Genomic DNA, 72,089 nt, shown 5'->3' with positions numbered 1-72,089 from the left:
GGCAGATCAGAAGCAAACAATGCAATCAACATAGGATTTCAAAACAAAGCAACAGGAAATCAACAGCAGTTACCATAATGTCTCTTATTTTCTTCAAAATGGTTGTCCATATCTCCATACACAATGAATTCAGACAAGACAAAATAGCATAAAACTGTTCAAAACAAAAGAATGAAATCATTACAGGCCTTCAAAACCAAACAAAAGGAAAATCAACAATGGCTAGCATAATGTCTTTTGTTCTCTTAAAAATAGCTGTCCATATCTTCACACATATTGAAATTAAATAACACAAAATAGACCAAAAGGGCTAGGGATTTAGCTCAGCAGCACAAGCACCTGCCTGACAAAACAGACTAAACCCAGTCAGAACAAAGAATAAAAGCATTACTGGACCTCACAACAAGATGATAGGAAATCAGCATACGGCTACCATAGTGTCCTGTTTTCCTCAAAATAGCTGGTCATACTGTCACATGTAATAAAATCAATTCATGTAAACTCTTTAGGAGACGTTCTAGGCATGTGTAAGCTGTACATGTACATCTATCTTTTCTGCATTAGAGAGAAAAACAAAACAAATTACGAAAAAAACATGAAAAAAGAGATAAATAAATATAGTAGTTATTTTGAAGTTAACTGTTATCTTGTTTTGAAGCCCTGTACTGCATTCATTGTTTTGTTTTTATTGGTTCTATTCTATTTCTGTTTTGTTTTACTTTACTACATCTGAAGGTATGGGCATCTGTTTTGAAGACAACAAGAAGCATTATGGTAACCTTTGTTGATTTCCTATTATCTTGTTTTGAAATTCTGTTTCACTTTTATACTGTCTTGTTTTGATTGCCTTTGTTGTTTTATTTTGCTTAGTTTTACTCTCTCTAAAATAAAATTTAGAAAAAAGAATACAGATAAAAAGGAACTTTCATATACTGTTGGTGGGAATCAAAATTAGTGCAGCCACTAAAGAGAACAGTATAAAAGTATCTCAAAAAAATAAATATAGAGTTACCACATAATCCAACTATCCCTCTTCTGAGTAAATATCAAAATGAATTAAAAAGCAGACCAAAGAGAAACCTGAACACATTTATTCCAGCACTGTTCACAACAGCTAAGATCCAGAGTCAACCTATCAACAGATCTCTCTAGTCAATATACCAGCAGATGAACAGATAAAGAAAATGTAGGTGCAATGGAGTATTATTCAGCCACAAAGAAGAATGAAGTCATTTCATTTGAAGCAAAACAAAAGGGAGGATATTATATTAAGTGAAATTAGCCAAACACAGAAAGATCACCACAGATTCTTCCTCATATGTGAAAGCTAAAACATGTTTACCTGGAAGCAAAACAGTAGTTACTAGAGATACGGGGAAGATAGCTCAAAAAGGAGGTTGGATTTCATCAGTACATGCTGTATGCATGTGTGCAAATATTGCACTGAATCCAATTAATACATAGAAATAAAATTTTTAAAAGCCAATATATTAGTAAAGCAAGTCATATGATTTTTTCCCAATGCACTTAAAAGTCATATTTATACTATGTGAACTATATTTAGTGTGCGTTGTCTAAAACATGTATATATCTTTGTTTAAAATCCTTTGTATGTTGGCCAGGCTGACTCAAGAAATGCTGAGTTTGAGCAATGCTCAAGCCTCCTGAGTTTCTGAGGCTTCCTGAATGTTTCAACATACTCAGCTGAGTTTCATATTTTTTTAAAGTATTCTCATCTCTTATTTGAAATGTATCTCTTTACAACAATTTAAGCATTAGGGATTATCATCATTTTACTTTGAAAAGGCATGTGGTCAGAGAAGCAAACCTCTACAGGGTGAAAAAGAAGACGTAAGGGCTTGCTGTTTATCCCCTTTCTTAGCTAACCAGAGGTTTTTCCAGAACTTCCCACCCACAGACTTCTACATGCAAATCACCGCCACGGTAGCCATTTCACACATCCGTTTGTGACACTGTAAGAAAGTATGAAAAACTAGCGAGTAAAATGGATGGCAATAAGGTTGAAAATGTGTGCTGGGTCCACCATCCTGCAGGCCGGCCGCAGTCTATGACCATAAACCAGGACTACCTTCCTTTAGGCTGATCCAAACTCTAGGAAGCCTATTTCAGTTTTTAAAGTCATATTCAATATGCTTCCATATTTGGAGACTTTAAAAATTAATAATGTTTAAAAAAATAAGCTTAATCTCTTTTTGATGTCTCAGAATCTATGAAAGATGTAAATTCTTCCTAGACCATAGAGCAGGAAAATTTTTATATTTAACTAAAAAGGCATGCATTTCAAGTTGTTAAAAAGTGTTGTATTAGGAAGTTAAGCAAAATGGAGATACGCTAACCCAAAACCCTGGATATCACAGAACCCCCAGGACTACGTGCAAAGATGAGCTGATTTCTTCTTTGTGAAAGAGAGAGAGTCCTCTGGGTCTGTCCAGAGTCAAGCTTCAAGGAATCAAAACTTGACAACAATATTATCTGTTCAAAGGTGAAGCAGGGTCTGGGGATGTAGTTCAGTGGCTGCTTACCTAGAATGTGCAAGGCCCTGCATTTGACCTCAGGCACAGAAAAGAATATAAATAAAGCTAGAGCCATGAGGTGTGGAGAAAATAGCCACATACTGCCTACCACAGCTAGGGCTAAGTGCCTTGGTTAGGGATGTTTTCTTTCAGGGTCACCTGGTACAGAGTAGCCAAGCTCACATAATTTCAGGAAAAGATACTCCATTCCACATGATTGCTAATTGCCGAGGAGCAAAGCACAATAGAAGGAGCAGGCAGATATGAAATTCCAAATGTTGGTGATAACTGTAATTAACCACTCCTAACAGTACGTTAAAGAGACTTTAATACTTCAGTGGAGGGAACCCCAATGTGTGAAAAGAAATAGCAATTGCTGACAGAATCACTTTCCACCTGAAAGAACCGTGCCAGAATCAATTTCTAATAGGAGGGAAAGGTAATGAGAGTGCATTGGGAATTGCAGTCACATTCTACATCTCTAAGAGCTTCTCTGGACAGACTGTAAATTAGCCTGACCTTAAAGAAAATGTTCACCAAGACTTTGTGTTTTATGAACATTCCACCTGGATGGTCTGACCCAGCATTAGATAAAATAAGAAATGAGCCAAAAAACCCAACTGAACCACACAGAAGCAAGGGTCAGGCCCAGTTTTATGATCAATTCTGTCTGTTTTCTTGCTTCCTATATATCTAGAGAGAAAAGAGCATCATTTTCATAAATGATAACTAACCCCATATCCAATTTGCAATGAGTACTTGCTATTCCAACCTTGCTTTGGCTATCTTTAAAGTCAATGTGAGTTTTAGGGCTTTCCTTCAGGTTTCAAAGTCGCTGTTAGGAGCCCCCATAATATCTTTCTGTGTGTGGAATTATTGGACAGCTAGCACAAGATCTAGGTTGAAAGAAATGGGCAATTTAAGCCTACACATATGTGTCAGAGTTATGCTGTGGTACTACCACAGAATATGTTTTCTCTGCATAACACCATGGGAGGTATCTGTGTCCTGAGGTCCTCGCCACTGTTGCTGTACTTTAGTGGCATGGTACACCCTCCATAATGTTACTCTGCTACAAATTATCAGCAGCCAACCTCCTCTCCAAATTCAATTCAGACATGAGCATCTCAGGTTCTATTCAGGCCATATGGCCACATTCTTGTCACTGGGGGTTGTAGATCTCTACAAAACAGGTAGGGTATGCTGAAGAGCCAAAGCAACACCATCCACTCTAATGAATTAGAGTGTCAATATCCTCTTATTACATCCAAATTTCTAAATACATAATAATATGCACACTATTCATTACATTTTGCCTATATGAATATACATAGATGTGTATATTCAAAGAGAAATTAATGCTTCCTGAAAATTAGTCAATAAATATTTGTAAATGATAAGACACAGAAGCAAAATGGCACCCCAGACTTCCACCTCACCTAAGAAAACTTCAGGGGATGAGATAAAGGAAATTAGAAGCAACCCGCCTGAATTTTCTTTAATGGTATAAGCAGAAATAAAAACAAATAAAAACCCCAGATGTATGAGGTTATAAAGGAAATCAGAGAAGAAATAATCTCTCAAAAAACATAAATGACCATAAAGAAGGTCTTGCTCAGTAACTCTAAAGTAGACATAAATTTAAAAAATACAAGAGCATGGGGCAATGGTGGAAACTGTGAATGCCCAAGACAGAAAAGAAATGGAATTAATGAGACAGATTAAAACATACATTCAAAAATTTAAAATTCCATTAAAAGTTTGCAAAACTGACTGAACAAAAGTGAAGACCAAATGTCAGACCTAGAAGATAGGATCACAGTTAGCAATCATGGGAAGCAAGATCTCTTAAAAACAGCAAGGGACCGTGAAAAACAATCCAAGATCTTCAAGGTGATGCAGAGAACAACATAAAATTCATCAGAGTCAATAAAAGAGCAGGAGTGAGCAGAAATGACATTTTTTAAAAAAGTATTCACATAAATAATGGCAAAAAATTTGCCAAGCACAGAAAAAGAATTTGACAGAGAGATAAAACAGGCATACAAAACTCCAGATAGTCATGACCAAAATAAATGTACCCCAAGGCATATAGTAATCAAGATTCCAGAAATTCTGCACCAGAAACAATATTAAAAGCTGTTAGAGAAAACAAACAAATCGCCTATAAAGAAAAGTCCATCAGAATCACAGAAGCCTTCTCAACACCAACCTTTAAATCAAGGAGAACTTGGAGTTCCTGAAAAGAACTAACTTCCAATCCAGATTGATATACTTTGCAAAATTATTTTTTCAAATTAATGGAGAAATAAGATACTTCCATGATAAAGAACAACCGAAGAAATTCATGACTGCTAGATCAGCTCTACTAAGTGTTCTGAAAGATATTCTAGTAAGAGATAACAAAGACTACAATTCCAAGAAAACCAATAGAAAGAAGTCATCGGGCAGGACAAACAGAGGTAAAAAAACAGGAAACTAGCTACAAGAAAATAATATGACAAGGATAAACCAATACATATCAGTTATAAGCATCCATGTAAATGGTCTCAATTCACCAGTCAAAGAAACAGACTGGCAGAATAGATCATGAACCAAATCCAACAATATGCTATATACAAGAACACATTTAACTCAAAAACAAACTTATGGACTGAAAGTCAAACGATAAAAAAATAATACAGCATGTGACAGGAAGCCAAACAAAAGCAGAGATAGTTATTCTATTTATAGAAAATGTGAACTTCAAACCACGACTGATCAAAAGAGATAAAGAAGGTCACTACATACTTTTTAAGGACAAACTCCAAGAAGAAGAGACAACAATCATAGGTATACATGCAACAAATACAGGTGCACCCAACTATACAAAACTAATATTAATAGACATGAAAACTCAAATAAGCACTAACATAATTGCTATGGGGCATCTTAATTCTCCACTGTCACAAATAGTTAGATCTATCAGACAAACAATCCACGATGAAATAGCAGAACTGAACCAAACTTGTGAACAAATGGACTTAGTAGATGTCTACAGAGGGTTCTACTCCACATCGAAACACACATTCTTCTCAGCTGCACAAGGGATGCTGTCTGAAATAGACCACATACTAGCCCATGTTGAAGAAAATGCAAAAGAATTGAAATTATCCTGTTCATATTATATGACCATAGTGCAATAAAATTGGAAATCAATGGGAAAAGAAATTTAAAAAACCCAAAAACATATGGAAATTAATAAACATGCTACTGAGCAACCAATGATTCAGAGATGAAATTAAACACTATCTACAATTAAATGATAATGCTGATACAATAGTCCAGAACTTATGGGATGCAATAAAAGCAATCCTAAGAGAAAAATTTATAGTGGTAAGTTTTCATATCAGGAAAACAGAATGAGACCAAATAATCTAATGTTGAAACTAAAACTTCTAGTGAGAGAACAAGTCAACCCCAAAGCTCTTAAGAGGCAGTAAATTATAAAGCTCAGAGCATAAATTAATGAAATTGAGGCTAATAAATAAACACAAAGAATAAATGAATTGAAAGTTTTGTTCTTTGAAAGATTAAACAAAATTGATAAACTCTTAGCCAAGCTTATCCAAAAAAAAAAAAAAAAAAAAAAAAAGGAAGAAAAGATTCAAATTCACGCAATTGGGAATTAAAAATGTAAAATCCTGTGGCTCTTGTGGAAATCCAAAAAATCAATACCTACTTTGAGAAACTTTATTAAAATGGAAAACACAGAACAAATGGACAGATTCCTAAAAATGTAGGAATTACCAAATATAAAAATTCTAAATAACTCAATATCAGCCAATGAAATAGAAAATATAATTAAAAACTTACCAACAAAGGAAAGCACAGGCCCTGATAGATTCACTGCTGAATTTTAAACAAAATTTAGAGAATACCTAGTGCCATTACTTGTCAAACTCTTTGATGAAACTGAAAGAGAAGCAATACTTCCAAAGTCATTTCTGGATACAAATATTATCCTGATACCAAGACCACAGAAGGACTCAACCACAAAAGAGAGCTACAGGTCAATTTCCCTAATAAACAGAGACAAAAATCCTCAATAAGATACTGGCAAACAGAATGCAGCAAATCATCAAGAAGTTTATATACCATGACCAAGTAGGATTCATCCCAGAGATTCAGGGATGGTTTAATGCACATAAATCAATTAATATATTATACTATATCAACAGAGACAAAGACAAAAACTACATGATCATCTCAGCAGATGCAGAAAAAACATTTTACAAACGTTTTTCCAACTTATTCATGATAAAAATCTGCAGAAAGTTGGAATACATGGTTTTTCTCAATATGATAAAAGCCATGTATGAAAACAAACAACCAACATACATCCTACTAAATGGACAAATATAGGTACTTTTACTCTAAAATCAGGAAAAAGACAAGGATGTCCACTTTCATTGTTCTATTCAATATAGTTCTGGTAACATTAGCCAGAGCAGTTAGACAGGAGAAAGAAAGAAAGGAATAAAATTTGAAGGAAAGAATTTAATTATCATTATTTGCAGATGACATGACATTCCACGTGGGAGATCCCAAAAAACTCTACCAAAAGACTGCTAGATTTAATAACTAAATTCCATAGATACAAAGTAAATACTCAAAAATCAATGGCTTACCTATCACAACAAACTCACTGAGAGAAATTGGGGAAACAATCCCTTTCACAATAGCATTAGAAAACAAAATACTTAGGAATCCATCTAAAAAAGAAAGTAAAAGATCTCTACAACAAAACTACAGTATTCTGAAAAAAGATTGTCTCAAGTTACTTTTCTCTCATTGCTGAGATAAAATACCCAACTACCAAAGTTAAGGAAGGAAAGATTTATTTAGCTCATAGTGTATAGAGGTTTCAGTCCCTAATCAGCTATTTCCGAGGCAGGGTGGCATGGTGAGGGACTGTGGTTCAAAGTCGCAGAAAGTACAAGAATCAAAAGGGGGAGAGCAAGCTCTTTTTCCTCCCTTATATTGGAAGCAGGTACCTGCTCTTGTGTGAGTGTAGCATGCCCACTTCCTCTTGCACAGGATGTGGATGTTTACAAGTGAGAACCTTGTCCCCCTGATGAAAAGTTTAGTTGAATTTCTAAACTTCTCAAGTTTACAGAGATAGAAGATAACAGAAAGTAGAAATGTATCCCTTGCTCTTGGGTAGGAAGAATCAATATAGTGGAAATGGCTACATCTCCCAAAATCAAATACCAATCAAAATATCATTGGCATACCTCACAGAACTAGAGAAAATATTCCCAGAATTTGTTTGGAACTGAAGGAGACCTAAAATAGCAAAAACAATTCTGGGCAACAAAGGCAAGTCAGGAGGCATTGCATTTCCTGTCTTGAACTTGTACTACAGAGTGACTGTAATATAAAAGAATAATAATTTTTAAAAACTGCATTGTATTGGTGGGGGAAAAAGCCAAACCAAAGGATCAATGGAACAGATTAGAAGATGCAGAAACAACTCCCCAACACACTCAGCCACCTTATCTTTTACAAAAGGCCAAATATCTTCACTGGAAGAAAACTTCTTTAATAAAACATGCTGAAAAAAATAGCTTCTCACATGCTGAAGACTAAAACTAGACCCATGCTTATCACCATGCACTAAACTAAGATCAAAATGGATCACAAATATAAATACAAGTACAGAAACACTAATTTTTCTGAAAGAGAGAGTAGGTAGAACTCTTGGAAACGTATGTGTCAGCAAAGATTTCTTGAGCAAAACCCCAGTTGCATAGAAAATACTACAAAGACTCAATTGGACTCTAATCTCATTTAAAAATTTGTACAGCATGAGAAACCATCAAAAGAATGAAAAGACATTTTGCAGTGGGGAAAAAAATTTAGCCAGTTGTTTCTCACACAAATCACTAATATCTATACTATATGAAGAATTAGAAAAAGTCAGACTTCCTCAATTTTGGGAGGAGGTACCACGAATTGAACTTGGGGCCTCACACTTACCAGATAGCCACTGTGCCACTGAGCTATATCCTCTGCAGACCGCCCCCCCCCCAAATATAAAGACCTGATCCAAAAATGGACATCTGAAATGAATATACACTTCTCAGATGAAGAGTTGCAAGTGACTAATAAATATCTGAAAAATTGTTCGACATAACTGGTCACTCAAGAGATGCAAATTAAAATAATACCAAGATTCCATCTCACTCCACAAAGAATGGCTATTGTTAAGAAATCAACCAATAACAGATGCTGGCAGGGATGTGGGAAAAAGGGAACCCTTCTCCACTCTTGGTGGGAATGTAGACTGGTGCAACCACTGTGGAAATCAGGTAGAGATTCCCCCCAAAAATAGGACTGGAGATCTCATTAGATGCAGCTATTCCTGTTTTGGTATCTTCCCAAAAATATTAAAAACATCATACCACAATATTATATGCACACCCGTGTTTATAGCAGCACAATTAATAATACCTAGGTCTTGGAAACAAGCCAAATGCCAATCAAGCAATGGAAAATGTGTTTTTGCTATACAGTGTAGCCATAAAGGATAAAATTGAGACAGTGACCGCCAAATGTATGTGAATGAGACCAGACTGTTAAATGAAATAAATCAGGCAAACATTTATAAATATCACATTTTCTCTCTAGTCTGAGAAACTAAAAGTGTAGATGAAAACCAAAGTGTGTAACAGATATTGTGAAATAGGAAGAAATTGTTCAAAAGGAAAGGTGAACTGGGAGGGGGGAAAGGAAGGAAAGGAAAATTTTAAAATGATAAAAGAAGGATAAATGGAAGACAGACTGAAAGGCGAGAAGGAGAATGAGGAAAAAAGGAATCAAGCTGTATGATGTGCAGGTACAGATTCCCTCTAAATTATACCAATACACTTAATAATAAAAAGATATATAGAGATATGTATTTAGAGTTCCCATGAGTAGGTTTTACTTTGGGTAAAGACCTTACCTGGGCATGGCGGGCCATCCTGTAACCCCAGTCCTCTGGGAGGCTGAGGCAAGAGAACTGCAAGTTTGAGCTCAACCTAGGCAATCTGGCAACTTAGTGATACTTCATCTCAAAATTTTAAAAATGACTGCAGGTGTAGCTCAGTATGAAGGTCCTAGGTTCAGTCTCCAGTACCACAAAAAGACTTTATGTTCAGTTCCTTGTAATAGCAGACAGACTAAACATCTTCATCCATGGTTTGTACTGAGTGCTTTTCCAGATGGCCAGACCCCAGGGATCTACACAGTTCGTCTTCTCTTGGTGCCTCATCTTTTACCCCCAGCCTACTTCTCCACCACTTTCTAAACACTTGTTGCTGAGTTAGATGTGATAAGAAATGCAACACAGAGAAAAGAAGTGAAATTTTCTGAGTGCTCATTTATGAAATATTTTAGGACTTATTTAGCTCAACACTATCCTTATGAGTGGTAAGACTATAAACATGCAACACCCATCTTGATTTGTGGCCCAGCTCTATCTCACATTGTGGCCTTGGGAAAATTATGTAACTTTGTGTCTACCTGGTTTCTTATCTATAAAATAAGGATACTTTCAGGGTTGTCAAAAAAAAAAGTGCTCTAAGCTCTTAAGCACATACTAGTTACGTGCTGTTATTTCTAATCTTTCAAGTTTTGGCCCATTCCTAAGTTTATTCTTTATGAAGCCTTGTTCATTCTCCTAAGGAAAATCGTATCCCTCCATCTTCTTGGCTCCTTTGGTCTTTAGTTTGAATCTGTATAGTGCTCAATATAGGCAGTGAAGGCTTTTGGTTGGTAGGAACATTTACATATTCTCAGAACCACCTAACAGTGTCTTGCCATAAATAGGTCTTCCACAGAAAGTCATAGAACAGAAATAGCCAAATTGAATTCTTCAAAGTAAACTATCTAGTGGGCTGGGGGTTTAGCTTAGTAGTGTAAGTGCTTGCTTGGCAAATGTGAAGTCATGAGTTCAATTCCTGGTACCAAAAAAAAAAAACTATCTAGTTAACATTATAAATTTTCCAATTAGCTGCCTAGATTGTTCTTTCTTACCTGTTTTTCTTTTCTTTTTTTTTCTTTTTTCTTTTCTTTTCTTTTCTTTTCTTTTCTTTTCTTTTCTTTTCTTTTCTGTGGCACTGAGGATTTAACTCAGGGCCTTCACATGAGCTACATCGCCAGCACACTACCCCATTTAATTTTTCATTTTCATACAAAGTCTTGTTAAGTCACCAAGTGGTCTATGCTGGGCTTGAGTTTTTTTATCTAAAAGATATATTTTGTATTTATTATACAGTCGTGCAATCAAGATTTGGTGTTTATGTTTAGCATATTAATGCAAAATTAAAACAAAACAATCTTCAAAATTGTTTAGGAAAGAGACATGCTGGAGACTGATACACAGTGGTTTTTAGTATGTTCAATGTAAATATTTTTACCTTTATTGTGTTCTCTAAATGACACATGTTTGGCCTTTTAGAGCACATGATAGGAAAATGGGTGATTTTAAGCCTCAAAATCTCATTCACTGAGGCAATAGGTTCACACTTGAAGCCCAAAGGAATCGAACTGTTCTGAGAAAACAAGTTCATGTCTTAGTTATGCTCATTCTACAATGAGAATTGCTAATTCTTATTTTTCTTTACTTTTGAGCTGAATGTGTATATGATGTAATTTTGTATAGTCTCAAGCTAAGAAACTCAGTGTCATTGGTGAATTTTACTCAGGATTTTGGTGTACATACTTTTTAGCAAATTGCAAGTTATAGAAAATGAGATGAGAAATATTTGATCTGTAAAAAAAATGTCCCACAACTAAACTAATAGCCCTCTTTCCTATAGTCTTTTTATCTTTCTGCTTTTCCCCCCTAATATCAACAGCAAGAGTGGTGCTCCCCTTTTCCCAGCTCCTCTTCCCCATTGGTGTCACAGACACTCTCCCCACGATGGCTTCGCTCCCATCCTCTCTATATTGGAAAGCTGTCTTCTGCAACCACTGATGGTCCTTCAGGATGCTACACCCCACGTTTTTCACTTGTTTGACCATTACTTCCATTATCACTGGGACTTAATGCTTGACACCCACAAATTAAAGGAGGAAAGATTTATTTTGACTCTAGTTTAAAGATGTTTCACTCCGTTGACTCTATGGCAAGGTGACATGGCAAAAGGGCATGGCAGAGAAGGATGAAAGACACACCCTTCCAAAGCATGCACCAGTCACCCTTCTGCCAACCAGTTTCACTTTCCAACATCACATTTAACTATCAAGGGCGCCATAATCCATTCACTTCCCAGAAAACCTCACAGAAGAGCCTATGAGGATTTGGGAGATTTGGGCCATGAGCCACTAAAATCTATAGCTAGCTCTGTGTTCTTTCTGTTACAATTGGAATACAGCTCATACAAACTTCTTACCTTTTGTAAGCAGGTAGAATGACGTCATAAAGACTTTTCAAAAAGTAATTGTGTTGCATTCACTTTCAAAGATAAATATTATATTCTTGTAATATTTTTATCATCATAATAAATTCAGGCACATTTAGGATAGACAAGATGCATTTTTAATCTATTTCCAGAGCTTCACATTACTCACTGCATACAACCTGGAAATGTTCATTGAAATGGGGTAGCCTATCTCACTGGTGTGGTGTTTGAGTTTAGCATGGGTTTGACAAAGGTTTGAAATTATACAAACAGCTACTTCTATATATTTTTGCCCCTTAAGAGAAGATCAAGTTCTAACCTGGGAACCATGGTGACTCCTCTCACATTCTGACCCAGGTGCAAGAGAGAGCAGTGGTAGAGAGATGTGAGACAAAAGAATGAACAGAAGCTTTCTAAGAGTCGGGGCTGAGAGATGCTGGCAGAAAGCAAGTATATAAAGAAAAATGGGGGACATACTTACCAAATATGTAAGCACGTTACTCTGCCACATCAGCTACAAATTGGGCCAATTTTCAAGGGCACTGGTCTCCCTAGAATTACCTGTACATATGTAGCTTTGTGTGTACTACAATTCCACTATGTATCTCTTACCAGTTAAGCTGAGACCTCTTTTTCCCATTATAAGTCAAAATAATTTACCAACATTATCATCTTTCATCGCTAAAACACATTTATTGAGACTCAATTATAAAATCTCTGAGATGCTCCTGCTTTCAAGATGTTATTCAACCAACACTCTTTCTGAGTACAATAACAATGGAAAATAGATAAATTATAAATATTACTTTAAAGTAACAAATGTTTAAAAATACACACACACACACACACACACACACACACACACACACACACACACACCTACACCTCTTCCAGGGGATGACTAAATGACCAAAACCAATAAGGATGTCTGTCAATATTACTATAGCCACTAGGGGCTTCGTGAGTGCTAGTTAAGACTTAGAGATAACAAAAACTGGAAAGAACACCCTCCCCAAATTAGCAAACATGTAAACTAAGGAAAAATTGAATCTAAATCCATCTCCAGTGCTCCTCAATCCCAGGGGACCACAAGACAGCCTGCCTTGGTACTGAGCAAAGCAGAATGAAAAAAGAAAAGGGTCAAACGAAGTTGTCACTACAGACCAATCTTGTATGAATACATACTTTGGATACATTTAGGTAAGGCTTGAGACTTTGAATCCATGCACGGAGTGCATGGGAGTCTCAGGAGGTTCTGTTATCAGGTGGCTGGCAATAACAAAAAGTCTCTCTGGAAGAGGGAACATCCAAATCAGGCTTCAGAGTACCCTGCAACTAATTTCAGAACAATGACCAATTACCCCAGGAAAGATAAGAATCAAGTGAACATGAATCAGCAAGATGAGACTGACAGAGAGAGAGACAGAGAGAGAGAGACAGAGAGAGATTGACTTCTACAAAGTTCAGACATAAGATCAGAGTTTAAACTATGCTAATCATGTTGGTAGAAATAAATGACAACCTTAAAAATAGCTACATAAGACTGTATCAAGTTACAAGTTATATCTGAATTTATTTATAAAAAGACAGTAATAGAAATTAAAAACTCAGCAATCATATTTCCTATATGATGGCCTCCACCCATGTGAAGCGTCAGGCTCTGCGTGATGCCTACCTAACATGGTGCTGGACAGCGCCTCCCTTCAACACTGACTTCAACGTTCTTCCAGGTTCCAAACCGGAAAATTGAACTCCCTGCTTCTTACACGCGCACCAACACTCCCCCAATCAGCTATCAAAACGTCACTATGCCCGTCCCTTTAAACCCCATCCTGTATCAAACTGAACAAAAGCTCGTGGCTTCTTTGTCTGCCTCAGGAGGATCTTGCACTCTACTGCAGCCCTCCCATGCCCACAGTAAAGCCCTTTTTTTTCCCCCTTTCTTTACTGTTCCTTTTCTACCACACTGAGGAAAACCTTATTACAATAAGTACAAGGGAGAAATGAATTAGAAAGTCAGGCAGAAAACATTTTATGAACTAAGAAAAATAAAACAACAAAAGAGTAGGCCAGGTGGAGAATATAGAACAAAGCTCTAACAATGACTTGCAAGAAAGAAACAATAGAGATTGCGAGTTTTTCAGAACTGATAAAAGATGCCAATTCACAGATTTAAGAGTCTATGAATTTCAAGCAGAATAGAATGCAACTCACGCTTAAACAACTTATTATAGAATTTAATTAACCTGACACAAAGAGAAAAATCTTAAAACTGCCTGAGAAAAAAAATGAACTTGTTTTTTGATAGTAAGTCAAAAGAAAGTAGACTAAGTAGACTGATAATGCCTTAATATACACACACAACAATGAATGCTAGGCTAAAATTCTACGTACAAAATCAATAAAAATACCATTTTGAGAAGAACTGTGGCCCCCTTTCCTAGTCTGTGGTCTCTTATAAAATGAAATGTGGACTTTCATAGGGAAATGATTTCATAAAGTATTAAATAATCAAGTAGATACATTTAGGGCAATTATATTTCTTTAAGAATTATGTGCTTGCTGGGCATAGTGGTGCACACCTGTAATCTCAGCACTTGGAAAGGGAAGCTGAGGCAGGAGAATGAGTTCAAGATCAACTTGGGCTACAAAGTGAGCTCAAGTCCAGCTTGTGAGATCCTGTCTCAAAAAGATGAAAAAATTTATGTCCTTATGACAGTGCTGCATAAAAATAAATAATAATGACAAGTAGCCTGAATATCTGGCATATAGCAGTTATCTTCAAATTAATTGAAAAAATGTAATGTTAAAGTGAAATATCTGGAGTGACAAGGCACTGCACAGTATAATTTCCATCCAATTGCTTTATTCCACTTTCTTCTAAAAATTTGTCAGCTCAAGTTGATCTAAGGACATTACTGAATTTGAATTCAAATGTAGTTCAAAATTCAAGGCTTAAAAATGAAGTCCTAAGACTGAATTCATGATGTGCTTTGGTATCTGAGGATGATAATCCAATTCATATTGAGCTGTACCACTATTCATCTTTTGATATCAAAGCAAGTTCATAACAATAATGCCTGATCAAATCACTAAAATCAAAATAAAGCTATTGTCTTTAGGAAGAAAAAAATTGCTCTTTTACTAAATATGGCCAAATCTTTGTGTATCTAACACTGACAATGAATTATATAACCTCATCTTCAAAAGGTTTACATATAAAGTATGTAGTACATTTCACTTTATATGTTCATACAAACAGATATAGATAAAGTCAGTAGGCAAGGTAAAAAGGTTTTTTTGTTTGTTTTCATTCTCTATTTTCTCTGCTATAAATCTGTACTGCATAATAAAGAAGTTATTGTAAGCAAACATAAAATGTTCCACGAGCTCTTGCCATTGAAGGAAACCTATTTTGAATCTGAGAATAGCAAAAAAAATCTCTTACCCACTTTTAAGTGCACCAAAATTTTAGAGTCATGACTGGAAAAACACCTCTGCATACAATATACTCTGGTCCCTTCTACTCCTGGTCCCTCATGCACATCAGGCTCCTTGTTCTGAGCCCTTATTCCAAGCACAAGGAAATCTCAACAAAAGTTCACTGATGGAAGGTGGCTTTCAGAAAAAGAGTAATGCATGCTGTAAAATATGTGTAAAGAGGCAGGAACTGGCATGTGAATGATGGAAAAATAAATGTCCAATTATATACCTGCAGGCACGCTTCTCATCCACTTAATTTGAAAGAACATAAAATCATAGACTCAGAAGTCTAAAAATACTTGGTGTAGGAAAGAGACTTTAGGGCCTTTCTGTCTGACATTATTTTGCTGTCTGACATTATGAAACCAAATCCAGAGTGACCACTCCATAAGACATCCCTGGGACAGAAGAGCACCCAGAGACTGCTTGTTGTGACCTACTGTGGTGGTGGTTTTAGTATTCCATGTGTGAAAAGTGGGTACAGAATCTTGGGTTGGTGAAGCACTATGGAAGTCACTAAATGACAAACTCCTGAAACACCACTGCCATAATTAGGATGTCAAGCCATTTGCACCTATGAAATCACCTTCATTTCATTTAAAAGCTAACTTTAAACTCTGATTCCTCCAAATTTTTATTGAAGAAACATGATGCTAATGTATATCGTTAAAAGGTAAGATTATCTAGATATTTTTCATACAAATTTGACATTCTTTCCACCCTAAATCCTCCATCACACTGGCATTGAGGAAGTTGCACGAATTGTAAATTCTTAGAAGGTTATCACTGGAAATGCATAGAACTCTGATTATTGAAGTTTCAACAGTCTGTCACAAACCTTCTCTACTTTTTAGGCAGCCACATCTACATTCTGCTTGGGAAACAGTGGTAGTTCTTCAACTCATTTTAGTCTGTTGATGGTTGGTATATGACCATGTGGTCAAAACTTTTACTTTCAGTCCTTTTATGCAGAAATGCAGCTGATAATCTTAAAATTTTCTGCATGTCAGGGAAAGTAACTGACATGCAGAAGTGAATCAATAATGAAGCATGCAAATTACCCAATGTAACACTCTTCTAGGGATTCCTGAATTCCTTAAGATAAAGTCCAGAAGCCTACACCTGACAATCATAGACCTTTGTAAGCTAAGCCTCATCTGTCTTTGTGACATCATTTCTTTTTTTATTCCTTCCCCCTTACTCCAGTTCAGAAATGTTAAACTAGTCTTAGTTCTCTGGGAAAAATCAAATTTTCTTCAAGAATAGTATTTCTTGATATGTTCCTGACTAGTTTCTGCTTATGCAAAAGTTGATTTAGATGTATATACCCATTAGAAGTATTATCATAAAGTAAATAATGTCAACTACATCCTAAAAACAGGAATAGTTAATCCATTTTCAGTGCTACATGTGGCACATCAATATTTGCTTTTCATCACTAATATTTTGGTAAATGTTTGTATTTACAACTTTCATCTATCATCCAATTATTTCTTAATCTCTTGCAAACTTGCTTCAGCATTACTTAACTGAAAATGTTCTCTTTTTTTGAAGAACTAATGTCCCTAAAATCACTTAATTCCTTGGTAATAGTTTATGTAAATGCTAAGCTTCTTTAGGGTCTTTAAAGATGCCAAGACTGCTAATCCTCCTGTTTCATCTTCCTTTCCTAACTCTGCAATTTTCTTGAGTCTTTCACACAGACTTTTCTTTCACTAGTTCCTTTCTTTTCTTCTCTTGTTTTCTTTTTCTTCTGGGTCTCTTTTCTGATTTCTCTTTCATTACTTCCACTGCCACTTTTAAAGATAGTCCTCAGTTAATTAGATGCAAAACACCAGCTTAAGGATGCTTTCCACCACCTCGGCTCAACAAAATCATTTGTACATCCCATTGATTCTAGCTTCTCAGGAAAAAGGAAGCTCCAAAAAAAGGGTATTAGGATCCTTAGGCATTAGGTTTGTGTCTCAGTTGTCACTCATTTTTGGGAAGTGTGGCATGGAGCATCCTGGCCTCGGTCTTTAACCTGTAAGTTAGACAAAATAGTGCTTTTTAGTATTTCTATATGAATTACAATACACAAAGTACATATTCCAATGGTCAGTACACAGTGGGCACTCAACAAAGTTATTATGACTGATGTTCCCATGCCCAAGTCCCCCTTTTATAGTCTTGTCACAATTCATTACTTTCAGTGTATTATACACATCTGGAAAATGTAAATCTAGAGTACAGATATAAACAGGTTTCTTTTCTGGAACAGTGGTTTCCACCTGCATACTAAATCAAATCCTGATTCTTCCTTATTTAAAAACCTTTGGGTTCTACCTCCAACATCCTTCTTTTTCCTTTTCCATCACTGCAATTCTAAATGAATACTATTCTCTGAGTTAACTGAGCATAGTCTAGAATTCAAACATACAGCACACTTCTCACCTAAAGGCCTGCCTCAAATTCTGTTTGACTCCTTTAAGAAATTCATTCTCTTCAGCTGATATTTTGTCCTTAGAGTATTTTATTGGTACTTGTGATGGTACTCATTTTCTGCCTGGCATTCAATTATTTGTGCACAACCGACTCTTCCTGCTTTTAGGCTGTAACCCTTTTTCAAGTTCCTATTCATGATCCTACTACCACTCTGCTAAGTGATGAAGCACATATATTACGAGGCAAATGTAAAACTAGACATTAGCTGAAGGAAGCATTTTCATTTCTTCTATGTCTTATGAAGAGACAGGGTCAGCATGGAGAGGGAAGGATATTATTAGGGTACTGATTGAGACAGAATTCTCACTTGAAAGTTTCTTAGCAACAGGTTAAAAATAAAATGCAAGGTCGAAAAAGCCGTCTTAGAAATTGACCAGGTAAGACTTTAAGATCTGTTAATCAATTGCAATTAACCTTTTGGGAAAGAGACAAAGTGCAGCGTGAAGGCGACATGAAGGGCAATATAGTTCACTTAGTAACAATAGCAGTTCACTTAGTAACTCCTACCACATTGTAGACTCTTCTTTCAGAATTCAACTACATTACCTTACCAAAGATATCCTGACTTAGTAGATAAAGCTAGGGCTCCCAACACATACCTATCTGAGTTCAATTTCTGATACTATGCTGTCTTGGCCAGGGCTCTTAAATTTCTTTAAACCTTACTTTCCTCATCAGTAAAATGGAACTAATTCAGATTTGATGCAAAGATTTAAGAGGAAAGCATGTCTGGGACATGGTCGAAGACTGATAATTTGGGGCTGAGTGACATGGGCAGAGCAAGGAAGATGCTGTGAAAGGCAATCCTATGTGGACGCGTGAGAGTCGTGACTCCGTAAGGCTCCAGAACCGAAGAATCTTAAGCCTCAAATAAGCTGAGACCTGGTGTCCAAGCCCGTGTCTTCCAGGGCTCAGTCAGTGGCTCTGATGGCCAACAGCGAGCTCTCTTGGCCCTGTTGCCACCAGAATACACTGCTTTTGGGACCTAGTTTCACTACTTCTCTCTCCTCCCGCCTCGCAAAGCCAGAGTCCCGGAACAACCGATTACGTCTCTCCGCCTCCGTGACATTGCCGCTGTTAGGTGCAGAGGAAATTCAGTATTTCACTTTCCTCATTTTTTATTCTCTGGGTTCCTTCATCCGGGTCCATGGCCAAAGCCTCTAACCGCCGCGAACCACTCAGCCACACCCCTCCCTCCCAACCACGACTGTTCAGTCCTAGGCTTTTGGGAAGGCCGCGTTGCCTTGGAAACCGGGGCGGGATTTGAGAAAGGACAGCCCTGCGCGATATTTGCGCAGGCGCCGAGGGCCTGGCCTGGGACTATCGCGAGAATCGCTTCCCGGAAGTTCCACGTCAGTCAGTCTGCGGATCCGCTGGTCGGTGGGTTTTTTAGGGCCTGCATCGCTGGAAGTGAAGGCCTCCGGGCTTGGACCGACGGAGCTATGGTAGGTCTAGACTTGGCAAGAGAAAGCGGAGCCCTGTCCGCTGTGACCTACTCCTGGGCCACGATACCAGGGTCTGTGGTCCCAGTGTGGCCGACGCCTTCGGCCCTGCGGAGTAGGGAGTCCTGGTAGACAGGAGGTGATGGAGACCCACAGACTGGGGTAGTTTGCGAGCGAGGGTTCCCTGTTTCCCTTTGCTCTTGCGGCGCTAGCCAGAACACCTGCAGTCTACATTGGGTCAGCGGTATAGGGAAATGAAAGGGGCAGAAACCGTGAACTCTGAACGCAGCTGTGACAAAAGTACTTCATTCTAACGTTAAAACGGTGACAGCTCATTTTGCACTCCTGTAGGACTCGTTTTTCGAGTGTGCTGACCACAAACTACGAACTTAAACAGAAGACCAAAAAAAGTAGTGTATATGGAGTCAGAAGTGGAATGTTAATGCTTGGGAGCCCAGCTCCCGGGTCTTTTAGGGGAGAAGAAGGATTGAGGAGTGTATAAAAACTGGCTGATGTGCTTTTCTCATTGCAGATGTCGTGGTTGGTAAGAATAGCAGGCAGGACAGCACACTTACGTTATTACTCTCAGACATGCCGTTCAAATGCTTTTGCACCTAAGTATTGTAATAAGGAAAAAATGTAGTATTGTAAGAATGTTTTTTCTAAAAAAAGTGTAAGCAAGTCTGTATTTTTAAACATTGTCTTGCCCTTTAAGAAACTTGTTCTGAAGCATATAGCCAAAAATTTTGGAGCTGGAACACTGGAGATTCATAATTTCAACCTCTTAGCTTGCATTTTAAAAAATTAAGTCTGTACATGTTGGTTGTGCTGGAGCTGGAACAGTGACAGAGGTTGATCACTTGGATAACCTGGTGGAAGTTGTGGATACTTTCAGAAAAATGCTTAGAGGAACAAAAATTTGCATAAAATTGTGTTCCTTCATAGATACCTCGCCCCACGTCATTCTCATCTATATACTTATATGAGTTCCCAGATTAAGAACCCCTGAAGACATTCAAACAGGCTGCTGATTAAAGTGTGCAGTGTTTCCTTTAATGAAAAAGGTTCTTGCATTCGACTAATTTCAAGAGTCAAATATTGTTATAATGAACTATTGCCTTCAGTCTTTAGTGCACAATCCGCCCTCTGTGTGTTTGGGTCCAAGTCAACGGATTTAGCCAAGGGCAGGTTGAATATATTTGGGGGGAAAGTTGAATATAATTGAAGATTTTTAAAATTGTCATCATTTCCTAAAAAATACACTATAATACTATTTGGAATATTTACATCATGTTAGATATCATAAGTAATTAGAGATGATTTAAAGTATGTAAGAGGTTGTATGTAGGAGATATGAAAACACTATAATTTAACTTGAGCATCCATAGATTATCTTATCCATAAAGTGTGGGCTGAGGTGCTAAAACAGTTCTTCCACAGATCCTGTATTTTAAATCTTCTGTAGAAAGTACAAAACACAAATTAGTTCATTTATTGTCAGTTTTTACTCTGTGCCATGCACTTTGCTAAATATTTGCTACCTGATGCTCATAATAACTTGTAGATAGGAATTATAATGTTTATGGGTGATTGCCATAGACCAAGTGCTGCTTTAACTGATTTCTCAATTTAACCCTCTAACATCAAAAAGCAAACAAGTATTATTTCTGGTTTAAAGTCAAACCAGAGAGAGAGGCTAAATAAACTTAGCCCATATTACATATCTAAAATGCATTGTAGAACTTTAAATCCAGCATGACTATGTAGACATGGGTGGTAATTTCTGTCCTTATCTCCTAACCGTACTATTCACAAATATATAAGGTATTACAGAAATAAAATCACATATAAACAACAGTCCTACCCTTAAGGACTGTCACTCTAGAAATCAAAAAGAGATATGTGCACAATGTATCATGAATGACAAAAATGAAACCTAAAGGGTTCTCTAGGAAAGACTTGTTACAAACTAGGATAATCAGAAGAGTCTTATTAGTCAAAGTGACATTTAAGCTACCTAAGTCTTACAGCTTTTGGAAGATGGAGGAAGACACTTGTAAACGAGGGTGCAGCATATGCATCTTAATCGTCTTTGTGCCACAGCACCTAGTACAGCGCCTTATATAAAATTGTCACTGAAATGTTGAAGAAACTATCAGAGCAGGAGCTCTTGTCTGTGCTTTTTAAAGTGGGATTTGTGTTTTAGGAATATGTAGAGGTATATTAGGGTTGTTTAAAACTTCTTGGCTCACTTTCTGAATATCATTTTTTTCTATTATCAGTTACAACATTGTTACAATAAAACACATGGTTTGTAAATATCCAATTTCCTAGTTACTAAAGTATTTAAATGCTTTAGCTTATGCAAAAGCCCCCATCATGGTTCCTGGCACAGGGATGCTTTATGTTTGTTGCCTCTGAGGAAACAAGAAACAGAAGGTGAAATTTATGATATTAGTTAGTGGTACAAAATCCAGATATGGTTGAAATAAAAAAGTTCTACTTTCCAGAAACTAAAAAGAAATTGAAAATATTATTTAAAAGTAGAAGGTTTGAGAAGGAGAGGGAGATACCACAAGAAACATTTTCAGGGCAATTGAGGAGCCACGGAATTGACTTCCTCACAAAATCAGAAATAAAAGTTGTCCCTAAACTGAGGGATATTTCTAAGAGGAGTTGGAAGTAGTCTTGATCCAATTTTGACCCGAAAAGGTGAAGTATTTACTTTGTTTCAGGAAATTATCTCTGCTAGCTCCATTTTCTATTGAAAAGTAAATTATTATCCCACTCATCATAATTATGGGAGATCATAACAGTGAAAATGTGATAGTACCTCAGCCTGCCAGGAACTTTGAGGTTGTGTGTAAGAGCTGTTGAAAGGCAAATATATTTTATTGATTGATTGATTGATACCAGGGATCGAACTCACACCTGGCGCTTGTCAGGCAGGCACTTACTCTGAGCTAAATCCCTGGCAAGAGGCAAGTATATTTTAAATCAGTCTTTCTCAACCGGCCTGCAAGGGAGAATTAAACCTATTGCCCTAGGCAGAATTAACTTTCCTTCTAGAATGACATGCTTGGGATAACTGAGAAAATAATTACTATCATTTTCTTTTCATAGTGCAGGTGAAGAATCTGGCTGAAAAAGAGAAAAACTGTTTCCAACTCTTAGTATTCTTTGACTCAAAAGCATATTTTTTATTTAAAATTGCTCTAATTTTGTGATAGGTTCGTGTAACTTAAATTCATGACAGTACCACAGATATTCCCATTTGACTCCAAAGGTCTTCATGAAGTGGATATAACCTTTACTCATCACACCTCACTTGCAATTACTAATTTTTTAGTTAAAGTAGGGGCTGGGGATTTAGCTCAGTGGCATAAGCACCTGCCTTGCAAGCAGGCGGTCGTGAGTTCGATCCCTGGTACCGATGAAAAGGAAAAAGACAAAAAAAAATTTTTTTTTTAGCTAAAGTAAAGTCTGCTTTTCTGTGAATAACTCATTTAATACTATAGCTTAGAGTTATTAGAATTGCATGAATCACACTTCTTCTGAATATCTTCTAATATGATGCGAATGACATGGGTACAATATTATCTAATAGATATTGTAACAGTTATTAACTAGACAGTCTATAAACCAGGAGATCTCAAAGTGTGTTCTGTAGTTCTGTGGATGTCCCCATTACTCTTTCAGGAGGTCCACAGATTAAAATGATTTTCTTTTTTTTTTTTTGGGGGGGGGTCCTTTTTGGTTTTTTTTTATCGGTACCAGGGATTGAACTCATGACTGCCTGCTTGGAAGGCAGGCCCTTAATGCCGCTGAGCTAAATCCCCAGCCCAAAAAAATGGTTTTCTTAATAGTGAAAACTTACTGACCCTTTTCACTATATTAATATTTGCCCTGATGGTGTAATGTATACTTGCTAGTGTATTAGCTGAAAGTATATATTCTTCACACGGTTTTTTAAGTGGGGACAGTAAACACTACTGTTATTACATCTCAACATTTGAGTGCACATTTTTTAAATATTCTGTATAATGAGATGGGGAGAATAAGTAAAAAACTTCTGTTGCATACTGAAGTTTGGTGGCTGTCTTATGAAAAACACTTGCACTATTTAAATGTTGCAAGATTTACTTGAAATAATGACTGAGAACCTGGTAGACATATTCTAAAGCCTAGAAGTTAGCTGGTCCCTGAGGTATTTGTTGCTACTGATAGCACTGGAGCTTTCATATGAAAATTAGAATTTTAGAGAACATTGATAATGAGCTTGAGGGATTTCTAATACTTAAAGACTTATCAGTGAAAGTACTAGGTAGTACTTTAGGTAGTAAATATCCTTTGATAGAATACAATGAAATGTGCCAACATTTGGAAGACCTCATTACTCAGTGAGCCAGTACCTTCAGATGACCAAAGTGTGATGTTATGAAATCATACCTGATTAAGAGATCCAAAGGCTAGACCAGTAGATTTTAACAAAATACATATAGTTCACTGACACTGTGTCAGATTCCACATTATAAATATCTTTTAAGAAACTATCACATCTTAGGTTTTAATGGGGTGTTGAAGAATATCCTGTTATTCAATGATTATTAAAATAGTCCAGCTACATATCTGTGAATGGGGTATTGTTTTGGTACACATCAAAACAGTATATCACAACATAATGAAAGCATAAACACGAGAAACTTGTCTTCTATTAAGTCAGAATTCAGAAATTTTATAAAAGTATGCAACATTGCCATTCTTATTAAATTTCTTTTGTAAACAGAATTTTCTATCACTTCTCAGCCTTTTGGCTGAGTATAGACAATATAATTTTCTAAGTATGTTAAGAGGTCCTGAGAATTAAAAGAACTACTGGTGTAAGTTAAATTCTATTTAAATTCTCTTTTTTTCTATGTATGATTGAAGACGTGTTTTAGACTTAAAACTATGCCTACAGTTTTGCAAAGTAAAAACATTTTTAAACTTGTTAGTAAATTGTAATTGATATCTCAAATATATTTTATTTGGCGTACAAATTTACTGTTTTAAATTTTTTTTCTCCTTAGCCTCTTCGACTTGATATCAAGAGGAAACTAACTGCTAGATCTGATCGAGTTAAGAGTGTAGATTTACATCCTACGGAACCATGGATGTTAGCAAGTCTTTACAATGGTAGTGTATGCGTTTGGAATCATGAAACACAGGTAAGATTTCTTTTAAAGACTTTATTAAAAATAAACACTGTATTACATTTTTTATAATGAATGAGAAAAGCTATTACAAATATGAGTCCAGGACCTATATGCACACTGCTTTCTCAAATTGGTATAAATTATTTAAAATAGAAACTACATTTACAAGGGTATAACTTGCAGATATGTATGATAGTTAAATGTAGCAACTCTGATACAGTGATCTTGGCTTTTCTTTGAAATTTGGGAACCTGATGCTAAAATATATGTTGACTTGCTATAGATAAAGCATTTCATCATAATTTCTGAAGATTGGGAATTTAGCTCGGTGGCACAAGCGCCTGCCTGGCAAGCACGGGGTTGTGAGTTCGATCCCCGGTACCAAAACAAAACAAAACAAAACAATACTTAATTTCCCATCCTAACTATCTTGAGAATATATTCTAAATTTTTATTTATTTTCCCCCAAATATTCAATGTAATGAAATACAGGTAGCTTTCAAGAGCCTTATAGAAATAACTATAGTCAACTTTTGATTGTAAGTATGATTATGCCTGTTATAAATTGTCTGTCTTAATGTTTATCATTCTTTTAATGTTCCAGTCTTTTTGACTATCTTTGACGTTTTCTTAAATACAAAAACATTATTAGCACTCTGTCATACAGCTGTGGGTCTACTTATATATTATTTTTACCCTCAACGTTAAATTCTTGAAGCCCATGTAAAATTTGTACTTCAGGAGTTTAAGATGGCAAAAATAGAGAACCAAAGTTGAGAGTAACCTTAAGAATACTCTCACATTGTTACATTCATTATAATGCACACTACACCAGGTCCCCCTGTCCTTGGTATTTTATACATAGTAACATTTTGTTCTGTATTATATCCCAGTCCCTGTGTCATTATCTCATAGGTAGCTAAGTTGTTAATAATAATTTGCTGAACTAAAGAACAAAAAGCATTCCATTTATCACTAATTCAAAACTTCTGTTTCCTGCAGTTTCAGATCTTTATCAATCTTCTTACTTCTCTTCCTCTACCTCTCCTACCTACTCCTCCTCCTCCTGTCTGTCTCCCTGTGTCTGTCCCCCCAACTATTTAGTGTTTCTATTTAGTGTTTAGTGTTTATGCCTAACAGGTTGGATTCCCACCACCCTAATTCTTCACAGAGGGTTCCTTTGTTGGCTCACTTTACCCATCTGTCAGCACTGCCATTTCTCTGTGAAATGTTCCTAAGCCAAGATGTACTTCCCTTTGTTTTCTCTGAACTTTACTATAATATATCTCCATTTTTTCTGGAGATCTATTTTGCCCCTTTTTTTTTTCCTTTTGTTTTCTTCTCTACCCTCCTACAGGCTGTTGTCATCTTCTTTTGTCATTAATCTCATTGTTAATTTTATGTTTTAATGTTCTTTCCTCTAAGAATGGAGGTTCTATGAGGACAAGGATTCCCTGGTCTTATTTCCCACTGTTGCTCCAGTGAATAGAGTACTACTTGGCAGAGTATGCAGCTCATGGTAGATACCTAGTATGTCTTAATTAAATAATTGATCCTTGGTACTGCCTACATTTTCCCATTATCACCAACGAGAGTTATTTGCCATTCATGTGTATCAAGAGCAATGTTTTGGAGAGAGCCAGAAGGGGTTTTGGAAGCAAATTCAAATGTGCCTCAATTTAAATAAAGAGATTAAATTGACAGTATTTTATCACTTGGAGCCTTTTAACCATATTAATCTTTATTGTATTTATATAAATTTAAGATTTTTATATGTTTAAAATTACGTATGAGACCTGTGAAGGACTATATAAGTGTTAGTCATGACTTTTCTAATTCACCTTGAACATACATATATTAGAGGGCGTTGCTTTTCTTCCCCCTTAGATTGTTTAGCTCTAGAATATGTAGATCATTTCTTGTGTCACTTGTATCAGCCACAGCACCCAAAATGGTATGGAACCACGATTGTTTGGCAGCTGATTGATTTTTACTGCTCTGCATATCCTGGGATTGGTTGGCTTCTCTTGAGTTTTCCTGTATTTTTCTGCATCTTATAGACTGCATTTCTTATCTGTTCTGTGTGGCAGTATCATATCACATTTGTGTGAATGTGCACTGATGTCCTCATTTGTTGAAGCATTGTGTAGAAAATCTTTGACATCTGGGCCTAGAAAGCCAGAGTAGGCTCAACAGGTCTTGTGGCATAGTTCCTGTGTCTTTCAGTGCGCATGGTTACTAAGCCAGTAAGATTTTTCTAGTACAAACAGGGACTGAAAAGTAGTTTGATTTGCAGAATCAAAGTAAGAGCGCACTTTGAAATTCTGTATTTTACCCTTTTTTCTGTTTTGTCTTGTTTTTCTTTCTTTTTTCTTTAAATAAAATCTAAAAAATTAAAAAATTTTAAAAGAAAAGTAAGAGCACAAGGAATTCCATTCATTTCAGTTCTAAGGGTTTTTCTGTTTTTCTGCCTTTATTCTCTGTATGTAATATACTTTGAAAGCTCAAAAACACATCTAAATCACTTAAGCTTTTATACTTACTGAGGAAGAAAAAGTATTTGTATAGAAATATATTGCTAACGTGCGCAAAAGAACTATATCTGGTTTTTTTTCTTTGTTTGTTTTGGTACCGGAGATGGATGGAACTCAGGACCTCACACTTGGCAGGCAGGCGGGCGTTTATGCCACTCAGTTAACTCCCTGGCCCCCAAGAATTATACTTGTTTATGAGTCACAGCTGCAAGTTCAATTTTAAAGAAGAAACCAAAAGCTAAGAGTGAATTCATTTAGTACATGCCAGCCACCGTTTTAGGTTCTGGTCATATGGTGGAGAAGATGATTTCCATCCATAGGACATAACATGGCAGGAAATATTAAAATTAATTGGGTGATAAAATGCTGTTATGAAAAAAAGTACAAATTTCCATGGCAGAGTATCCAAACAGAGGGAATGGGAACAAAGGTGAGCTGGGAGTAGCAAGGTAAGGCAGACTGGGAGGAAAGGGCCAGATCACAGGAAATCTAGAATGCCACCTTGTGGACATTGGTTTTCTTTTTAAAGACATTTTAATTATGAATCTATTTAAGAAAAAGCTGATCAGACCATTTTTTTCATTTGAATATTGAGTTTTCATGTTTTAGTCTGACAGTATTTTTAAACTAGAAGTGACCTAAGTGGTCAGATGTTTTAAATATAGCAGAATAGAATTTTCAGTTATTCTCTCATAGCTCAATGTGTATATTCTTGTTAAATTTTAAAGACGCTGGTGAAGACATTTGAAGTATGTGATCTTCCTGTTCGAGCTGCAAAGTTTGTTGCAAGGAAGAACTGGGTTGTAACAGGAGCTGTAAGTTGTTCTATGAGTCTCAAATCCCATTTTCTTATTTGGTCAATATTGTGTAAACTGGTTGCAGAATTTGGATTCCTGATTTGTTTCGTTAATGTAATGTTTTTGTTGTCTTTTTTTTTTTTTAATAGAGCCCCAATAGGTAGTTCAGGGTCCTCTTGACTCACTGTGTAGTCCTAGCTGGTCTCAAACTCACAGCGATCCCCCTGCCTTAACCTCCCAAGTGCTAGGATTATAGCAGTGCGCCGCCATGCCCAGCTTAATTGATGCAATGTTTTGAAGCATGGATATTGTTCCTTGGTTCTATAATACAGTGTTGTGTAAAATTGGCTTCCTAACAGTGATGATGGTTTTTACATTCCTATTGCTAGGATGACATGCAGATCAGAGTGTTCAATTACAATACCCTGGAAAGAGTTCATATGTTTGAAGCACACTCCGACTACATTCGCTGTATAGCTGTTCATCCAACCCAGCCTTTCATTCTGACTAGCAGTGGTAAGAGATGACCTCCTTTGGTCACATGCATCTCTTTGGGTAATTAATTTTCATTCAGTGAGACATGCTATTCTTTGCCTGCTGTTACCAATAAATTTTTAATTCCAAACAGCTCTTAAGAACATTTAAATCTATTACTGTGCTGTTGATGCTGTTTGCTTTTACATTTCAGTGAAATATCAACTGTACTTAAGAATGTATAACAACTGCTCTGATTCCTGTCAAGGCAGACGTAAAGGTCTAGCTGGTTAAGGCTAAGAGAAAAGCTCATTTACATGCTGATGAGTAGTTGTTGGCAGATCGCTATAGACCCTACTCTGTTTTGTCTTATATTCAAACTAGTTTCTTAGTATTTCATATAAAACAGTGAACCTTTGGGAGGACCATCAAAATGAATAGCACCAAATTGTCAGTATCTCTGAGTACTTTTAGTTTCTAAATTACATGTTGAGAACTTTTTAAAACCAATCTTACAAGAGCAAATGCTTATTCTCTCAATTATCATTACTATCATTATCTAATTAAACTGTATTACTCTTTTCTTGCTTTTAAGATTAGTGGATTCTTTATAAATTTTTTCATAGCTTTTTATATTGCTGTTAGTAGTCTATTTTACTTATTTTATTCCCACTCTGCTATAAAGTTAGGTTTATTCTTAAGGATTTTGGAAAATTCAGTATAATTATATTTCATTAAATCATGAATACATGATGGATGTTAAGTTTGCTGTCTTAAAGTACAAAGATTCTGGGTCTTAGTTCTGAAATAGAAAAAGAAAATACAAATTGCAACTAATTTGAGGCTTTTCTTTTGGCCTAGATGACATGCTTATTAAGCTCTGGGACTGGGATAAAAAATGGTCTTGTTCACAAGTATTTGAAGGACACACCCATTATGTTATGCAGATTGTGATCAACCCCAAAGATAACAATCAGTTTGCCAGTGCATCTTTGGACAGGACCATCAAGGTAGGGGACAGCTCTGTGTGTAAGGTGTCATTGCCGGTGAAACAGTTACTGAGGTGTTACACTCCTCACAATCTAGAAAGCTACTTCTGCCTTAGAAGTTTCTTTCACAAATTCATTTTGAAATCAAAATAGTCTCATTTTGATGTGGAAAGACATGTTCTACTTAGAAGAATATTGTAGCAAATCTTTTATAGAAGGAACATTTTTCCATGTGAAAAGCAGCACATTGTTTTTTAGCCCAGAATAAGAAAAATGCTGTGATCTTCTCTAAATTATTACTTTCCTTTTTTTGTGTGTATTCGTTGCTGACCTCACATCATTATTAATCTATTTTACATTTGAATTCTCTGCTTCCATTCTCCCTTTCTTACTGTTACCCCAGACCACTGCCATAGATTACATCCTATCCGTTCTCAGGGTAGTGTAAAGTCCAGGTGTCTTAGGATGCCACAGCTAACCTGCACCAATGTTAGGAGACATCTTTACCCTTTGTCTCCTCTGGAAATGAACCTTCCCTTATGAACTCTTTCCTCTGCCTTCTATTTCTTTATTTTCCTTTTTTGATTAATTTTCTCTGGAGAACTACACAAATTTCAAAGCTTAGCACAAAAACTTAACTCTGAGAAGCTTTTTTTTTTTAAATTTTTTTTTTAATCAGTACCGGGGATCGAACTCATGACCGCCTGCTTTCAAGGCAGGTTCTTATGCCATTGAGCTGAATCCCCAGCTCCGCTGAGAAGCTTTACAAGAGGTCTGCTTTATTTGTAAACAGATCTAATTAATGCTTATTCCATTCCTTCCACTCCTTTTGCTTCTACTATGGCCTTTCTCACATAGAGTCATAATTAATGTTTTTGCAAATCTTTATCTTCTGAAAAACTAGACATTCAGGCCAGGAACTGGTGTTTTCCCCTTTTTCCAAACAGGGATTCAGCAGCAAACAGCACAGTGCTTTGCCTATACTAGGTGCTTAACATGTCCTGCAGTGAGTCAGTCATAGTTTTTAACATTTAAAGTATATCTGTATGCATAGATGTTAAATCACATTAACTTTTGCTTACACATCTAATTTCATACAACATTTATTGTTTTTCCTTTCCTTTATATGAACTCTTACATGTCTGAATTTTTTAGGATTAGATCTTACCTTTTTTTCCCTTTTGTTAGATTGTCCTTGCTTTTGAATTAGCCTAAAACCTCAAAACTTAAATTAGGTTTATCTTTGGAACAAAAATTATCTTTGGCTTAAGTAAAATTTGTCACAATACACGTACAAGTAAATGGCAAATATTTGTTCACACACCTTCATACTCTCCAAAGGGACATAGTAGGCAACCAGTAAATATTTATAAAGATAAAGCTCAGTCCTATAACTTTTGACTAATTTGCTATGCTTTAAATTTTTTAATCAAGCAGTAATTTTTTTTCTTTCACTACATCTTACTGTACTTACACTTAAATCTCCTGTAAAATCATTACCTGCATTTAAAGTAATGATTCTCAGTGTTAACATCTAGGTCCTTGGGCTTCATTGTAGATAACTGTATGTATTCATAATCTCTAGGAATAAAGCCTGAATAATGGCATTTCCAGAGAACTTGACAAGTGATTCTGCCCTCTGGAAATTCACATAAAAGGAGATAACTAAAACAAATAGGTGGGAGGGAAGAATGAATGCTTAGCTTTTCTCTTCTGGGCTTTGCCATTGCCTGTTGTATGTCAGAAGTGTGGTGGATCCACCTTCTGAATGCGAAGGCCTGCACTGACTGGCAGATGCTGTTACTCTCTGAAGGTGTGGCAGCTGGGCTCTTCGTCACCAAACTTCACTCTGGAGGGACACGAGAAAGGTGTGAATTGTATTGATTACTACAGCGGTGGCGACAAACCGTACCTCATTTCAGGTGCAGATGACCGACTTGTTAAAATATGGGATTATCAGGTATACTTTTTTCATTACCTTACTCAGTATTTTAGATACATTTTTTACAGTTTCTTCAAGAGCAGTTAAAATTTGGTTACTAAGCTCTGTTCCTAGCATAAGAAATGAAGGCTTCAGTACTTGCACTTAAATTGTGGTCTCAGAATTCTATAAAAATGACTGCAAGGCTGGAGACGTAGCTGAGCAGTAGAGTGCTCGTGTGCAGGGCCCTGGGTTCAATCTTCAGTAATATTTTTAAAAATCTACAAATGCATGTCAAGATTTTAAAAATAAAATGCTGGCATATTTGTTTTTCATTTAATAATTGAATTTAGAAATGTTGACATTTTAATGTTAGACATCTTCATGTGGCCTACGTGGCAGACTTCTATATGTATTTGAAAATAAGCTGTTCAGTGATTGATGTCATAGCTATAACACAAGCTTTTTCCACACAGAACTCCCATAAACCTAGTTATAAACTCGGTTACTATACTTTTGCTTAAATTTGATATTTGTCTCCAACTCCAAAAGTTTCTATGAGCAGTAAAACCTAGAAACCCAAGTTTGCTTTGAAACTTTGAAATTTATATTTGAATATAGAAGAAACTCATTAGGCTAAGAATTTAAAGAAATAATATTCATATGAAAGGCCAGGGATTTAGCTCAGCAGCATAAGTGCCTGCCTGGCAAGTGCAAGTCATGAGTTTGATCCTCAATACCAAAAAAAAAAAAAAAAAAAAAAAAAAAATTCATGTGAAAACATAGCTACTATCATTGATAGTGTGTCTGTGCATTGATAAAAGTGGGTTACTTATTTTTTGCTAATAAAAATGTTTTCTGTACCTTAATTACAGAATAAAACATGTGTTCAGACACTAGAGGGACACGCCCAGAATGTATCTTGTGCTAGTTTTCATCCTGAATTGCCAATCATCATCACAGGTTCAGAAGATGGTGAGTTAGGATATATATTTACTTCTCTGCTTGTAATTATTCAATGAATATTTAAACAATGTAATATTTCTACATTGTAGTGGGAGTTTCTAGTTTTGGGAGAGGCAGTGTATGGGGAACTGAAGTCAGGACCTCATGCTTGCCAAGTAGACACTGCTACTGAGCTAAATCCCCGGCCCCGTTTCTAGTTACTTTGATATTGTTATTAGAATGCTAGTCTTAAGCTAGCAAAGAATAAAGAGGCTTGATCATCACAATCATTCTAATGTACTGTATTTTGATTCTATCACTTAAATAAGAGGATAGCGAGGTATTCTAGAGAAAAACTGAAAACGCATGTGCTCCAGAGCTTACCAAATCTTGGTTCAAATTTGGGCTCTGCAACTTCACAAAAGTGTGGTACAGACAGATTATGAAATTGGAAAATAATGTCTTCTTCCTGGGATTGTAGTGTGAGTGTGAGAAGAAAATCATATTTCCTAGTTTTGTTTATAAGTTTCTATGATTACATGTGTGTTACTTTTGTAAACATCAGTTAGATAATAGATCCAAAACACTGGTCATTAAAGTTGACCATAAAATTAGTCACAAGTGTTTTCTATTGGAATAGAGAGATTTTGTGTGGCTTATTCATGTCATTTAATTTTTTTAAATATCATATCAAAAGGGAATATTCACCATTTTCTTTTTAGGAACAGTGCGTATTTGGCATTCAAGCACCTACCGGCTTGAAAGCACATTGAATTACGGAATGGAAAGAGTGTGGTGTGTTGCCAGTCTAAGAGGGTCCAACAATGTCGCTCTGGGCTATGATGAAGGGAGCATCATTGTTAAGGTAATTCTGCTGTCTCTAAAGAAATGGACATAGGCAAAGCCACCGTCATCATCTTCCAGGATATCAGTATGGTTCGTTGGCACTTGTGTCAGTAAGCACAGAGATTAAGTAGTAGTAATATAAAGTGAAAGAAAACAGATCTCTCTGTTATCTCTTTTGTTGGGGCTTTGTTTACTTTTCATTTCATTTCATATTTCATTTCATTTGCAGCTTGGGCGGGAAGAACCTGCCATGTCCATGGATGCCAATGGCAAGATAATTTGGGCCAAGCACTCAGAAGTCCAGCAGGCCAACCTAAAAGCAATGGGAGATGCTGAAATTAAAGATGGAGAAAGATTGCCACTGGCGGTAAAGGATATGGGCAGTTGTGAAATATACCCTCAGACAATTCAGCACAACCCAAACGGGCGGTAAGCATCACCAGAATCTCTGAGCTGCTGTGTGTGTAGAGCACATTCCTGTGGTGGGCATCCCCTGGCACTCCTCACTGAGCTGCGCTCCCTCAGAATCCCCAGTGCTGCCAGGCCCATGCCAGTTTGTCTGGTCATTATGTGGGGTGCAAGAACTGAATGGTATTTGCTTACTCTTCCCTTATGTGTTGCCCCTTTGGGGTTAAGGATCATGTCCTACCCTGAGACTTAGTAGATGCCAATTACTCTCTGACTCACTGCTGTTCAGAAGAAAAACTGAGGTATGTGTCCTTTTAGAACATTTTTTGAGATTAGTAATAATTCTTACTCAACATTGGGGCTGTTGTTTCTCCTTTAACATTAATAAAGCACCAAACATTTTTGAGAGAGGAGTTCTTAGAACAATGAATTTAAACCTATAGAGGTTTAAAAAACTTTAAAAATTATTTTAGAGTAGGTCTGGGCATCTTATAATGCTGTCTTGAATATTAATAAAGTAAGTATGCTTCAAGAGTACAATAAATGATGTCTATTAACATTTGTAATATAATTATCTTAAGGTTGAGAATGCATTATATATATTTCTTTTACTATAATAAAACATTCTTTGTTGGTTTCATTTTACCTTTGGCAGTGCTTAGATAGCAGTTATTATGATGTTCTAGTTGATAACTTTGAAGAGAACTGCTTTGTGTCAGTTGAGAACTTTTTGTTGATTATTCAGCATTATATTTTTGTTTATTTAAATCCATTTTATAAATTTAAATCACTAAAACCTAGGTATTTTTCTTCATTAAATGGTCAACTTCACTGGGGATTTACCTCAGCGACATAAGCGCAAGCATGAGGTCTTGAGTTCAATCCGCAGTACAATTAAAAAAAAAAAAAGACAAAAAAATAGCTTCAATGAAGATAACCTTCCATTAATGACAAAGTGTTTTCTTAAGGTACAGAAGTCTTGAGCAAAGTGCTAATAACAGGTACTCAGCAGGTACTAGGAGAATAACTGGAATCTTCCTCTGTATTTCCAGCTACTATCACCTTCCTATGTCACCTCCTCAGATTATAAGAGAAGGCCTTGTGATAACATTTTCAGCAATAATCCTGTATTCATAATTTGATTTTGGATTTGTTGCCTTGAGTATCTTTGTCTAGCTTTATTACTTTAAAAGATTTTAAGTTGCAATAAGTGACTGAAATAACATTTATTAGAATTATTTTTCCAAAAGAATGAATTGTTGTTTTTTAACTTCTGTGTGTTGTTGGCCCTCAGTGATTCTCTCCCTGATTTCTTTGCTCCAGGTTTGTTGTGGTATGTGGTGATGGGGAGTATATCATCTACACAGCAATGGCCTTGAGAAACAAGAGCTTTGGGTCTGCCCAGGAGTTTGCGTGGGCCCACGATTCCTCTGAGTAAGTTTTGGTTTTGTAATATCTCCATCTCCCTGACTGTAGATTGGTGTTATGAGTTACATTCTCAGTGATGTCTGTCCTTCTCTGTGTAGTTAGGATCAAGCTGGCTCAGTCAGGCTGATCTGTTCCATTAAACTAAGAACACAGCAGCCATTTCCTGTGGCAGAACCTTGTATTTATGAGCTTAAGGCAGAGTGCGCACCCACATCAAGTCCTTCGGAAGTCCTCCATGAGACGTGGCCTCCTAAGGCACTGCTGCTCTTTCATGGGCTGATTAGGAGGGGTGCTGTGTTGTGACATCATCTTAGTGAGAACTTTATGGTATCTTTTAAAAATAAATTTTCAGTGGTGTTTTCCACCTCCATTCTTAATGAATTTTTGTCTGAATTCAGAATATTCATAAAATATTCTGAGACATTAGAAAACTCTGAATTGTTTTACTATATGGTCACTGACTGCTTCCTTTTTGATTTTTGTTGGTGGATGTAATAAACATTAAGGCTTTCATGTTTTCAGACCACAGCTGAATTACCTCTTCACTGTTTTGTTTTCCCAAATATACATACACAATTCTTTATACTAGGAAATAGTTTGTTACTAAATAAAATTGGGATTTATGGATTGCCTGACATCTCTGCATACTCTTTCCTCTATTTTGATAATTCTGTCTTTTGAGCTGTATACAGTCAGAAGCCTGCTTAGCATCCTTCTTTTCCTAAGCCAAGAACTCAGTAGGTCATTTCTCACACAAGTTTCATATCCAGTCGTAACTGCGGCTCCTGTTTACAAGAGAAGGCTGGATGCATTTCCTGTTGATGAACAAACACAACTGACTAATCTACTTGCCAGTTTTTCTTAATTTCTTTAAATTAACTTTATTATAAGTTATAATTGACATTTTAAAAAGTACCATTCTAACGATACATTCAGTAGATTTGGACAAATTACATCTCTACAAAGAACATCTCTACCTCCCACACCCCTTACTTCTCTTAATAGTCAGACCACCCCACCCCAGCCCCACCCAGGCAAACACAGGTCTATTTCTGGTCAACATATAGATTTGTCTTCTTTGGTATTTCATATAAATGGAATTATACAGTATACACTCTCATGTCTTATTTTTCTCATCTTGTTTCTGAGATTCACTCATGTTCCTTTTATCACTAATTGTTCCCATTATTTGCAAAGTAGTACTTCATTGTATGAATAGACCACAATTTGTCTGATCATTTACCTATTAAAAACATTTGGATCATATTCAATTTGTAAAGTAGTTTGTAAGCCCTAACTGTGTAATACATAGTATAACCAGTCCTTATATTTTTCTAACTGTAAAGAGTTCTCTTTACATTTCTCTGAGTTCTAGGAAAAAATATAGCTGTCAGTCTTCAAATATTCCTTTAATGTTTTTGTATGATTAATCAGAAATATTTGAAGATATTTCTACTACCTGGTGGAGTTATGGTTTGGTATATAATATGCTGTGTTTACCATCTCTTTATCCCTCTCAGATATGCCATAAGAGAGAGCAACAGTGTTGTAAAAATATTTAAGAACTTTAAGGAAAAAAAGTCATTCAAACCAGACTTTGGAGCAGAAAGTGAGTCCTATTTACTTACATTTTTAGAACCTTTGTAGTGGCCCAAAAATACATAAGCAAGATCTTTTTTATGTTCTTTTAAGGCATCTACGGAGGCTTCTTGTTGGGCGTCAGATCTGTAAATGGCTTAGCCTTCTATGACTGGGACAACACAGAACTCATACGCAGAATTGAAATTCAGCCCAAACATGTGAGTTTTCCCCACTGTTTCTGAAATGAATCATGATTTCTGGACCTCTGGAGCCAAATCGTGGCTTTGTGCCCTGCTGTCCATTTATTGTGCTGAACACAGTGCCATTTACCTTAGCATTGCTCAGAAAATCAGGATGGTGGTAGTTGAATGAAGCAGTAAACATTAGATATTTTGAAAAGTATAAAAATTTATACAAATTTCAAACATCATTCATATTCTAAGGGCTTCTGACAGAATTAGAAAGCATGCTTTAAAAACAAGTCAGAGGATTCTTGATTTAGAAAGGCCTGAAAAACTCCCGCCTCGTTCAGAAAACCTTTTCATGCTTACCTGGAGAAGGCTTCGAGTTCAGGGGACCTGGGACCATCACCAGTGACAAATCCACCTTTGAAGTGCTCGCTGCTTTGACAGCTCTCACTGTTAGGAAACTTAGGTTTTACAGACAAACTAGACTCCCTGAGGTCCTGGTTCTGTTCTAGAGTATGCTGATAGTGCTCCCTAGAGGGGAAAAAAAATGGTTTGGGAGGCTTTTTTACTCTGTATAAAACATAGATGTGTGTACAAATGTACCATATATTTGCATTATATATTTGTGTATGTGTTTTAACAGATGTAGGCTATATCTCTGTTACATATCTAAAATTTCTTTAGGGGAAGTGATTAGGGAAAAAAGTAAAAAGGCTCCAAATAGACCATTGCTGCTTCTCTGTATTACACAAATCCAGCTCTGCTGCGTGTTTCCTATTGCTCTTCCTAATGTTAGGCCAAATAGAACATCCTTGCCCTGTCCACCCTCTGGAATATATGCAGAAATATGCTATGTCTAATTGTTAAGTGCATAATTACTACCTTACTGTGAGATTATTCTTGTGAGAAACAAAATATCTGCAGTTGTCCTGTCACTCAGAAATTCAAATTGGTCGTCTGTGTGTTTGTTGTGTTGCAGATTTTCTGGTCAGATTCTGGAGAACTAGTCTGTATTGCGACTGAAGAATCATTTTTTATCCTTAAGTATCTGTCAGAAAAAGTGTTGGCTGCACAGGAAACACATGAGGGGGTTACTGAAGATGGCATTGAAGATGCCTTTGAGGTGATTATTCAGCACATCTTTAGCTTTGTTTTTAAATGATCTGTGTTCTTACAGCGGACCACAGATTTTAACATTTTATTACAAATTAGACTTGGGGAACACGTATTTAAGGGGTTCTGAGTAAATGCAAAAATTAAAATTTTAATGCAAAAGACGGAATCTGAAAATGTTTTAAAAAATTTCTGCTTTGATGTTAGGAAATCTTTAGACTTATTCTGGTATTCCTGGTTAGCAAATTTGAAGTTGTTTTGGTTCTAAGACTGTTTAGTCAGTGAGTTTTAAATTAGCTCCGAAATGGTAAAAGTAAACCACCCATTTGTGGGGATGTTCTCAAGATCTTATGAAATACTGTTCTAGTTTCATACGTATTAGGGATTTTAAATTAACATTCTTTTAACTCATAGTTTTGAATCACATACTCAACTAGGAATCTGTCCTTAGAGAAAAAAGAGATAAATTCTAAGGAAATAGTTTCTTGAAGTAGAATTTTACTTTGCATCCAGTATTTTTACCGTATCACTCTCAAACATATTCAGCTTTTTGTTATTGTCAGATTTTTAATATTGAATAAGGTAATAATAGTCTTTATTTTCTTTCTACAGGTTCTTGGTGAAATTCAGGAAATTGTGAAAACAGGGCTATGGGTGGGCGACTGTTTCATTTACACAAGTTCTGTAAACAGATTAAATTATTATGTCGGAGGAGAAATAGTCACCATTGCCCACTTAGACAGGTAGCTGAGTGTTGTTTTGTCATAAGCATCCTAAATCTTAAAAGTATGCTTTTAAAGAAAAATAGCTTATAGATATAACAGATTGATTTTTCCAAGTTCTGGATTTAGTAGGTTGCCTGTTGTTAACCAAAATTGCATTAATCAAATGGGAAGATTTTGAGCTAGAAGCAAGGGGTATGTGTGTATGTGTGTATGCCTGTGTGCTTGTGCATGCTTATGTGTGAGCTTATGCACACAGATTTGGGCTTCTGATTTAATGTCTTATTTCTCTTGCAGGACAATGTATCTTCTGGGCTATATTCCTAAAGATAACAGGCTTTATCTGGGGGATAAAGAATTGAACATCGTGAGTTACTCCCTGCTGGTTTCAGTTCTGGAATACCAAACAGCTGTCATGCGGAGGGATTTTAGCATGGCTGATAAAGTCCTTCCTACCATTCCAAAAGAACAAAGGACCAGAGTTGCACACTTTTTGGAAAAGCAAGTAAGGGATTTTTTTCATCTTGTTTTTTAAAATCATTGATTTAAAGGAAGATTAGTATGGATTTGAAAAATGTTACTTTATGATCACCACATTTCTTATTCTTAGGGTGATCGAATTTGTCTTGTCATTTTAAGGCACTTGTTGTAGGATGTGGTATAATCTCCTTACAGTCTTCCTGCTCCTTTCTCAGTGGCCTTCATATCTGCTGAAATGTTGATGGTGGTTTATCAGTCTTCTCTTCTGTATATCGTTTTTCTAATCTCTTAGTTTTTTATTTCTAAACAGCATTTTTCTATCTCATCTGCCTTTTTTAAATTGTGACAATGTATGTAATGTGAAATTTACCATGATCGGTGTCTTTTTCTTAATATAAAAATGTTTAAGTCAAAGCACACTGTATATAATAGTTCTGCAAAACTTAAGAAAAAGCAGATTTCCCTTCTTTCCTTTGTCCCCTTCCCGTTCCCAAAAGTAATTGCTTTTAACTTTTACCTAATTCTTTTAGTATAGTATTTATTTCCACATCTCTAACATACAGTAGCCAGCAGTGATTTCTTCACTTTTCAGCTTTAGGTGTTTCTTTTGATTCCCCACTCTATGGGAATGAGGAATTAGCTTTCTTGCTCATCATGTGACTACCACATATATATACAAATATCTCTTATCCTCCCAGAATAGTTGTATCATGATTAGATTGGCATTTGATGTTTACACCATTGCTGTATACACCGTCTTCACAGCTAAGCCATGTGGTATACTATAACTTCCTTCCCTATAATCACTTGTTTTCTCTGGAGTTCATAATTGCTGGTTCTTTTCTTTGCTTAATTTTCTAGATACTTATAATAAATTCTCACTAGACTTTTCTGGCTCTGCAGATTTCCTTTCATTTTGTTTAGTCTGCCTAGGACCACACTGGTATTTCCATTCACCATGAATATCTCTTCACCATTATGTTGAGGCTTCCTTTTGTCTCTTGCTTGAGTTCTCTATTGCCTACATCTTGTCATCTTTCCTGGTTTACTCCTATGTTTATGTCCTTCAGCACTTTGCTTAGAAAACACTTTATTTATAGACATAAGTGTTTTGTAACACTCAGTATCTGAAAATGCTAAACATACTTGACCATTCAACCAGGTGTAGAATTCTACTTTGGAGGTAATTTTCTCAGAATTTTGAAGGCCTTCTAGCTTCAAGTTATTGTTGGAGCATAAAGACATTTTTCTTCCTGATTTTTAGTACATGACCTACTTTTTCCCTCTGGAAGCTTTCTGGATCTTGTCCCTATTATTCTGAAATGTTTTCTTTCATTCAGCTGGTTGTTAGATGAACTCTTAATAGGAAATGCATTCTTCATTTCTGAAGAGATTTTCACAAATCATTTTGTGCTGATTTCTTTCCTCTGTTTTGAATACTCTGTTTTGAATACTCTCTCTGTTACCTACCACTCTGATGTTTTCTATCTTACTGAAGGTCTGAAATTTTATTTTTTAAACTGGAGATTGAACCTAGGACCTTTGCACAGAGCTACATCTGAGCACTTTTTATCTGTTTATTGTGTGGGACAGATTTCTCTCAGTTGAGTTGTGTAGGTTGTTTAACTCTGCCTGAGCCTCCAAAAGAGCTAGGATTACAGACCTGTACCATGCCAGGCTGAGTATTTTTGCTTGTATTCAGAAGTTATCTTTTCCTCCTACATTGTATGCTGCATTCAAGTGGTTTTTATTGATCTGAGTTAGTCATTGTGTTTCCCTGTTAAGAGATTCTACTCATGTTCTGATGATCCTTGACCCTCATTTAAGAAAGGAGGTATGAGCAATAGATGTGGAAGGCTGTTTGTGGTAGAACCTGGATGTACACTTCACAGTAAGTAAAGTAGTTGTCATTTAACTAAAGAATGCCATCTCAGTATCTTCCTCTAACAAATCTTATCACTTTTCATTTATTCACTTACTGAATTTAACAAGCACTTACATCAGCTTTGTTCTAAGTAACATAGAACCCTCATGGGATCAACATTTTAATACTTTTTAAGTCTTTCCAGCTTGGGCTGCTTAGATTTTAAAGAGAAGGCCCCTATCACCATAATTCTGGAGTTGAAGACAGCTGGGAATCTCAGTATTTAGGATTTCACTAGTTTCCATATCCATTTTCATTATCTCTTTTGATATTCAATACTACCAGGCCCTCTAGTTGAGTAAGTAAAAGAATCTTGGCCTGACTTCCTTGTGTGCTGGGATAGGAGGGATGCTGAATGTCAAACAATTTTAGGTAGATTTTGTTTTTGTTTTTTATGACTGTCCTTCTTGATATACCTTTGGCAGTTCAGACGTGTGAATCAGGTTATTTCTGTGTTGTCTTCACTCCTGATTTATGTCTTAGGATTCATTTTCTGTACTAATTTTACTAGCTTTCTATCTTCCAAGATTTTGTTAGTCTTGTTTCTCCTCCTTTTCTAGTATATCCTTGGACGTTTATGCCTTTAAAAATTTGTTTTAAGTCCCTTAATGCCATTTTAGTGGTGATGTGAGGGAAAGCAAAAGTACCTATTTTCAGTCCAACATATTTAATCTGATCACCCTTGCCCACATATGAAACTAGTTCCAAAGATCGTCTTTTACTGTTAGGTTTAATGAAGAAAAGGAATCATTTTATTTAGAATGTCTGATCACATTGTACTCATGGATGGATGGAAGTAAGTGGTGGCTTGATAATCTGAAAAGTCAAAAGTATTTCCAACAGAATAAAACCATCCTGAAGATCTAACTGAATAGAAGTGAAGGGCGAAAGCCGCCTGGCTTCTCCACCCTGGCCATCCCATACTGAGCGTTCACTACACCACCACATCTTTAGAGCACCTGACCGTAGCTGCTCCCTCCCTCCGTGCTCTCTGTCTTGTAGGAGAAGCTAATTTACTAATAGCTGACTTAAAAGCTGTTCCTAGTGGTTTAATAAAGGATGGAAAGAAAATCTTAGGCTCTCTCTTCTTTGAGATACTTGCTGATGAATGAACTGGGTATGAGACCAACACTGAAGACATAGGAAAGTCACACTTGATCAGTGTCTGAGCTTGAAAGCAAAATGTTTGTTAAATGGCCCGCAGATGACAGGCTCTAAGGCATTATGTTTGTCTCCCTTTTCTTTGCCACTAATCTCATCTGTAAAATGAGGCCTAGCCTAGATGTCTTTGTTGAGAATACTAGAAACTGAGTTTGTACCACTGCTTTTGCTTCTTATGCAGTGATTCTTTAATGTCAGCAATCACTCTGACACTTTTTAAATTTACTAATTGTTTTACTAGAGTTTCCCATTATCTAAACTGTAGACATTATGTGATTAGTATTTTAGCTACAAGATGTTTGTCCAGTCCTAACAGATTGTCATCTGTTAACTTCTTTATCAGCAAGGTTTTTTTTCCTTTGAATGGGAAATGGATTGGCCTTTAGGTATGTGCACTGTGTTTGGTAGACATATTTTTGTATGCACAAATCACACACATATATCCATTTTTCTTTTTCTAAATCTGGTTAGGGCTTCAAGCAGCAGGCTCTTACAGTATCCACAGATCCTGAGCATCGTTTTGAGCTGGCTCTTCAGCTTGGAGAGTTGAAGATTGCATACCAGTTGGCAGTGGAGGCCGAGGTAAGCACTAATTCACAGCTTCCAGTCAGTGGTATTTCTGTGTGCTTGTTGGGATGTTTTGTTAGCTAATGTTTCTCACAAGGAAATTAGTGACTCATTTTGATGATACTTTTTCAAAGTTGCATTATTAATCTTTGCATAAGTTAAGCAAATTATATTCAAGATAATCTTAGCAGTGTGATTTTGTTTTCCTATCTTAGGTGAGATTTATTTTGCAAGAGTAAGTGATGTAAAATAGTAAGTAAAGTTGCCAAGAAAGTCTGAGCACAGACAAAACAGTAATTTGCCAGAAACCCAAATTATCAAAAAAGACACTGGTTTAAAGGGTTCTGACGCTTAAAGACAGCTTCATGACAACCTTTTACATCTTTGTATATTGTGTATTCCCAATTGTGTAAGTCCTGCATATACTAGTAGTAAATCAACTTCAAATAAGTGAAATAAATTTTAGCTGCTAAGATCACCCAAGTAAATAGTGTTTTGATTTCTAAGAAATTACAAATGCCAGATAATATTTATTGAAGATATAATTTTCCACTTTTTCAGAAAAATATTAAATTCATACATTCAAATGATTGCAATTTAATTACCTTGAAACTCCAGTTAGATGTTACTTTCTCTGTTTAATTAAAAAATAAAAATATTTTTCATGTATCATTAAAATTGAATGAATTTTGAATACGTGAATAATTTTCACTTTCTCAATATACATCTTATTCAACTGTTAAGAGCCAACTTAACAAGCACAACTTAGTATCCGTCTTCCATTTTGGAACAGAAATACAGTAACAGAATAATGTTGATTTTGAAAACATGAGTGTTCATGTATCTTAACTTGGAAACTCTTTCTCACAGTCAGAACAGAAGTGGAAACAGCTTGCTGAGCTTGCCATCAGTAAATGTCAGTTTGGCCTAGCCCAGGAATGCCTGCACCATGCCCAGGATTATGGGGGTCTGCTGCTTTTGGCCACTGCCTCTGGAAATGCTAGCATGGTGAACAAGCTAGCAGAGGGTGCAGAGAAAGATGGCAAAAATAACGTGGCCTTTATGAGCTACTTTTTACAGGGCAAGTAAGTATTACTCAGTCTGTAAGACCTTGGTGAGCACGGCAATTAAAAGCAGTATTTGTAGTGAGAGTAGTGGCACACACACCGGTAATCCCAACACTCAGGAGGCTGAAGCAGATGAATCACTGTTTGTCCTGAACTACATAGCAAGACAGCCTCAAAAAAGGGGAAAAAACAGTATGTGTACATTGACTTTTGGAGGGAAATGAAAAATGAGTTCTGGAGAGCTGCTAAGATGGCCAACAGGTGGGACAATGGTTCTCACCTTTGCACGAGGATCCTGTGCACTATTGGTCTAAATGAGGTGGTCAGGGTGAACTCCTTTCTCAGCAGCCACCAGGTGATGGCTGAGACATTTGTCTGACAGCAGGAGGCCAGATAATAAAATATCTGCTCTAGTTGGTTTCTGAATGCCAGATAAATATTGTGGTCTTTTGTGTGAAATTTGCTAATCCTACGTCAAGTCCTTCAAATCCCATTTAGGTTCTTTTTAAATTAAAATGTTTTTCAAATTAAGTAAGTTGATAGTAGTTACAAAAGCTGTTTTATCCTTCATATTCCTAAAGTCCACTGATCTTTTTCTTTTTTATATAAAATATCACCTAAGACAAGTAAACAGCTCAGTAAAACTGAAGCAAATATGTGAGGGCAGTTGGGGAAGGTTTGACTTTGCAGCACTAAATCCACGTATCTTTCTGTTGTGCATCACTGTGACAGCCTTTATTGATATAACAGTACCTCCTCTTTTCATCTTTAGGCTGGATGCTTGCTTAGAGCTCTTGATTAGAACAGGACGACTGCCAGAAGCTGCCTTCCTAGCCCGAACTTACTTACCCAGTCATGTTTCAAGGTACACCTTTAATTGTAGGAAAATGTGTTTCAAACAAAAATAGAACACAATTACTTAGTCTGTCTTTGGTTCCATATTTATAACAGGGTAGTCAAACTGTGGAGAGAGAGTCTTTCAAAAGTCAATCAGAAAGCAGCAGAATCCCTTGCTGACCCTACAGAGTATGAAAACCTTTTCCCAGGATTAAAAGAAGCCTTTGTTGTTGAAGAGTGGGTAAAGGAGACACATGCTGACCTGTTGCCAGCCAAGCAATACCCACTTGTGACGGTGCGTAGTGAGACACCAAGCTTCATTCAGTGTGACGACAGGGTGGAATTGTATTCGTGACTTTGGGTTGTGCCAATACCTGGGGTTTAGGCCATATTACTGATCAGTTATGATTTCAAAATATTTTATTTCATCATTTTCTACTTGATAGCCAAATGAAGAGAGAAACGTTATGGAGGAGGCAAAAGGCTTTCAGCCCTCAAGATCTGTAGCTCAACAGGTCAGTAGGTGCCACATGTGATAATCTGGCTGAGAACTGTTGATTTTCAGTACTGTCTCCCACTTCCTAATCTTGATCTTCTTTGCTTTGGGGAAAAAATTTAAATTTCTGGACAAATTCTTTGGTCTTTATATCTGTACTTCTGTTTCCAGGAACTTGATGGAAAACCTGCTTCCCCCACACCAGTTATTGTGGCTTCCCAAACAGCCAACAAAGAAGAAAAGGTAGGTCAGGCATCATTCATCTCACCCCCACCTTGTGAACACATGCAGGCCTATGGTTTAAGTGATACAATCTGTGGTAAAATTTCATAGTAGGGTCTTTGAAATGAGAAGAAGCTCTTTCTGACCATTAAGCCAATTTTAGCTCTCACTTTGGAGAGTGACCTAGGTAGCTTTTCTCTGACACAGTATCATGTAACATTACCACCCTCTTCCTTTCATTTTCAGAGCTTACTGGAGCTAGAAGTAGATTTGGACAATTTGGAATTAGAAGAAGATATTGACACAACAGATATCAATCTGGATGAAGATATGCTGGATGACTGAACATATCCTCCATTTACTTGACTAAACAGATCACTGTTCTATGTAGATACTGATCATTACCCTATCTACAGTACTTGGAACTAAGAGAAACTCCTTACAATTTTATAAGTAAATGCTATGGACCAATGGATGCGAATAGCCTCCTTACATTAAGAGGAATTTATGTGTGCATTTAAATTACCAATTTCCTCACTAAAACAACATGGGCTTTGATTGGTTTGAGTCAATACTTCAGTTTTACTTTGTGAATAATTTAAAAACAGACTTCTAGTTTTAGAAAGCTAGGCAAAAATTATACTTTACATAGGGTTCAGCCCTACATTCTTTTTTTTCCATAACTAAATCTGCATTGTCAAGTATTATCTGTCACAGTTCTGAGAAGTAGATGTCCATGCTGTAATGATTTACACCCTTCTCAATCTCCTCTTACCTTTGTCCTTAGTCTGTGTAGCTTGACTGGGCTCATACAGATTTTGTCTAGTAGTTAATCTTTTGCAAGGGGTAGGGGGTTAGAGAAAAGGTCTCATTATGTAGTACAGGCTGGCCTTGAACTCGCTTGTGTAGCCTAGGCTGGCTTCAGACTCACATCGATCCTCCTGCCTCAGCTTCCCGAGTACTGGGATCATAGCAGTACAACACCAAATCTGGTAGACAGAAATTTTTAATTACCCATTTCTAAATTCAAGACCTAAAACTTCCATTCTTCTGACCTCAAAAAGCCAGGTTGTGACCACATTACCAGTAAGTGATACCTCTTTGATAGCACAGAAAAGTATGGTACTTCTTTTATTCTTAACTTGGTCTAGTGTCAACAGAGAAATTCATAATCAAGCATTCAGATATATTCAGTTATGTCTTGCAGCCTAGGAAAATGAGTGAGGTGACAAGTTTTTCTTTGTATTTTTGTCAGAGGTACTATATAGGATTTTAAAAGCAAAGGGTTTTTTTTTTTTTTTTGTCTTTTTCATTTTCATCAGTACCAAGGATCGAACTCACGACCACCTGCTTGCAAGGCAGGTGCTTATGCCGCTGAGCTAAGTCCCCAGCCCCAAAGCAAAGAGTTTTTACAGAAAACTACAAATCAGTATCTTTTTATTGTCATTTTTTAAACATTCATCTTACTATTAATAAGGAGACAAGTAGCTTGTTTTTATAAAATGAAATGTAATTTTAAAATATTTTCACGAAGCTGCAGAATGGCTAATGAATGCTTCTTGATAAGTCTGAAGTGCTAATTCTATATACGCACCCCTCTGTGCTTCTGTTTTTGCAAAGACCTGTTTAAAAGAAAAAAAAGCAATAGGACATATACTATTTACAAAGGTCTTAGTTTTAAGACACTAACATTTCTGTAGTAGGAAACAGTCCCAATTAAGATCTTCCTTCATAATAATGTTTCCCCAGATTATAAAGCAGTAAATACACATGCACAAGAAAACATCCCACAGTTCAAGCAGTATTAATTTTAAACACCAAATTAGCTGTGGTCTCTTTTAGCATGTTTTCAGAAGAATGTAAAACAGATACTATACTTGTACGTCCTGCTAGACCAAAGTGAACTGGATTCAAGAGAAACCTATAGGATAAGCGTTAGAAAATCATTTTTCACTTTAAAGAATGTTCAAAAGCATTTTGTTTTATCTGGCTTATCTCAGGAAATCATGACTACTACTATAGTTTCTCTACTCAGGGTGGTCACAGTCAATTTTATCTTTAGTAAGCTTTGTGAGATAACAAAAAAATATTACTGTAATATAAGCCAGTTCCACAAACTATATTCAAAGCATTAGAAATTAAATTATACAATGACTTCCCTTTCCTCTCTTAAAAATACTAATTCAGCATTTATAGAACATCCATGTAATTCCATGGTTTGAAGAAGTGTGTAGTTCCCAAATGATAATGGGAACGAGGCTTGGTAATATCTGACCACCACCCTCTCCTGCTTGATACCTACATCCCACCCTGTTCTGCGACCACACTACAGGATAGGAAATTGCTCTTGGGGACACACTGAAGTACTCCAAAGAATGAGGGGCACACTACTCATACTGTCTGAACCTCTAGACTCCAACACTCATCACCCACCGTACTCCTCACCCCATTCATGGTCCAGGATGAATACAGGCCTGTGATCATACTGCCTTTTTCAAGACCATAAATGTTCCATATTCACAAGTCTGTTTAGTTAACATTAAATACGACCCACTTGTGAATTTTTTAAACCCAATTATCACCACAAAACAGCCAGTATGAAAAAAGTCTGTTTACCTTAATTAAATGTATTCCGTCAGCAACCTGCTCTCTGGCCTCTTGAGCTGATGGGCCATCTGGATGGAGCATGTGATACAGCTGGACCAAGCTGGTAGCATCATCAATTCTGAGAATGAAAGGGCTTACTGTTACGGAGGACTTTCTTCACTGGCTTCACAGTTGTATGAAAGTGCCACTTTCAAGATAAATTACATTCCAGAATTCCCTCAGGTCAAAAGCATGTGGGAGCAGCGGGGTGGGGTGGGGTGGCAGCTCTAGGGCCAAAAGAATTTCAGAAAAACTGACTAGTTCCCACGTGAAGTCTGTGGGGCAGGCATGGCAGGAGTCAATAGAGGAAGTACCTAATTTATGGAAATGAATGACTCCAAATGCGGCTGTATTTTTGGAAACATCACTTACTGAAACAACCTTCCTAGTAGCAGCTCATTTTCAGGCCAGCCCACTTTACCAGCATAAAATAATGTGACCAAATATAGAGGGCAGAACCACAGTTCCATCCCACAGAAGCAGGTTAGTGGCTATAAAATTCTCAAAGTCACTTGAGCTGGGTTAATGGATAAGAGCCTCTGGAAGAGGAGCCTGTGATTCTAAGAAAAGTCTCAGATCATTTGCATATTCACAGGGATAAAGTTTAAAAAAATAGCATCTTGGGAAAGCAAATATGAATTAGGCCCATCAGAGTAGAGACAAGCCAAATTCTACATCAGCAGTCTTAACATTAGTGTCATGATTAGTGTCATTAGCCATGATGAAGCCAAAATGAGAAATCAATTCTGGTTTGTACAATAAAACTTCCTAGCCGTCCCCAAACCAATCAATCACTGTCTTTTCACACTGCCAACACTTCCAAACATTTACCAGCTGGAGGAGGATAATGTATAAAAACAACCAAAAGGTCTTGAGGCTGTGCTGTATCTACTTTAATAAGGTACTGGCCTCTCGCGGGGGAAGAAGGGATGAGGACACCTAATTCCGTGCTACCCTCAACTACTACCCTTTGATTTTTCTCACTGTGCCATTACCTGAACTGGAAGATAAAGAGTAGTAGGGTGACACTGAATTTCTTAGGCCACGATGCCCTTAGAGAAATACTCAGGGTTTATTCCAGTTCCCATCTACCTTAAAGAGCATCATGTGGGAAAACTGCAAATCCAGAGATGCTTATATAGTGAAGCTTTTCCGAGGCAAAAACCAAAAAATGATTATTAAACATCTACCGTGTTATAACCTAACAACATCCAGCACATGTAGGAATAAAATATCTACACAAATAAATTTTAAAAACTCCCTTAACAGCCCACACGTATGACCCCATGGAAAACCAGCAGTGGGACGGACCTGTGTCTGAAAAGCAGATTCTGAATTGTGGCCTGGTCTCCATTCAGTAGGGATAGAAGCTCTCTACTGTCCAGATGGGAATCTGCAGTCAGCTAACTGTCCCATTCATTAGACTGCAGGAGGCATTAGTGCAGGAATTGCTTCACATGCCCAAGGAATAATAAATACTACAGTATCACCTACTGTGTCTCAATAAAGAACTTCTAATTTTCAAACGTCAACATTTCTGTGTTGTCCTTAAGTTTTTACAAAAAATACTGTCTTAGTTCAGAATGATACAAATGAGGAACTTTAAAAGCACAAATTCATTCATGGGGCTGTCACCCCTTGCACATCAAGGCACATCACTGCTTGGCATCTTCATCACCATTCCCATATTCAGGGTAGAGGTGCAACTTCTGCCTTCTGGGCTGAATTACACAGTGCATGCTGGAGTGAGCTGGCCCAGCCATCAACACTATTAGGAATGCTATTTCTAAAATGGATGCTATTTCCAAATATGGGTTTAGAGAAACCATGGAACCTTCCAATTCCAAATGGCTTAATGCCTTTATCAAAAATATATTACTGCTAAAAATGCTAACAATTATCTAAGATATAGCATCAACAAAACTTTTCAATGCAGAGTTGTCACTTCAATTTGTTTTTTTTTTAAAGTAATACCTGTAAAGCACAATAGTAAGGTATGCTTCTATGATTCACAGCTGGAAACCTGGGAGCACCCCAGCCTGATGCTAAAATGCAGGAGTCTTTGTTTCATGCAACCCTGAAAAACACTTTTCTGATGTCTTAAAAATGTCACTCAGATGAGGATTCTCAAACACAAAGTGTTTTTATAAGTGATGACTTTTACTGAAAAGCCCAGAAACAGTTCTGCTACAAAGCAAGCACTCATCAAAGGTTACTTCTGAACAGTCCCTTTGATATCTGGAAAGTTCACTGCTCCCAGGAGCACTGATGAGTGAGCCTAGGATAAGCCAGGATAAGTACAGATCCAGAGTCGCATTTCAAAGAATCTACCCTAAAGGGCATCATGGAAAACTGCAAATCCAGCGATGCTTGTCACAGTTTGTGTCTGTCTGGATGTCCCCGCAAAGTCTCATGTGATCGTGGGTAGGGCAGGCTTTTCAGAGGTGGATGGATCTAGGGTGTTTGACACTGGGATCAAGGGTATATGATTACTAACTCAGTCCACTGACTGGTTTGGCACAGATCTAGGTGTGGCTGCCCACTCTAGCCATGGGTGGCACCACCCAAAAGGCAGGTAGCCTGGGTGTACATAAGGGGACAGAAAGAAGGCAGGCCTGGGCTGGGGATTTAGCTCAGCGGCATAAGCGCTTGCCTTGCAAGCAGGCAGTCATGAGTTCGATCCCCGGTACCGATAAAAAGGAAAAAGACCCAAAAAAAAAAAAAAGAAGGCTGGCCTGCTGCTGCTGCTTCACTGCTTCACTGCTTCGCTGCCTTCTGCCAGGCAGAACCATTTCTCCTCTCTGCGGCCCCGGTCTTGGCTCTAGCCAACTATGAACTAACCCTCTACAAACTGCAAGCTCAATAAACTTACCTTTAACTCTGGGTGTCAGGTATTTCGTACCAGAATGAGAAAAGTAACTAAGACACTAGACTTGTTGGTGAACATAAAAGCAAAGCCTGGGAAAACTGGTTATGCTAGAAGAAATCCAGACAAAATTAGGTAAGTGAAAGCTTCACTTTATCACAGGAAAAAGACCACAGCTGAAGTACAGATTTACTGTTAGGGCAGTAAGAATGATTCATAAGATCACACTTACAAGTCTCTCTGAATCTGGTCAATCAGCAAACCATCAATCTTTTTCTTATTTACAAAATACCAAGCCATTCCACCAAAGTGTCTTGTTGAACGTAAAAGGTCATACTTCCCATGTTTATCGATATCTTCATAGGTCTGGTGATGAACCTATTCCAATAAAACACAACTCTTCAGAAACGAAAACACCAAGTGAGCAGCACTACTCTAATTACACTGAGCAGCAGGAGCGCTGGCCCAGGACAGTGTGAGTGAACCAGGTTTACTGAGCGCTGCCTGCACTCTCATCAGCACCTGGTCAGCTGCAGACCACTCTTGGCACACCTCACCTTGGGCAGGAAGGAGGGTTTACTAGGAAAAATGTGTTGAGATACAACTAAGCTATGCCTTCCCCACTGTGGAAGTGTGTGCAGCCTGAAGCAAGTCACACCAGACCTTTATAACCTTATCTAGTACATCTCAACAGCCAAACATAAGCACTGACTTCATATATATAGAAAAATAAACGTGAAAATAAATTATCACACCTCTCGAACACTGGGGAAAAAGAAACTATTCCCTTTTCCCATCAACTACCCCATCCATCAGCTCACCCATGCCTCCTACTGACATTTCTTCCAGAATCATCTTCCTACACAAGGACTCTGCTGAGGGCGTTACCTGCTCAAAAGGCTTTCAAAGACCTGCTGACTAAAAGTCCATTTTCCTTAGCCTATCACTGAGATCTCCTGTAACGTGGCTTCATCCGCCTTTCTAGTGTAAACGGAAACCCTTCCGTACACACACATTGTATGTACAAGCAAACCAGATGGCCAGCCATGTCTCAAGCATACTTGCTGATTTGTACCTGTTGCTTTTTCCTGTTCTACCTAAAATACTGCTCACACAGCTCCCTGCCACAGTGTTCCCTGGAAGAGTCCAGAATATTTTTTAACAAACCCTTTCTAGCCTTTTCACACCTAACATTGTAGTCATAAGGTGATAATTATCTGCCTACTTATCTAGAACCCTTCCACACAGTCATCACTGCACTATAGCTATTGACACGACACATCCTGTCTTAGTTCATTACCTTACTACCTATGATAAGGCCTTACACATAAAAGGTACCACTAAATATGTAAGTATACTGAGGTATTTAAGACACACACATTACACTCTGGCAAACAACAGTAAGTAACTTTCTGCTTGCATGGTAAATTAAGAGAATAGGCCAATGTTTGGTCCAAAGCCTTTCACTTACTAGCAATGCAACTGTCAGAGAGCTACTAACTTCCCTCACTGTTTTGAAAATAAAATACGTATCTGATACACATCTGTATTCAAAGCATTTTCAAGTAGCTTCCTTTCCTTTTCCTATATCAGAGGTGGCAACCTGTGACACACATGCCACAGCACTGTTATCATTGAAAGCTTTAAAAGGTTAGCCATCAACGCCCTCTATCAAATCTTAAAACTAAACTCAGTATGCAATATTGAAAATCTTGCTCATAACTGTACATTAACCTGTATGTTAGAAATTATAAAATATATCTACCTTGATGTACTCAGCCGAATCTGGTTCAAACTGGGCAACGCAAAGATTAAGGACGTCAACATGTCGGTCTCGGTTGTACATCGTCTAAAACCACACCGCAGAATAGAATTAGATGAGAACACAAAGTTTAGTACCTGTCCTAGCATGTGACGGGGCTGCCTATCCATACACAGGGGACATACATGCTTAACAAGAGACATACAGAAACAACATGGGTTTTGTAATGGTTACCCCTGAACCACATTCTATCTAAGACAATTATAAGAGGAGAATTTTCATCATGTAACCGGTACAAACATGTGTCTGTATTTACAACAGCACCACATCCACATGGCTCAACAAATAAACCATCATCGTTAAGTCTAGAATACAAAACCTAGTTCACCTTACCATAAGGTTTTCTTCCTTAAAAATTACTGGTGGCAAAACTTTACGACCTTCTTTGGGAAAATAAACTTGTATCACCCGGTCCCGTTCTTCCCAAGAAGCTTTGCGTAGTGTGCCACTTGGTTCTCTTACAACAATAAAGCGCTCCTGAAATAGAACACGTCATCAAGGATGAGCTATGTAGACTCATCTCTACGTTTAGTGAGATGTTCTATATCTCACCAAGACCATTACAGTGGTCCCCAAACTTGATGGCCAAACGTTTTGGCACCATGGACAGTTGTTTTGTTTTTTTTCAGGGACCAGTTTTGTGGAAGACAATTTTCCCATGTACTGAGGAGGTGGAGATGGTTTGGGGATGTCCACTTTAATTCTACCATTGTAACATGAGCGTCTCATAAGGAACGGCAACCTAAAGCCTTCTCCACATGTACAGTTCCTAGCAGGGTTGGCGCTCCTGTGAGAATCTAATGCTGCCCCTGATCTGACGGGAGGCGAGTCTGGACAGTTACACAAGTGATGGGGAATGGCAGTAAACACACACCAAGTTTCTCTGACATGTCCACCATCACCTCCTGCTTTGTGGCCTGACTCCTAAGAGACCACAGACCTGTATCAGTTGGTTGCTGGGGCTTGGGGATCCCTGCTGATAACAACTTGCAATCTACAATATACAATGCAACTGGCAAACAAAATACAATCATGCATATGAAAGTTTAATAATTTGAGCTTTGAAAGGCTCAGCAAGGTTGAACACTTCCTTCACTACCATGTATCTGACCATCAGAAACCTAAAATTTAGTAAGCACCTACTATGGTATTAACGTAGGTTCAGTACAGAAAACATTTCAATTAAAACTATTCTGAGAGTCATCTAAATTCACTTCAGAAAACAGCTGTTTCACGTTATTTCACTTCCCTATCCCACAGTCTCGTCTAAACAGATCTTACCACATTATAGCCTACCTTTAACAGGATAACAGGAATACACTCAAGAATGTGTAGTCTTAATCCTGCACCTCTGTGATTTCTCATATTGACATCAGACATCCACCTCCTCTGGTCTCTTCACTCTTCTAGCTGCCAGATCCCAGGCCCTCAGAATGCTTCTTTCACTGAATTTAAACCACTATTTGTACCACTCATATGGCAATTTATTAAATGCAAGATTAACACTTCTCAGATACTGTTATATAACTGAAAAGGAGCAGGAAATGTGCATAATAATTCTTTTCAACACCTGGAGCTGGAAATACACAGAGCTTTGCACATTGCTGGTAACTGACACACAACTGGTTAATGTATTAATTAAACAAATGTGCTATACTGCACAGCTGTAAGAGTTCTAAAGAGAAAAATAAGACTTTCATCAAATACTACAGATTAAAAAACAATGTAAAGATAAGAATTCTTCCACAAAAAAAGTTTGGTAATTTGAGAAACCAGAATTCTAAGTTTCCTTCTCTTTCAAGCTACTAAAATGCTCCTATAACCAGCCTTAATAGCACTGCAAATATAAACTACAACACAAAAATTAACTAAAATTCTGCTTAAAGAAACATTTCTAATAAAAATGTAAACTCTGTGACCCTTGTTCATTATGCCAGGTATGTAGGCGGCTGGTACAAGAATCGACATAACTGAATTCATGGTTTTTAACCATAATCATACTTCATCAGACTGATTAATTCTCCCACTCAGCATTCTATAGTAATTCTAACACATTTGGTTGGCTGAACTGTAAGTTACTCTTTTGATTCTTTATTTGCAAGGCTCATATATAAAACTGAAACATTTTTTAAATGACAAAGTGTGTTTTTTTTATACTGGCAATCAATCTAAGATAGGCAAAATAATAAAAACAAAACAGAACAAGCAGTAATGTTTGAAAATTATATCAGAAACACGTGTTGCTCTTACTGAAAATTCTGTAAAGTGAAAATCTACTGGGATGTTGGAGTTTCTTGGTACCATCAAGGAATACACAGGATTAACATCATCTTTTCAAAAAACTTCAGCAAAGAAGACAGTATAATTCGTTTAACAAGAATTTCCTTCTCCTGCTACCTTACAGATTTTTGTCCACTTGTGGTTTGGGGGGCTGGATTTCTGTCTGTCTGCATATGTTCTATGTAAGTACATCTGTCTCTCTGCAGTCAATTTAAAATATACTGAATCCACAATCACAAGGAAACAGTAACAGACGTGAGGCTGGTCTGGAGCTCTCATCCTCTTTAAACTGCATCTTCCAGAAGGGTCTCATTCAGTCACAGGAATTTCACTTGGCAGCATAATACACAGCCGGGTCAAATCATCCCACAGACCAATCTCCACATGAATTTCAAGCATGTATCATTTTGCATTCAGACATACACTTACCCGGTGTGGTATGTTATATGATATATCTGTAAACACGTGTTTCGCTGTTTCTGTCCCTTCCAAAATCTTGTCTTCTGCTAACACATCATTTATTGGTGCTCGTTCTTCCATAACTGGTGGCATTTTTAATCGTACTTTAGCTGCCTGAACTGCCTTTCTGGTAGCCTAATAAAATAAAACACTTCTTAACGAAAGTCACAAGGTTGCAAACCAAAAGGATCATTTGATAGAAACAGACATTCATCAAAAATTTGTTAAAGACTGCAAGGAAAGTAAGTTATAACCAACAGTCAGTGAGTAAGAAGCCAAACTTGGGACTCAAGAGCTCTGGCCTTTGCCTATCATTTGGCTGAGAACACCAGCAAGACTTCATCATTATCAAAACAGCAATGCAATGCTGCAAAACAATGCCACACTGTACCATCTGCTTGAAATAAAGGATTGCATTTACTGGGTACTTACTATGTGCCAGATATCATTCAGTTACTCTGAACAAACACATTTACTTAGTGCCCATACAACCTTATGAGCTAGGTGCTACTGTAACCTCCATTTCATGAAAGAGAAAACAGAAGCACAAGAATGCAAGAAAACTGCTATGAAGCTGCACTGGAATTTGAACCTATGCAATTTCTGAATTAGAAAGATTGTTAATGTTTCACTTATTCATATGTCAAAGATTATTCCACAAAGGACTCAGTACCCACAGCTCCAGGAAGATGCTGCTGTCTGAATAGGATGCTGTTCAACATGGTCTCCTGATTTTAGGGAGCCCTTAGTGATGCTTCTCCAAGAAGGAAGCTGGAATAGCCAGGGAAAGGAAAGATGCTCAGGCAGTTTGACAGCAGATAGGACCCTCTATTCAGACATCCACACCAGGCCCATATACTTGTCAGCTCAGTTCTGGTCACACTCCTGGTCCCTCTGCCTGCCTACTCACATTTTGCTTCTCAGTTCCATGCCATTAGTGCACCTCACAGGTGCCTGTAGAAGACAACTAAAATCATCTGTAGCAGCCTTTGGAAATCTTCTGTAAGCCCTTAAAGAAAGGTATATGATCAATATTTCTGGTTTTATATACCTCTTCCAACTGGGCCTGTGTCATTAGCTTATAGGTTGGTGGTTTTAGTTCTTGTATAGCCGGCTTAAAAACCTTCTCCAAATTCAAGCCTGTCATCTTGATAAGGATGTTTTGGACTTCTTCATCCATAAATGTAGGTTTCTTGATCTTTGATGTACCAGATTCTGCTAAAACAGATTTCGGTAAATAAGAAGCTAGCAAAAATGACAAGTCAACAAGTAAGGGATCAGGCATATAGATCAACAGTAAGGCACTGCCTTGCAAGTACAAAGTCCTGAATTAATTCCCTGTACCCCCCGCAAAAGTAAATTATCAGTTAAAACCGCACGTACAGTGTCTACTTCAAACTGTATAAACTGCATAATACTAATACCTATGAGATTCATTCATTCTACTTCCATTTTAAATTGTAAGACTTACTGAACAAGCCAGGCATAGTGGCACACATCTGTAATCCAGTACATCAGAGGCCAAAGCAGGAAGACTGTCATGAGTTCAAGGCCAGACTGAACTACTACAGAGCAAGACCATGTCTCAAAATACATATACATACATATATACACACATACAAATTTTTGAACATTCACTATGATGATGATATGGTCTCTGCCAAAAACACAATATACTGTTGGAAGCAACAGAAAAACTAATGTAACAATAATTATAATTGCTACCTTTTATGACCTGTCTCCTAGTTTTTACAGGTTTGTTCTGAGGCGCCGCCGGCTGGTTGGTTTTGCAGTGTGAGGTACAGAACCTGGGGCCTGTACACACTCAGTAAGTGCTCTACTACTAAACTACATTGTAGGCCCTCAAATCTAAGTCAAGATAACGCACAATTTCAGGAATACATATAATAATTCACAAAATAGGTATCAGTACCCCAATTTTATGAATGAAGACACTAATGCTGACCCAAAGGCAATCAGCTATCAAAGGGCAAAGCTAGGTTTAACAAAGTTTGTCTAGTTCTAACGCCTCAATCACTTCCAATCTTATTTCAACTCTACCTCACACAGTCTGCCTATTCCTTTATGTCATTTCTCTTTCCATTTTCATTATGCAAAATTATGGAAAAAAAAAAAAAGCTCATTTGTTTCCAGCCATCTCTTCCCTTGCTTGTTCTGTAAATGTTGGTATCCTACCACTTTCTAAACCATTTTCTTTGCTCATATTGTCACTGGATGATCTTTTTGCTCCCTATGACTTTAATCGAATGATATGCTGGAGACTGAAGTGTGAATCTCCACTCAGATTATCTTCACCCAACTAATGGACATTTCACTGTACTTCATCTGTATAAGGATCACTACTTTCAAAGGCATCTAAAATTTAGTATGTTAAAATTCTTTCCCATCTCCACACTCCATCTACTCTGGCACCCACCACGCCCCCTTCCCCGGCAATACTGTTCATACAATTTTCCCAGGTTTGTTACAAACGGGACTACTCTCTATTTAACGCTTAAGCCAGAAATTTCAGAAACAAGATTTTTCCTTCTAAATCTATATCCTGAAGCCATAATCATACCTTATCAATCCTACTCCCAAAATACCTATGCTCAGTCTCTTTCTGGACTTTTACTTATGCTGTCCCCTCTACTCGAAATGAGTAATGTTGTTCACCTTTAGCCTAGTTAACTAGGTATCAGCTTTAGTCATGTCTCCCAGGAACCCATCCCAGTTCATAGACCTCTCCTGCGTTCGTCCACCAACACAACCCGAGTAGCAATCAACTGCTGGTTTCCTCTGGGCTTTGCAATCTCTCAAAGGAAGGCTGTTCCAGCCTCAGCTTACTTGGACCCCGTAAGCTTTGCACAGCACTTTCCCAGTGACAAAGCTCAGGCACTGGGCGATGACAGATTCTGCAGCAGAGAACGAAGTTGACTAGTTTGAGATTGCACAGAGGGAAGAGCCAAAGGGGCCGCGGCGTGGTTTTCGCCAGCTAAAAAGAGCTTCTTGACCTCGAAGGAGTCGGGCAAGTCACTTACCGACGCCGGAGCTGAGCCGACGGCGTGGAAGCCCCACCGCGACGGGGAGTAGCAGCGGTTGAAACAGAGCATCCGCCTGAAGCTGGGTTTGGGCTCGGATACAGACCGGCTCCATGCCGCGAGAGACTATCAGGAACTTCCATAGCGACACTGGAGTTCTCAGGGCCGCCATAACCATTTGAGGCCGCTTGCACCGGAAATGGCTGTAATCAACTTCCGGTTCACGCGCTATTTGTATGACATTCTGGGAAATGTAGTCTAATGGAGCAGTGCGCCAGAGGCCTTCTAAACACCCCCTCTTTTTAGGTTTTTATTATATTATTTATTTTAAATTTTTGAGACAGAGTCTGGAGAAGTCGCCATATTGCCCAGGCTGGGCTTAAACTTGTAATCTTCCTGCCTTAGCCTCTCAGAGTCCTGGAACTGCTGGAACCATGCACAACTCCTTTGCTTCTCAGATTGTTTCTTCTAAACTGCTTAGTCACATATAGTAGGTGTTTGTATCTTTCCATGTGCATAGATTAAAATTTCAGACCATTTATCCCAATCCCAGGTTTAAATCCAACTTCCTTTTGGATTTCTTCATTCAAACTTTTACATCCTCATGCCAAATTTGACCCCTGATTCTGAGTTTACCTCTACCACTACCAATTCATACCCCTTATTCCTGAGTCATAGTTTATTCCTTTCCTTCATAGCCCTTTTCACAATTTGTGGGGTTTTTTCCGGTTCCTTTATCACTTGTTTTTCCCATCCAAGAAGACAATGACTACATATTTTACTGTAATATCACCTAGTCCATCTATGTCCACAGCAGATACATGTAGAGCAAGTGAACAAAAGATTGATTTTCTGTTCTTTCCCATTCTCTAGAATGTGATGCTCTTGTCCTTCCCTAGACTATAGGTTGATGTATATGTTGAGTACTTATCCTATGGCCTGGCAAAAGAAGGTTGTTAAGAAAATATTTGGATTAGCCAACTGGAGGGACTTAACTCCTCACCTTACCTCTTTTTTCCCCACTCCCCTTTGTGAAAATTCACTATTCAAAATGCACTTAGTTGAAAGGATTTTGGCTCAGACAGGACTCTGTAGCCAGGAAAGCCTCAACTGGAACCAGAAAGCTCCTATCTCCCCTGCCCCTAGGAATTTACTTGTGATGCCATCTTTCCACCCCTGGGAACTTCCTGTTCCCCCCCAGAAACCATACCGTTTTGTAAGCTTGTCGGCAGTGTGATAAGCCATAGATAGGTATGGCTTCTGGGGAGCAACAGGAAGTGGTCCCCGAGATAAAATGGGGTTTGGGGTCTAGCCCACGGGGTTACAATCAGATGAGGCAACGGGCCATGGGCAGCCAGCACCCACCAAGAGAATCAGAAAAATACACCCTGGTGTGCCTGCCACCATCCTGGGAGTCCCAGTGTAGACATGCAAACTAAGAGAACAAGCAACCTTGCCACCACACACCCCTGGGCAACATGGAATCCTCACTGTAGCTACATAGATCTGGAGAGCCCTGCCCCATGCCCTGCTACCTCCCTGGGAACCCGGGTTCAGAGAAACTCAGGTGCCTTGCCCATTCCCCTATACCATGGAGGGGCAGCCAACGTGGGAAGTGTCTGGAACTCCACAGCTGTCTTATTGGGAGGAACCTTGGAAAATGTCAAACTGAATGAGCAAAAGGCAATCTCAGACCTCCTGCCCACACAGAAAAAGTCTGGAAAGAAAATGGAAGTCACATACCTGAAATCTCTGAAAGGATAGCAATTAACTAAAGAAACAACTTCATGAGACTGTAAAAAATAATATGAGAAATAACATATCAGGTAAAAGAAGAAATCACAAATATAATAAAAGAATTGCTGAGCATATCTAAAGACAGATAAAATAGAGGAGCATAGGAAAATAATAGAAACCTTGAATGAATAATATAGGAAGGAATTACAATGCATGAAACAGATTCAAAGATATATCCAGAAATTAAAAACTCCATCAAAAGTTAGCAAAATCTCTTAGCTAGAGATAGACTTTCAGACCTTGAAGACAGAATGGCAGCTAGCAATCATGAAAGAGAATATCTCTTAAAAATAACAAGGAACCAAAAAATAACAATTCAACAGCTGCAAGATGGATGTTGCAAAGAAAAATAATTTAAGAGTAATGTGCATCAGTGAAGAAGCAGCAGTCAACACAAATGACATAAAGAGACTATTTACAGAAGTAATAACAGAAAACTTCCCACACATGGGGAAATGATCTGCCATACAGACAAGCAAGGCATGTAGAACTGCAACTAGCCAAAACCAAAATAAATTTACACCCAGGCATATAATAATCAAGATCCCAAAAATTCAGCACAAGAACAGAATATTAAAAGTTGGTATAGGAAAGAAAAACATTACTATAAAGGAAAACCAATCAGAATCATGGCAGACTTGTCAACGCAAATCATCAAGTCAAGAAGAATTTGGAGTAAAGTGTTTCAAATACTGAAAAAAAAAGCTTCCAATCCAGATTGATGTACTCCTACAAAACTATAGTTCAAAATTGATGGAAAAATAAGACACTTCCATGATGAAGAACAACTGAAGGAATTCATGACCACCAAACCAACACTATAGAAAGTACTGAAGGGACTTCTAGCGAGAGATAAAGATGACCATAGTTCCAGGAACAGCAGCAGAGGAGTATCACCAAATAGGACAGGCAATTGAATGGAGGGGAAGAGTGGAGGGCCAACAGCAGTTAGAATGGAATGTCAGAGATGAACCAATGCAAGCCACTTGTAACCATTAATGTAGATGGCCTCAATTCATCAATAAAAAGAAACACAGGGAGAGTGGACCAAGAAATAAGAACTACCAATATACTGTATACAAGAAACACATTTAACGTGAAAGGAAATTCATAGACTGAAAAATCAAAGGAAGGAAAATAATTATTCCACATGACAGGACACTAGAAAAAAGCAAGGGTAACTTGCTCATCAACTGAAGAATGGATAAGAAAGATATGGTGGCCAGGGATTTAGCTCAGCAACATAAGTGCCTGCTTTGCAAGTGTGCAGTCGTGAATTTGATCCCCAGTATCCAAAAAAAGAAGAAGATATGGTATTTTTATACAATGGAAAGCTACTCAGTTATAAAGTAAGATAATCTCAAGGCTTTTGTAGGAAAATGGATGCAACTGGAGATCATGTTCATGGCTAAGATGGCTTGCATTCATATAGGTGAACATTAAAGCATTAAAAAAAAAAACCTAGCATTAAAAACCAAAGGAGGACCAAACCAAAAAGTACAATTATGAAAGTGATAGGAGAGGAAATACCTAAAAAGGGAAAGTGGTAACCACTGTTAAGTTTCTATTATATTGCTTTGAATTCTTGTATTGTTTTCATAGTTTCCTTAGATTTGATTTTATTTTGTCTTGTTTTGTAAGGTTTTACTGTGTCAGATTGTATGAGCAGCTCTTTTGAAGATAACAGGATTATTATGGTAAACATTGTTGATTTCTTACTATTTTGTTTTGAAGTCCTATAGTGCTTTTATTCTTTCATTTTTATTGATTTTATTCTGTTTTGTTTTGTTTGATTTTATTATATATGAAGATTTGGACCGCTATTTTGAAGAAAACAAGAGATGTATGGTAGCTATTGTTGATTTGCTGGTTTTCCTTTATAGTAATGTTTCTTTTCACTAACAACTTTTAATATTCTGTTCTTGTGCTGAATTTCTGGGGTCTTGATTACTGGTCATTGTTGTCTTGTTTTGAAGTCCTGTATCATTTGCATTGTTCTGTTCAGATTTGCTTCACTGTGTTTTATTTTGTTGTTTTATTCACTTTAAAATAAAATTTAATAATAGGGGAATAGTCAGACCTTAGCCTTTTCCTATGAGTCAGTGCCTTTTGTGGACTGTGGGGGAAGATAACAACAAGTCATCAAGAAACAAGCCCTCTATGCAAACCAGCACCATGCACAGGTTGCCACTGCTGCTGGACAGCCAGGCTCCAGCCCCTTCCAGCGTGTGGGCTGAGAAACTGGAAGAGCCAATCCCCCACCCTCCAAGCAACTGGTTGATCTGGAGAAACACAGGCTATCATAATAGCTTCTGAGATGAAATGCAAGTTGATTCTTGTGGTGTTTGGAGTTTCACTGACTTTGAGGGTCTTGGGTCAGTGGTCCAATCATTTATTCGGAGGATTGCAATACACAGTGTGACATCAATGGGGGAATATCCTTCTGCAGGTGACATCAATGGGGGAATCTCCTTCTCCAGCCATTGTTAATTCCCTGTTAGCTTGTTTTGAAGTCCTGTATCATTTTCATTGTTTTGTTGGATTGGGTTTTATTCTGTTTTGTTTTGTTTGATTTTGTTATAGCCAATGGCATGGACAGCTATTTTAAAAATAGCAAGATACATTATGGTAGCCATAATAGTGGCTTTACTACTGTCTTGTTTTGAAATCTTTTATTGCATTCATCATTTTGTTTTTATTGGTTCTATACTGTTATGTTTCATTTGATTATTAATATGTCTAAAGGTATCTGTAGCTATTTTGAAGACAACAAGAGACATTATGGTAACCAAAAAAAAATTTTTTAAAAAAGAGATAGTAGGGATGTATCCTTTTTTTGTGGTACTGGGAATTAAACTCAAGATCCTATGCTTGCCAGGCAGGTGCTGTGCCACTGAGCTATAATCCCCAGCCCAATGTACACTTATTGCAGGTAGAAAAGAAGTGTGCTCTGCCGAAAGTGGGTCAGTGAACAGACTCCATGCTTGGTGGTGAGGATAAGGGAAAAGGGTCTTTCGGGTCTGAAATTCTTGTGTTGGCTTCTCCCTCTTGCAATCAAGGCACTGGGACAGCTGTCCTATAAAAAAAAGTCAGCTTTAAACTGTTCTGTCAAAGACTCACTTGGCTTTACACCAGATGTGAATGAAAAATTGAAAAATAGCATTTTTTGATTGTTTTCATCTACGGTGCTCAGGAGCAATGGTCTTCCTGGACCCTCTTTTCTGAGCATATGTCCTGCGTCTGAATGACTTGGACAGATTCCACCTGGTTGTTTGATCAGTTTTGTTTTGGACTTAATTTTCTGCTTCACCAGGAATATGTAGCTGCACTACTGATGAATGGTAACATTCATCAGATCATATCTGCAAAGAGATCACCAGCTCTGTGGAACAAGGACAGTTTCCAGTTGTTTGTAATTCAAACAGTCATTACACTATCTGTGATTTAACAGTAAATTTTGTTTCCCTAAAGAGACTAGGAATTTGCCCCAAATTTTTAAAATTCAATGCAGGATTTGGGTGAAGAAATCAAGGGAAGCAATGGAGAAAGGAAGAACGAAGCTTAACACAGAAAAGTGACAATCTGGACAACTCAAGAATCCCTGTGATCTCCAGCAGCGTGCTTGCAAGTTCTGTGTCGTCCTCAATACCTTATCCCTGAGCCTTTCCTAAGGCTCACACCTGCACCCATTTTGTGCTCCCCCAGATTATTTCCTCTCCACATTTAGAATTCAAGCCCCACACATGTTCCTACAGAGACTCAAATCCATGGCCAAAGTTCTGTTGTGTTCCAGATAGGAACTATTAGTGAGGAGAAGAGTAAATCACCAGCAATTACAAAGAAAAAATGATGGTAAGGGTACTGATGAAGCCTTAGGGCACGAAGGTCTTAAGTGCAGGCACTGGCAGTTATTGGGAAGGGGGCATTTTAATATGGTTAACCTGCAGGTAAGTTTTGGAGAGAGAGTCAGAGGGCCTACCTGCCTCTGCCACTTTTCCTGAGCAATAGAAAGCATCTTTAATGAGGAACAACTGGTAGGCTTGTTGGGAGCATAGAACTGAGAAGTTTTTGCATCTACTGGAGCTGTGCAAGGCTATGCTTTATCACAGAACAAACAGTGAGCAGTGGTAGAATGGTGTAATATGTAACTAAAGCCAGCATCCTTGCCTTGTTGGTCTACATGGCAAATTGATGCTACAAAAAGAGTAGGTACCAACTTTTACATCTTTTATACGCATAACCTAAGGCTCTTGGGTTAAGAATTTTGCCCAAGACCATATAATTTATTTAATGCAGAGATAAGGCTAAACTCTAGGTTTCGTGGTAAATGTTACAGTAGAAAAGCTGTTTCACATGATTTCTGGGGAGTAAAAACAAACCACTGAGCCTTCCAGAAATTATACAGACAATCTTCTAGGCCAGAATGTGACCTGAAAGATAGAAGGAGGGGGGACTGTCCTCCAGCATGAGACATTGGGGGGTGGATGAGTCAGTTCCTCTAACCCCAGAGTTATCTGTTTATCTCCAGTTTTCCACATGATGCTCTGTGTCTTTTCTTCTGACAGCATCTACCCCAAACTGAACACTCAAAAAGGAAATGCACTGCCAGAGGCCAACACTACCTAGGTTTGTGGGCAGAAAACCTGCCGTTCAAAGCCCTGGAGGATAAATTCCAAAAGTATTGGGGCTGGCTTCTTCCTGCCACCCCAGCTGCCCCCACAGTGGCTTGAGCCCTCCCTGTGTCCCAGCCATGCTGAATATAATCTGTAACAGTCTCACTGTTGTCAGTTTTGGTATGTGGAACATTTTGTCTGAGGGATACATTGGCCTGGGTTAAAAGTAATTCCCATCGTCTTAGAACCAGGTGGTCTGTCATGAGGCTATGTTTCAATTCAGCATGGACTCAGGAAGTGCTTTGGACTGTGAACTGGTATTTGCAAAGGTTAATAAGCCCATTCAAAATGCCTTTGATGGGGAATGTGATGTCTCTGCTTGCCTGACTTGCACGCAGTCCAAGTGACTGAACATAATTTCACTTTACACTTGGGACTTCAGATTCCTGAGGCCTGGTCTAGAAGCTGGCAGTGGGGTGTCTTATACATTGTTTATGGGAAGCCTGAACAAGAAGGGCATAATGCATACTTGAGTGCCTCAAATGTATACTTGATTGTACACATGTGTGTAAGGGTTTGGCCATGTTATGCAAACATGTATATACATAAGTGCATGTTCAGGGGGACATCTGTGAATAGGTATTTGTGTATGCATGTGGCAATTATTGTATGCATGTAAATGTCACTTTCCAAAGCAGTTCTGGAAGTCCTCTTTAAGCACTGATGAAGTTGCTAAAATGTATGTTCATGGACAAAGTATGGTTGAAAACTACTGTGAATATTTCAATTAAAAACTATTATAGTAAAAGACATTGTCATTCATCCCTCTCAAATTACTCCCCCTGCTTCAAATATATGTATCTCATTGTTCCTGCCACTTTCTGAAGCAGTTCTGAAAGTCCTCTTTCATGCATGTCGTGGCTGCCTTGATATCTTGACGCAATTAAAAATGGAATCAAATTTGGCCTCAAATCCTAGCTCTGCAACCCAGTATAAGGCCCTGTTACTTACTACCTCCCGGACCTCCTTGTCTAAGTGAGGTGACAAAAGCTTTGGCATAAGCCTGGGTGAGGATTAAAAGGCAAAAGCAGATAGTACAAGAGGTTAGTGGCCATCAAGTAGTAAATACTAATATTACCATTTAATCATCGACATCATTTCTCAGTTTCATTTTAACTTATTTCCTAGGTGATTGGCATTCATTCTCCTTTCTTTGGAAACAGTCCAAGGCTATAAATATTTTGGACTAAAATGAGTTGATTTGCACTAATAGTACACAAAGATGAGTGGCCAGATCAAAGTTCCCTCACCCTGTATCTTTGGTTGGTTCAGTAAATCACAAATTCCCCCTCAGTTAAATGGACCTAGTAAACAACCTTGTTATCAGTTGGGTTCTACAATGCTATATCTTGTACAGATAAAATAATCAAAACTTTTCTGGCCACCTTATATTCTCACTTAAGCCCTGTGGGAAATATGAGAAGACAAGTTCCTAACTTCATCAAATGACAATGAAGTCAGACTTCTAAAAAAATAAGCAAACAGTTTATTCAGGTATAACTAACAAATAATAAACTGCATACATGGCGGCATGTAATTTGGTAAGTTTTGGCATATGTGTACATAACTATAGTCAAGTTAATGAATGTGTACATCCCCAAATCTTCCTCTTAGTAAACTCCTCCTGCTGCTCTGTCCTCATACCTCTCTTTACCAGCAGCTCTTATTTTGTTACATTAGATTACTTTGCATTGTCTACAGTTTTATACAAAAGGCATCACACCTTTGTATTCCTTTTTGTCTTTGTTCTTCCATACCTAACTGGTAAAATACTTACCCAGTTGTCACATGTATCAGTTGTTTTTTCCTTTTTATTGCCAAATAATATGCCATTGTATGGATGTACTGAAATTTGTTGTCTTCTTACCTGTTGAGGAAATTTGAGTTGTTTCTGTTTCTTGGCAATTACAAATAATGGTCCCATGAACATGGCATACCAACCTTTTGATATGTTTATATTTATCTTGGATAGATCTCTAAGAATGTGCAGTCTAATCATAAGTCTAACTTCAAAATTTCTTTAAAATAGTTATAATATTTTACATCTCCATTAATATTATGAGTTCTTTTAGTATCCTCACCAACACTTGAATTTTAAAAATTTTAACCATTCTGATAGATTGCATTATAATATCTCACTGAATTTGCATTAGCTTAATGATTAAAGATGTTGAGCATATTTTCATATGCTAATATTCCATTTGTCTGTTACTATTTTTATTGAAATGTCTCCCTAAAGCCTCATGCACTCACAAGCAGACCATTCAGAAGGTGAATGAATTATAGGAGTATTACAGTTGACTTCACGTTAAGAGGTGGGCCCTGGTCAAAGGAGCATGACATTGAGTTGGGTGGGTGTTTCTCCCTCTAAGCACCTGCCTTGTTTCTCTCTGTCTCCTTCCCACCCTGCCTTGAGCAGCTTTGCTCTGAAATGTCACCCTACCTTGGATCCAGCTCCCTGAAACTTGAGCTAGAATAAACTTCTCCTACCTTGAATTGTGGGTGTTGGGTATTTTGTTTGAGTGATGAAGGAAGTTAACTAAGACAGATTTTAGTGCCAGAGAATTTGGGTCACTGCTGTGACTCTACTTGACCATGTGACTTAGAAGCCTTTGGAATGGACTCTTGGGAAAAGTTTGGAGATATTGGCTAGAGAAGCCCTAGAATACTGTAAGTCAGTCTTTATGACTCAAAAGATCAAAATATTGATTTTTTGTAAAGGAGATGGAAAAGACCAGATCAGGAATGAAGAAGGAAGGCTCCATTAGTAGTTGGATTCAAGGTCTTGTGTGTTACACCCTGGAAAAAAAATCTGTCTACATTTTGCTCACTTTATGAGTCTTTGTGGAAAGCTAAGATTAAAAGTGGTAGATTAATTAGCCTTGTGAGGGAAAGTTCAAGAGTGCTCAACATTAAAGCTGTGGCATGGGGTACTTTTGGAGCTTTTAGCCAGCTCTACATTGAGAACCAAGAGCAAATGGCATAACTGTATGCCATTTGTATCACAACAAACAAAGCTCTTACAAAACTGAGGGCTATAAAGTTGGTATAGGGGCAGAGGAAGATCATGGTTGCTGAAAAAGATTAACCCTTAAACAAAGCAAAATGCAGACCCTCTCTCAGTCTTGGGAACTGAGCGGATGGCGGTCTTGGGCCTTCTTGTTCCACCCCCAGTGACCCTCTCTGAATCCTGGGAACTGGATGGCCAGAGTCCCAGGAGCTGAAGGCATAGAAGACAATTTCCAACAAGCCCAGGGGGAAGTCTTGGAACAACACTTGAAACGTGGAAATATAGGAAAATGACAAAAAGAAAGACCAAAATGCAATCTCAAACCTGTAGCCCAACCCAAGAAACTTTAGGAGTTATGTACCTAGAAGAAAATATATACCATACACCTGAAATACCTGAAATAATAGTAACTGAAATAAAGAAGCAACTTCAGGAAGTTTTAAAGAAATTCAGATGAGAAATAATCTGCCAGGTAAAAGAAGAAATGATAAAAGAAATGAAAGAGATGCTGAACATATCTAAAGAAGACACAGTTTAAAAATTAGAGGAAGAAAACAAAAAGAATCCTTGGATAAACAATATAAGAAACAAACAGAATACATGAAGCGGATTCAGAAAGATATGCAGGAAATCAAAAATTCCATTGAAAGTTGTAAAAACCACCTCAATGAAAGTGAAGATAAAATTTCAGACCTCGAAGACAAGATTGCAGCTAGTGAACAGGAAAGGAAAGATCCTTTAAAAATAACAAGGAATCAGGAAATAACAATTCAATAGCTGCAAGACGATGTAAAAAAAAAAAAACCCCACAACAACATAAGATTGATAGGGATAAATGAAAAAGAAGGGGACAAACAAAGGATATCAAGAGGATATTTGCAGAAGTAAAAGCTGAAAATTTCCCAAATATGAGAATGGAAACTGACATCAGGATTAGTGAAGCATATAGAACACCAAATAGCCATAACCAAAATAAAACTACACCCAGACATATAATAATCACCGTCCCAGAAATCCAACGTAAGAATAGAATATTAAAAGCTATCAGAGAGAAAAGACAGATCACCTATAAAGGAAAACTTACCAGAATCACAGCAGACTACTCAGCACAAAAAATAAAGTCAAGAAGAGCATGGAGTAAAGTATTTCAGATCCTACAGGAAAATGATTTCCAACCCAGACTGATGTACCCTGAAAAACTGTCCTTCCAAATGGATGGAGAAATAAGATACTTCTATGACAAAGAACAGCTGAAAAACTTTATGATCACCAAGCCAACCCTGCAAAGAATACTGAAAGACCGTTTAGATACACTTTGGAAAAAACCACTAAGCAAAGCAGGACAAACAGAATGGAAAGATAAAGATGCAGCAGCAGAAAGATAACATGTCAACAATAAACCAGTATACAACAGTTATAACAATTAATGTAAATGGTCTCAATTCAACAATTAAAACAAGCAAACTGGCAGAATGGATCAAGAAACAACATCCAACCATATGCTGTCTACAAGAAACCCATCTAACCCAAAAGGATACTTACAGACTGAAAAAGTCAAAGGATAGAAAACAATACTTCATGCAACAGGAATCCCCCCCCAAAAGTGGGGGTAGCTATTCTGTTTGCAGACAAGGTGAGCTTCAAACCAAAAATGATCAGAAGAGATAAAGAAGGTCATTATATACTGGTTAGGGGAAAACTTCAAGAGGAAGAGATAACAATCTTAAATATATATGCACCAAATTCCAGAGCACCCAGTTATACAAAGCAAGTATTAATAGAAATGAAAAATCAAATTAGCAATAACACAATTATAACAGGAGACCTTAACACACCATTGACACCAAGGGACAGATCAACCAGACAGAAAATCAGCAAAGAAATAACAGAACTGAATCACACCTGTGAACAAATGGACTTGATAGACATATACAGAGTATTCCGCCCAACAAGAGAATATACATTTTTCTCAGCAGTACATGGGTCATTCTCTAAAATAGATCATATATTAACTCACAGAATGTATTTAAATAAATACAAGAGTTGAAATTATCCCTTGCATGTTATCAGATCATAGCACTATGAAATTAGAAATTAATGATAAAAGATACTGCAAAAATCCCACAAACATTTGGAAACTGAATAACACACTCGTGTAATCAGTGGGTCACAGAGGAAATTAAAGAAGAAATTAAACAATACCTACAAGCAAATGGAAACACAAATACAACTTACCAGAATCTGTGAGATGCAATGAAAGCTGTCCTCAGAGGAAAATTTATTGTACTGAGTTCCCACATCAGGAAAACAGAATGAATACAAATAAATAATCTAATGCTACACCTCAAACATCTAGAAAAAGAAGAGCAACTCAAGCCCAAAGTCAAAAGAAGAGAGGAAATTATAAAAATCAGAGCAGAAATTAATGCAATACAGACTAAGAAAAAAATCCAAAGAATCACTGAATCAAAGAGTTGGTTCTTTGAAAGAATAAATAAAATTGACACGCCCCTAGCCAACCTTATTTTTTTAAAAAAGGGTAGAAAAAGCTCAAATTCATGCAATAAGGAATGAAAAAAGGTGATATCACTACAGACTCTGTGGAAATACAGAAGATCATCAACACCTATTTCAAAAACCTCTACTCTCATAGGTTTGATAATGCAGAAAAGATTGACAGATTCCTAGAAACATATGAAATACCAAAGCTAGGACAAGAAGATGTAAAACTGCTGAATAACCCAATTTCTATTAATGAAATTGAAAGTGTAATTAAGTCCTTACCTACAAAGAAGAGTCCAGGCCGAGATGGATTCACTGCAGAATTCAACAAGACCATGACCCAAGAGGGCCCAACTACTACATGAACTGGTGGATGACCTTGGCATCATCCAAGTGGTGCAGAGTTTATGAGCCTGCAAAATGCAGGAGTTGTGGAGTTAGAAATATTCCACCCTGATTCATCTGAAAGGGTGAAGGATGGTGCATGAAGCTGTGAGAGTGAAGACAAAGGTGCAGTAGAAACTCCAGGAAGTTAGAGAAGCCAGGAACATAGATCATTTAAGGAAAGATGTAAAGAGTGAGCAAAGCCATCCCAAGAGAAGCTGTGAGGGCTACACCCACAGGCTGTAAGGGCAAGGCCACCTAAACTCTTTAAAGTTGGTTTCTCTTGGCCACATCTTGCTCTGGGTGGTGAACACAGAGGCGCAGGATTTAATGCTTCCCAGTTTTGGTCTTACTTCAGTCCCATTGCTTTCTAGTCCCCTATTCTTTTGGAATGAGGTTTACCCCACACCATTATGTGTTAGAAGTGCTTAACTATCTTGTGCTTTTTACCAGGGCTTATAGCTTAGAATTTCCCTTGAGTCACAGAGATTTTGAACTTGGACTTTTCATCAATGCTGAAATTCTTAGGATTTTAGCAACTCTTAGAGATGGATTAAATGCAATTTTCATAAAGAGATGTTCATGAATATTTTGGGGGTGAGGTACAGAATGTTATGGTTTATGTCTAGATGTCTCCCTGATGCTTCATGCAATCATAAGCTGAACCTTTGGAAAGTGACTGATTATGCCGGTATTAGAGCTTGCTCTCAGGTGGTAGGACCTGGCCAGGAGAGGCAGGTTACCCTGGGCTTGATGTGGAAGAGTACATCTCCCTTTGCGGCTCCTCCGTTATCTCCCTCTGTTTCTCTACATGCCATGAGCAGCTCTCCCTCACCATGCCTCTCTGCCATGCCATCCTGCTTTGGAGCTAGTTGACAAAAACTTAAGCCAAAATAAATATCTCCTCCCTTAAATTGTGGGTGCTTGGTATTTTGACCCAGTGACAAAGCAAGTGACTAAAACACTACCTTTTCAGTAATTTTTTTATCCAAATCTCTTTCATGCTTCAAAATTTAAGTTGGTTATTTTCTTACTTGCGGATTTGGAAAATTATTATATCTTCACAATATAAGACCTACATAGAAAATATGTTTTGGAATATTTTCTCAGAGTTTGTGGCCTATCTTTGTATTCTTTTAAGAATATCTTTTAAAGTATACTTAAAATTTTTTGATGAAGTATTCTTTATCAAAATGTTCTGCTATGTGTCATACTTTAACTTACAGTCATGAAAATCTCTTCCTATGTTTTCTTTTAAAAGGTTCATAGTTTTGTATTTTACCTTTAGGCCTATTTTCCATTTTTAGCTAGCTTTTAAAAACCTTAGTGTGAGGTGTAGA

General features: G+C 37.5%; 2 protein-coding genes across 4 annotated transcripts; one reads left to right on the top strand and one right to left on the bottom strand.

Annotated features, from left to right (window-relative positions):
- The first annotated feature begins 19,237 nt into the window (after positions 1-19,237).
- Copb2 (COPI coat complex subunit beta 2) lies at positions 19,238-45,744 on the top strand. The gene is made up of 22 exons (XM_005006707.4): positions 19,238-19,377; positions 24,444-24,581; positions 27,832-27,918; positions 28,290-28,416; positions 29,236-29,384; positions 31,177-31,323; positions 32,160-32,259; positions 32,952-33,094; positions 33,305-33,504; positions 34,807-34,917; positions 36,432-36,520; positions 36,604-36,710; positions 37,660-37,803; positions 38,406-38,536; positions 38,813-39,020; positions 42,552-42,662; positions 43,518-43,732; positions 44,487-44,579; positions 44,666-44,846; positions 44,998-45,066; positions 45,219-45,290; positions 45,516-45,744. The coding sequence occupies exons 1-22, from the start codon at positions 19,375-19,377 to the stop codon at positions 45,612-45,614; spliced, it is 2,724 nt and encodes a 907-aa protein (XP_005006764.1). The 5' UTR covers positions 19,238-19,374; the 3' UTR covers positions 45,615-45,744.
- A 945-nt stretch (positions 45,745-46,689) lies between these two features.
- Mrps22 (mitochondrial ribosomal protein S22) lies at positions 46,690-58,593 on the bottom strand. 3 transcript variants are annotated; one of them, XM_013159754.3, is made up of 9 exons: positions 58,384-58,592; positions 56,394-56,560; positions 55,313-55,477; positions 52,937-53,080; positions 52,547-52,630; positions 51,014-51,159; positions 47,886-47,994; positions 47,147-47,190; positions 46,690-46,891 (listed from the first exon to the last, which is right to left on the bottom strand). In XM_013159754.3, exons 1-9 carry the CDS (start codon positions 58,559-58,561, stop codon positions 46,852-46,854), a joined length of 1,077 nt encoding a protein of 358 aa, XP_013015208.2. In that variant the 5' UTR covers positions 58,562-58,592; the 3' UTR covers positions 46,690-46,851. The 3 variants fall into 3 exon arrangements, with proteins under 3 accessions (XP_013015208.2, XP_003476794.3, XP_005006765.2); XM_003476746.5 differs by lacking the exon at positions 47,147-47,190 and having other exon boundaries at positions 56,394-56,557; positions 58,384-58,593; XM_005006708.4 differs by lacking the exon at positions 47,147-47,190.
- Between the last annotated feature and the right edge of the window lie 13,496 nt (positions 58,594-72,089).

The sequence above is a fragment of the Cavia porcellus genome, unplaced genomic scaffold (genome assembly GCF_034190915.1).
Source record: "Cavia porcellus strain 051 isolate PalLab524CR breed Dunkin Hartley unplaced genomic scaffold, mCavPor4.1 scaffold_5, whole genome shotgun sequence".
NCBI lineage: Eukaryota > Metazoa > Chordata > Mammalia > Rodentia > Caviidae > Cavia > Cavia porcellus.
Note: the sequence above shows the minus strand (reverse complement) of the source record. Positions and strands in the feature narration are given on the sequence as shown.

Excerpts from the sequence above, each read along its gene's own strand:
- Copb2 (XM_005006707.4), top strand. Across the intron at positions 33,505-34,806 it reads CAGCACAACCCAAACGGGCG|GTTTGTTGTGGTATGTGGTG; the intron begins GTAAGCATCACC and ends TCTTTGCTCCAG. Across the intron at positions 43,733-44,486 it reads AGCTACTTTTTACAGGGCAA|GCTGGATGCTTGCTTAGAGC; the intron begins GTAAGTATTACT and ends TTTCATCTTTAG.
- Mrps22 (XM_005006708.4), bottom strand. The coding sequence starts at position 58,561 with ATGGTTATGGCGGCCCTGAGAACTCCAGTGTCGCTATGGAAGTTCCTG. Across the intron at positions 53,081-55,312 it reads CATATAACATACCACACCGG|GAGCGCTTTATTGTTGTAAG; the intron begins GTAAGTGTATGT and ends GTTCTATTTCAG. Across the intron at positions 46,892-47,885 it reads ACGGAATACATTTAATTAAG|GTCTTTGCAAAAACAGAAGC; the intron begins GTAAACAGACTT and ends TCTTTTAAACAG.